The sequence below is a fragment of the Cyanistes caeruleus genome, chromosome 9 (genome assembly GCF_971803275.1).
Source record: "Cyanistes caeruleus chromosome 9, bCyaCae1.hap1.1, whole genome shotgun sequence".
NCBI lineage: Eukaryota > Metazoa > Chordata > Aves > Passeriformes > Paridae > Cyanistes > Cyanistes caeruleus.
The window spans coordinates 14,452,663-14,524,751 of NC_141709.1; the positions used below are offsets into that span (position 1 = coordinate 14,452,663).

Consider the following 72,089-nt stretch of genomic DNA (forward strand, 5'->3'; position numbering starts at 1 on the left):
GGTAGTTAACACACAAAGGATGAACCATTGCATAATTAATTTATAACTGTAATACTGCATATACTCTAACAAAACTGTAAAATTAGAATATTAATGTATGCAGTGTTGATTATGTCAAATTCTTTTTTACCCAAACCATGTAATTATTTAATGCACTATTTAGCTGTGACTAACTCTAACTCTGAGTGATTTAAAGTGTTTATAAATACTTGTCTGTGATTTATTTTCTTTATAATTGTATTAAGTTGAGGTGATTTTAGGGACCCTGTTTAGGTCTTGGTAAATTCCTTATTATTTATTTTATGTCATCCCAGTGGTAGCACGCCATGAGAGTAAAAAAAGGCGGGTTTTTTTTTCTGTTAAAAAAAGGAAAAAGTAATAGGATTCTATATTTTTCAGATTTTCATACTCAATTTTTATTTACTGCACTTTAAATTTCCTTGTGAATTACTGTTAATTGTTTCTACAATGACAAATCAAAATGAAACCAAGAAGACAATCCATAAATTTTGTGTTGATTGCAGCTCTGGATAGAATGCAAGGTGGGGAGCTAGATGGAGCATCAGTTCTTGCTGGTTAAAACAAATCAATTACAACTGTAGGAAGTTGAACAAAATTTATGAAGAGTAAGTTTGCAAAGGTGTCTGTGCAATTTTTTGCAATTTGGCATCCACTGTTTCATGTTCAGAAGGAAGCGGACCAATATCCAAACTTGAAAGCGTGTGGAAAGACGGTCATTTTAAATTTCGTTTTGTTTCGTTTTTTGGAGGGACTGTCAAACCGCATTTTCCCATCACCTGGTTTCCTCTTCAGCATGGTGGTGCCAAAGGGATGGCCAGGGAGCCCAGTTTGCTCCCTTGTGTGCATTGTGACAGGGCTGGCAGGAGGGTGTCCAGTGCTGGGTGACACAGGGACACTGCGCCAGTGCCACCCCGGCCCGGCTGAGCCTCTGCAAACAGCAGCACCCGGGAATGTGAGATGAGACCGAAGGGAGGGTGCACTTCCAGGGACACCTTCAGGATCACATGGCTTTGGCTTTTCCTTCTGCCTCCTTGCAAGAGGAGGGTTTTGTTTTTCTTAACCTTAAAACACATGAGAAAAATCCTCAGGGTCCAAGTAGGGATGGGAATTAATGTGCCAAGCAGAATCTGCAGCCTTCTGTAGAATTTAGCATGATTGAAGCTTCCACAAACAGAGCTAATTTAATAATTTCAACAAATCTGAAGGTTTTTATGTTTAAAATTGTCAGTGCCTTAACAAACAAGCACTATAATGATCACACCTCCTCAATTAATTTAAACTCCTCTAGTTTTACATACGCACCTTAGGTAAGCTGCAGCAGTACTGAGCTGGTATGTTTTAGTGGTGCTTTTAACAGTTGTCTCCTGTGCTGAAAGCACCAACTAGTTAAGATATTGTTAAAGAAATAAACTTGAATCTATACAAATATTAAGCCAAACAAGACTGTTGTGCTTAGGCAGACTACAGCACCTCTGCCAAGTACACTTTAGTGCCTTTTTTTTTCACCAGTCCCATAAATAATGTCTCAACTTTTAAACTTTCAAACACTTGTTTTGCCAAGGAGTTTCTGTTATGTTCTTCAGGATCCAATTAACCCGATCAAGGTACCCTGAAAGAGGACTCCCAAACTGCTAAGCGAAATTTGAATTATTAAGACCTGTCTAATTACATAGCATCATTTCTATTTTGACTTCTCTTTTCAAATATTTGCAATGTAAATGTTCCAGATTGATTTCTATACATCACATCATAAATATTCAGACCATCATTTGACACCTATTGCTAGTTTATTCTCTTCAAAATGACTGCAAAGTGCTGAAATATTTTCCTTATCCTGGCAGAAGACAAAACAAAAAATAGCAGAACCTTTTTCAATAAGGTGTGAAGGAAAAGACTCTGAGGATTTTAAACACTATCTAATTAATTCTAGCACCTGTAATGTTGCAGAATGAATTATATAAGATTTTCTTTAGCAAATCAGGTTCTATTTTGATCTGGAAATACGGTGATGCATACAAATTATATCTAATAGTAATGAATTACTCTGGGATATTCTTAAAATTTCAGTATTAAATTATGAAATACCTCAGGGAATAAGGGAAAATTTGCCATATTTTGCAGTTTTTGGCTGTAGCTCTGGTCTTGTGAACTTCATTAAAACTATTATTCAACATGTACAATGATCATAAATGTGACTGCCAATGCAAATTATATCCTTTTATTGTGGAAAGGACACTGTTATGTTGTCAATAGCTTGAAAGCTGGTTAATCTACACCTTCCTCCCCGTGAGAAAAGGGTGAGACATAATTCTCCAGCTGAGGCTTTTTATGCTGATGAGCTGAAGAAAATCATCAGGGGACCATCAAAGATCAGAAGTTTTGCTGTGAAGAGAGGAATCCAGCAAAATTCAGACTTGGAAACAGGTGTTCTGAACTCAGTGAAATGTAATATTTTTAATCAATTCCCATTTACTGGTGACTTCTCTGCTGTGAGGTATATATCTAGTCTTTTCATACTTAAGCAGCATTTTCATCTGTCCAGGATTTTGAGGAGCATCAAGCTGCTGTTTCAACTGAATATATGGGATAACTTATACAAATAGATATTTGCACATCTTAAAATAAAAACACATGTATACCACACATGTACATTGCTGTCTGGGAGCTGGAGATTGTTGTGATGGGAGTTTCAGAAAACTGACAAATTTGGCCTGTTGTAAATTTGTATGAAATCTTTCCAGTAGTCACTTTTTCACATTAAAAAAGTAAACAGATTAACTTCTTCCTTTTAATGTTAAATGTTGCTATATACAACAGGATACAAGCCAGCAAGATTCAGATGATCAAATGAGGTGATACTAGAGGGAAAAGTTAACCAAAGGAAAAATAGTGCTCTTGGGTATGATCAAAGTGAATGTTTCATCATGGGAATATATAACTGAGGGGGCAGTGGCATCTTCCTAACATATATCAAAAGTGCTACAGTGAACCTAAATCATTATTAAAAGTATTCCCACCCACATTTGTAGGAACTTTTGAAGGTTTAAGTTTGTAAGTGCAGGATGTGTCAGACACATAGATATCCTCTGGTTTGCTCTCTCTGAAGGGGGAATTACTTCCTCAAACACCTTTAGTAAAGTGAGATGAATTGAATTGATAGACCACCTTTTGAAGAAAAGAGGGGTTAAAATACATGGCAGTAGTTCTAATACTCAGGTTAGCATTCTAGCATATTATAAATATATATGCACAGTTCTGGAATTCAATTATATATGCAAGCTCACAAAGTTTTATTATTCTTTAGTGAAGCTGAGGATAAAGGTTTTGATATTCAGGTTTTTTTTAAAAACAAAAGTATGTTGATGATGATGCTCTGTTACATTTATTCTCAAACAGTTGCTTCCACCCTCTGAAAGAGCACAGAATAGCCTTTAACAATTAAAAACTCATCTACTGAACACATTCGTCAGGAAATCTGAATCAATTAATGCATTGTATGGGACCCTATCCTACATGCCTTGTTTCTATAACATTAAGCAGAAGAGACACTTCATTCTACCTTAGATTTTGCAGTACAGTTTTTTTGTTTGTTTTTTTTTTTTTTGAGTACAAGAAAACTTTAGTTTCTTTATTAACTTTATAAATATGATTTTGTCTTTATTCATTGTTTGTATCTCAAGGTTTTTTACTTTGATATTTGAAGTGCTAGTTCAGTTTTCATAAAAGTCAAGTGGAAATATGACCTGAACTTCAAAAGGGCTGAGAGTCAGCTCTTAAACAAGTAAAGCATTAAGCAAATGTGTATTTAAAATGCCATACAAATTCCATCTGTTTTCTCTTACTATTGTAAAGATATTTTTCCCTCTGGGCAAATATTTTTTTATTTAACATTAATTTAAGCCAATTAAAATACAATTTGAGTGTTCTAGAAGATTTAAAGCAAGAATTTACATTTTCTTTTCAAGCTAAAGCCTAAGAGGTCACCTTGACAGTCAGGATTTATTTTTTCTTTTTTTCAAACTGCAGTTTTATTTAATCATGTCTGCACATGTACATAAAATTTTATAATAAGTTGCACGTGTTCTTTCAAGGTTAATTTTTATTTTGCTGCCTCAGCCTATCAGGTCTAAACAAAACATTTTTCCAGCACTTAGAACAGCTTTTTAGATTCAACCCTGAATTTATAATAGATTCTTGAAATATTTGAGAGGTTTCTTGGTATTTAAAAAAAAGCATTATCCATGTATTCTTCTCCATTGTGTATGTGTCTGAGGTAAACCAGAGATCAGGAAACTCTGTTTGCAGCAAGATCGTGGTGCAGGTATCCACTTGTCATTTCTGTAGGGCTTCAACATCCACTTTTGATGGAACAAACACCAGCAGGAGAATGATTTTCAGATGGGTAGTTTAGTTAGGTTTGGGGAAAAAAAACATATGGTAGAGGTTGCTCTGGACCCTTCCCTGATGAATAACTGTGATTCTCACTATTTTTAGAACTGGTTTCACAGGGTGAGTTTGATTGGCACTTTGTCAAGTCCTGCATATTTTACAGCACTGAGAAGGAGGAGAAATACGAGAAAATACTTGCAGACTTCAAGAGGGTTCTTGGCTAATTTTACAGTTCTAAATACTGTGGTCAGCCCGGGTGGAAAGGTAGATTGACTACCTGCTCCATGTTTGCACAACAGTAAATTTGAATGAGAGACTTGGGTATCTCCATCCCAAGGATCCACAGCTCAGTGTCTCCAAACCCAGGAACCCATGCTTATGGGCACATAATGCAGGTCTGCCATGGACCCTGCTTCCATGTGCATGTCATCCTCCAGCTCTGCTAGCAAACCAATCCTGCCATGATCAGAAATTGCTTCTGTTGTTGCTGGAACTCCCATGCTCATGACCGACTTTGAGCAGTTCTAAGAGCTGGATGGCTAAAGCTTCATCCTGAATTTTGCTGTCTTTATAATACTCCTGCTGGGCATTTGACATACTATGGGTGGCTGTAGGAATGATTGTCAGTGATTATATTTCCTTCCCTTATTCCTATTTTCAGTTTAGTGCTTAAGCTCTTTCTCATGGTTTCCTCTCCACTGCTCTTCTCATGCCTATCTCACTGTTAAATGAGCAGCTCTAATTGCCACTGGTCAGTAATTAGCATAGGTTTAGTTATAAACAAATTGGGGATTTCTTTTTTTTCTGAAGTATCTTTACAAGTCATAAAACTAAAATCTTTCTATGTTGCAATCAAGAGAAACCATTTTAAAGACCAGTAAATCTCCTTTCCTTGTTAATAAAATATCTTCCATTATAAAACAGTGAATCAGCAGTCACACCTCAAAGATATGATCACATTATAAAAGGTGAAGATTTGCAGTGGTAGTTGACAGTAAAAATAGAAGTAGTATTTTTTTACAGCATTTGTTGATCTCTCTTTGTTTGCCCTGCTGGGACATGCTCCTTATTCTTTCTTGCAGCCAGCATCTGAAACAGCCCAGACTGTAGAAAATCTCATTGATTGATTCTCTAAGATAGGTGAGATCAGATCACCCCAGTGGTTGGGTTTGTATTTTCTGGGTGAGTCTGGGCTGGCATTTCAGTTTACACCCAGGACTGCTCTCTGCAGTGTATTTCTTGACTGTTCCCCTCTTCCTTCATTTGATTCCCATTGCAGGGCAGCCCTGGGGCATTCTGAAAGGGATTTCTTCCCACTGCCCTTAGCCCAGAAGGTGAGAGCAGGGATGTGGCAGCTCCTGTTAGCAGCAGACCTGTTGGAGGTGTTGTTGTGTGGGCTCTGGTTACTCAGCAGCAACAATCTCAATCTCAGGTCACCATTACACAGCACTGCCTGGCAATGCAGACGTGAATCCATGAACTTCTGTATGGTTCTTTTTTTAACTGTTGTCAGCTGCAAATGAAGATAGACTGTAAGTCAATTCTGCTATCATGCCTGTGAAGATAGCTATGAAATGAAGGCTTCTTGGGGGAAGGAAAAGCCCTGTAACTGTGACACACCTTCCTATTTTCATTTATGTTAAGTATTTTCTTTGTTGGAAATTGCATGCAAGGATATTTATATGAATTGCATGGTGTGTTCTCCAGGTAGCTGTGTGACTTCATTTCTAGTCTCTTCTGCCTCATGAATGGTATGTACACACCATGTGAAATGGGAAATGGCAGAAACTAATGGGCATTTTTATAGAACAGCAGAATAAATAGGCACATAAAACTTTGCAGTGGTTACTGCTGCCTTTCAGCTGTACTGACTCACTGGGGTGCACTTCCAAAGAAAAATGTGGGGGCCAGAAGTAAGCACACAAAATATTTCTGTGTTTTTAAAATTATCAAGGCATTGTTTTGTTATTTTGGTGTGGGGCTTATTTTTCATTTGTTTTTTGTAGTTAGTTAGTTAGTTAGTTTCTTTGGAATGTTTTTTTTCAGTTTGGTTTAGGTTTTTGGGGTTTTTTTCTGCAATGCTCTTTAACTTGCTTCACTGTGAAAGTTGCTTTTTCTTCTCCAGAATAAAAATATTCTTAATTTTCAGACTTTTACTTTCTACCAAATTTTGAGGTCTGAGGTTTTCAATGCCTTTTTTCTAAATCTCATATTTAACTGGTTGCCATAACTCAACAAAACAACAAAAAATAATAACCGAGTTTGCCAGTGTTTGGCAAAATTTTTTAAAGTAGCTAAAGGTGTAGTGGAAAAATCTGTGTTTTCTGTTTTCACAGATTAAATATCAAGATATACATTACCTCAATTTGCAAAGAAAGGGATATTGTTAAGCACATTTTCCTTTCATTCTAGTCCAAGGTTGATAGAGAAGTGAAAGTTATTAACAAGAAATACAATGCACGATGGTTAAAAATATTTGCTTAAGAAATTCAATATCCCACAAAGTGATTGTTCTCACTGCTACTGAGCATGACTCTTCAGATAAAACCTGCTGCTGTGCTGTGGGTATGCCCTACATGCTCTGTCTCCAGAACCATCTGTAGGCAGATAGCTTGATCAGAGAATGGATTGTGGTAGAAAAATAAATATAAAACTCACAATAGAAATTACTTGGTGGGAAAGTGCTAACTACTCTTCTGGGTGCATCATAAAAAAGATATTTTTGATGCTGTTAAGAGTATGGTCCAAACATGTCATTTTAAGGCAGTTCTGCTCTTTGTAGTGGCTGTCACATAATCCAGTTAAATATTTGAGCTTTGTGAAGGTCTTTGAGCTGTTTTGTATTATATATTTATATCAGTCCCTGCTACTATTTTTGATTTTTTTTTTTAAATATTTGATTTGCCATTTCCTTTCTGGATTGTTCTCTGACTGGTTGTGTTACTGCTTTCCTACATAGTTTTGAGATTTTATTTCAGTAGAAACAAATGAGAAATGCTGGCTTGCACTTGAGTTCTTTGAGCTAAAGCTCCATTCAAACAGGAATGGAGTTCCACAGAAAAACAGTAAGTTCAGGCTGTATTTTAAAACACCATGAGACTAAAAACACTACATAGGAACTGATTTACTTCTGATAAATTCTACACTTAAAGCTCAGAAGAAGGAAGTTAGAGTGAAACTGTAGAAGGAACATGTTAAATTTGTGTATATACTGTGATGTCTGATATTTTTCAGGAGAAAAAGAAAGCCACACTTAAGATTGAGAGATAAAACAAAAAAAATATATGAAAATGGGGTGCATAGCTGAAGTGTATTTTCACTTCATTCACTGTCTGTTTTGTTCACTTGTAATGGGCATATTGTACTGATAAGACTTGAGGAATACTGTTGTTGCTACAAATAACTGTTTGCTACACTGTGCTTGGCCTGCACATGCTGATTCTGTGCTGCTTGCTCCAAAGCCAGCCACAAACAGGGAGATAGCTCTGCAAGTAGAAGCTGACATGGCAAAGATGGAGCTGGGTGTTAACTGAACCAAAAAAAGAGAGTGTCTCTTGATAGGGAAGCATTTCAGGTGATCATGGTGGTGCAGCAAATGCAACAAGTGAATAAAACTCCTGCAGTGGTACTTATGCAGGACTGTATATGGTTTCTCACTTTTAAGAAGGAGTTACTATTTGTTTGGTTTAGAAAATGTGAAATTGTTTTCCTAAAATATTTTTTAAGAGTCTGAGATTAACATTTAATAATGATATTCGAGTTTTGTACGAATACAACCAAATATATCTGGCTGTACTTACTGTAGTTTACTTCTTAGGGACCTTCAGTGTTGGTCTTTAGAATTTGTTTGTTTTGAATGATGTGGACTAGAAGAAAATATGTTCCTTACTTGGTACCGGTGTAGCTCATGATGTCTCATCTCTAATCTGTTTACTTTTGCAAGCCTGATGTGAAATTATGGAGTCTGATGTTGATGTTCCTTTGAAAATAATAGTATTAAAAAAATAACCTAGCTATCCATAACCCACAGATCAATTTTGAAGAACAAATCTTGGATTTTTTTGGCCTATATGCTTTTACTTATAATTGCTTGCAGTAATGAGGCATTATACTTACCATCACATTAAGATTGACTCATTTCCCTCAGTGCTAAAAGATCAGCTTCATGGAAGTTGTTATTGCTGGGTGTCTTCTGTGTGCAGTGTTTTAATTAATAACTACTTGAATATCAGGAGTTTTGCTTAGGTGAGTTGATGACAGGAGAAAGTTGCAGAGTTCTAGTGAAGTGCCAATTATAAACATAATTTGACTTCTTAACAATGACAGTATCAAATTGTTTCAGAGTTTCCCTTCTGTTCAGTCATTATTTCTCAACCTTGTTTTAAATTCAGACAAATACATGTACTCAAAGTTTTTCACATAAAAACAACAGTAAATGCTTCATGAGACCAATCTGTTGCCCAGAGAAGACTTTTAATTTAGTCAAGGATGGGGCAGTTTAAAGCAATGTGCCGTTAGTTACAAAGGAATCCAGTTAGGAAAGAGTTGTGCAGTCTGTGATAACTTCATGGTTGTCCCACATACGCTTTGTTGTGGTGTCTGCAGTCTGAAGAAAGCTCTGTTGGCTGGTGATGAAGCTTTCCATCATTTAGCAGGAGCCAGGATGGATTCCCACCACTTTGTCCCGTCAGCAGAGGTGTGTCTGGCCTGCCACAGGAGGCAGGCTGGCCTGTGTCCCAAGGGCAGGTAAGTGGCACAGGAGGTAAGGCTCATGGACGTGCTGCGCTCCCAACAGCCTCACCCATGTCCCTGGCCGCTCTCCCCCACCCAGCACTGTCCCGGCACTGCTGGAGGCACCCATCTCCTGCAGTCTGCTGGAGGAGCCATGGCAGGTCCTGTGTGTCCCTGGAGAGGGCTGGCAGGAACCCTTGGCATTTGCTGTGTCCAGGGGGGAGCAAGCCAGGCACCGGAGGGGCCATGGGGCCGGGCATTCGTCCTCTGCTCGAGGCCCTTCCTTGGGCAGCGTGCGCTCTGCTCCCCATGAAGCAGTGCTAGAACTCTGCCCTCACCTCATGTGCACATCTTCCTGGGCCCGATTGGGCCTTTTTGTTTGTGCTTTTTGTTTCTGTTTTCTTTTTCTAAGCTACCCATTTGCACTCCTGGATAATTATAGGACCTGAGTAGCTACCACCAAAGGGTATAACTCAATTTAAAGAAAAAAATATGTTCAGTCTCCTACGTTGCAGATGGTCATGCTGGGCTTCTGAAGGCCTCTGTGGCATTATGTGGGCTACTCTGGAATGGGAGCCAAACATTGTTACTGATTTGAGACCCAAATGATTATTTAAATTTAGACTGAGGAAGAGATTAATTTCTCTTTAAAGTATGCTGTCAGAATTAATGCAGGTTCATTCTTTCCTCTGGTGTGCCTTCTTGTTGGAGGAGACCATCTGTTTGTCTAGGGAAGCCATAAAATAATATTTGATGTGAGATTTGCACTGAAACCCTGACATCTAGCAACTGCAGTTATGAAAATTATCTAAATGTGACTAATTCATTTATATTTTAATTCTAATCCATCAGTGTCACATAAAATAAGTTATTTTTTCTTCTATTCCTGGGTGGCACCTATAATAGCTTAATGTTGTCTGAATAGTAAAATGGTTAATTTTGAAGTCTTGCTGCAAGCCAGGGGCTTTTGACAAGGGCTGCCCAGATGAAAGCTTATTTTTTTGAAATTGTTAAATTCTTTATATATCTGTAGTTAATGATTATATTTCATTTCTTTTAAATGATTTGCCTATCACAGCTGTTGGAAGCCATATGTGAAGAGAATATAAATTAATGATAAAGGAAAAGCAGGTAAAAAGTTCTGGATATCAGGACAGTGATGAGACTTAAGAAGAAATAGATTCCAATGGCTGATCTGATTGAGACAGTTTCCTTTTTATGTTGCAATATTGGAAAAATACATGGAAAATTAACAAAGCAGTCGTGTGCTGTTCCAGGTCTGCTAATTTGGCTCATCCCATTAAATCGGTGATTGCACCATTCTTTCAGAAAATATTTACATTATTTCTTTCTTTGCAAAGGTTGACTACCAACCTTTAGAAATATGTGACTCTGATACATGGCTTATATGGCAGCCCTAGACTTTATCTTAAGCAATTCTTAAGGATTTATATAATGGAAGCTTTCTGTGATTTTCAGAAAAGATATCTTTGCTAGTGTCAGGGAGGTGCTTTTAAGGTAATCCAAGTTGTCTCATTTTAACAAGACTCAAATATTGGAAAACAATGTCCTTCGCATTTCCTAAGATTAATAACCAGACAAGTCATGACATTGTACTGTTTTCCACAGGGGTTTGTATGATGATTTTTTATAAAGAAAAGAAATTTATTTTTATGTATTTTATTTATTTCCTTTCAGGCTGCTATTCCACTAACGTCAGCGGTTTCATATTTTTAACTCTTCTTTTAGGTGTGGCATTCCTAAACCCATTGGTCATGTGACTCTGTTGGCCCTGCCAAACATCAACAGAGACATGTGCTCATAGACTGTGGCCTGGGATGAAACATTAGGGTTCCAGGCCAGGTCTCTAGAAATAACAACCTGCAGGGATTACCTTCCTCTTGAAGTAGTATCTTCATGTCTTCAAACTAATTTTGCCTTGGATACACCACAGAATATGCCATGTTTCTTCATAGCTTCCCAGCTAAAAACTGACAAAAATACAAAGTCCAGAAAGTCCATTTATTTTTAAAAAATAATCTTTTAAATGTTTTTTCATGTAACAAAGTGAAAATTGACCGTTTTGTTGCCACATAAATGGAGAACTATTTCTGGAACATACCCGTTCTTAAAGCTACTGTTCGAACTCCAGATATTTTTACTAATCAAGGCTTGCCTCCTTAAAAGAGCATTGATGTCATTATCAGCCTAAACATGTATGAAGATGTGGAATGAAGTGATTTTATCATTTGCAAAGCTGCTTGAGTGTATTTGAGACAACCTTGACATTTTGGGCTAAACTGGGTTATGATTTAGGCCTTCAGCAGTTTGCAAGGAATCATGAACAAATAGGTGTGAAATAATAAACAGGGAAAAAAGAATTATGCCTTGTTTCATGTCTGCTTTTGATCTGCTATTGACAGAACAAAGGCATGTATTGTAACTATATCCTCTTCTAGGCAGGAAATGAAAATATGACAGTACTTCACAGATTAATTCAAGAACTTTTAATCACTGAAATATATTTATTTCTGTTGCCTCAGACTCAGGTGTTTTCTTCATAATGCCATAGGCTTTACACAAATTTATTTTTATAAAATATTCAGTGACAAATCCTTTAATCTGAAAGTTTAATTTATTTTTTTTTTAGAGGACAGTTTGTATCACTTCATTAATTTGCACTATGCATACCCAGAGGTTCTGACTTCTGTTTTACAAGACAAAACTGAAGTATATTTTATCTCTTGGTATGCTAAGCTTCTTTTCCTCCCTTGTCTCTTCACTGAAAGTAATACAGCTATTCTTGCTATAAAATATCTTTGTGGTACTGGGGAGCAAGTGTGGCAAGAGGCTTTGTTCTGAGGTTCTGAAAATGAGATTGATTTTCAGTAACTGGCTAATTTGCTAGGAGCATACTAAAGCTCTTCAAATAGATATGATTAACCTAGAAAAAAATAATATGACAAATTCACAGGTTTTTTCTTTTAATTTTCTGGCTTTTGTGAGTTGGAGCAAAGATTTGTTTTCTGTGAATGTAAGCAGAGCTGACAGCAAGACTTGAGAGACAGACTTGTAGGTATTGTGTCATGCCATGGTCTGTTGATCATCCTGGTGAGTGCAGCTGCCTCTTCTTTCTGTGAAAGAGGAGAGATCTGCTGCTCCTTTGGGTCTCCCTCTGAGGTGGACTTGGGACTGGGTCAGCACACATAGCTGGTTTGGGTTTAGAAAGACTAAAAGTTGGCTTTGATTTTGTTTACTGTTCCACCATGGAATTGCAAGGTTTATAGTTTCTTGAATATTCTGACAGCCACCTCTCAAATGTTTTCCTACACTGTTGTCTTCATGACTGAAAGGAGATTTTTATAAAAAAGGCAAGACAACTGTTACTCTCCTTTAAGACTGCAAAGAAATTTGACAGTGCCATGGCAGTCTGACAAACACCACCAGCAGAAACAGAACTTAATCATTGAGAGAGTGAGTCTGTAGTGAGGTGCTGTTTCCAATCAGCCATCAGGACTTTATCCTATGCTCCACAGAGTAAAGCCCACCCGCTACTTAAATTCCATTACTCAGTAACATTCATTCTAGCACAAAATACCAAATTCTCTATTATTTTCCTCTAAAAAAGTCCACCTAATTTTGTCATCAAATTGGAGAGTGCCTATTGTGTGATTGAACGTAGAGCTGTGACAGAAACAAAGGTATTTTGGAAAACAGATAGATATTGACTGTCCACTGTACATGAGGGATGCCAAATACCTATTTTGTCATCTATTTTCCTCCTAATAATTATAATTATAATTTCAATCAGCTGCCCATTTATAGTGGTCATTTTGGCAAACAAAAAGCTAATTTAAAATTTGTTCATTACGAAACTGGTTTTATTCTTTTAGGTCAGAGAGAAAATTCCTTCCAAAAGAAATTGTCCTATCCATTTATTGATCTGATTTTTATGTACTGTTGGCAAAACAAAAGCATGTGAAATAATTATTTCTTCTTTTAAACATCAAAACATCAGCCTCAGCTTTGTCATGCAGATAAATTGGAGAATAGCTAATTTAATTAATCAGTCTCATCTTTTCATTCTCTGAAAAGAAATAATGTTACTCATTCCATTACCTGCTGCTTGTTTCTTCAAGTTTCAAGAGCCAAACCTCAGGTTATGATGGTTCAATTTAACTAGACCTAGGGTTTGTGTCTGGGCTGTTTCTGGGGTTTTTGCATTCGTTTTCTCCCATTTCAGTGAATGTTTCTTCTGCCTGCGCTCCATATTATTATAATAATTTAAGCAATTCAAACTGTAGTGAATTATTATATTTTAAAAAGTCAGTAACCTAAGTGGCTTTATTTATAGCCACTGTAAGCTTCTTTTTGTCTAGGTTTGCAGAGAGAAATACCTATATTGTGTCAAGAAAAGATTTTTCAAATGCTGTGCTATTCACCAGATACTTGGGGACAGTACATTTAGAACTAGAGTGGATAATGTGTATACTTTTCTATCAGTTCAGTCAGTGGTTAAGGCAGAAAGTAGCTTTGATAGTGAAAACCAGGGTTTTGTAAAATGCTTAAAGATGAAGAAAGAAGAATGACACTTCTTTCCTGGCCATTTCAGAATCCATTTGCTTTTGTATGTACAGCAAGGGACTAAGTTTCCTAAACTGTATTACTCTAGAAGTGAGGCAACATGAGTATCTGAATTGCTAGATTCAGCTTGTATTATTTACATTTTTTTCCACACTCAGAGGTAATATTCTAGACCACCCATTAAAAAACAATTCATAGATGTCTCAAGGGAAAGGGTTTCTAATATAAATATACTAACAACTCAGCAAAGTTTGTTTGTAACTCTGTAACTCTCAACTTGTTTGTATCAACCTTTTTGTGAATTTCAGAAAATTTTGATGGCAACCATTATGTGTCATTAATCTTCTTTTTACTCTACTTTTCTCCCAATATGTTCTGCTACATCTTATCTAAAGTGAAGCCTAAATCTAAGCTTTACAACAGTGTGAGATTTATCATACCATCTTTTTCACAGCATCACAAAGGGTACAATGTATGAAAAAGTCTCTGCAGAAGTGGCTATCACTTATGTAGATAAAAGGTGGGCATAATGAATTGTTAAGTACTGTATTCCTCTGAGATAAAATAAATCACCCAAGGTCCTGTTTAAAAATTTGGGCAAAATTACATGAGTCAACCTTGATAGCACAAGCCAGTCTGTTGCTTGTACCACTAAGCCCACATATGTAACTGGAAATCTGAATTTTGTATTTTCTGCTTTTATGCCAAGTCTAGTAGAATATTCTGTAATGGGATGTGAACTTTGTTTTCTACAGATGATGATTAAAAAAAACAGTGCATGTTGGCTCTTTCACCTTTGCCTTGGTATCTCACTCCCACTGAGTGCCAAAATACCGCCACTTGTTTTTTGCTCTCTGAGAATCAATGTGTTGCTAAAGAAGTTTTTTGTACTTTCATAATGTCAGATTATTTTTTTTCAGTACAAGTCAGAGCTCAGACAGTATTCTTCTCTTTACTTTCCAGGCTTGTTTCAGTATCCAGTGATGATAATAGAATCTTTTTATTGGTGGGGTTTATCCAGATTTGGGTCTTTTTAAAATTTTTTTTAACTTCTATTTAAATTAGCCAAAACCATCAGGTACGCAAGCAGAACCTGCTGCTAAGCAACAAAGCTGCATTACCTAGAGAATAATATTACACTATACTGAATACTGACAGAACTTGCAAATGGTCTCAGAGGAAGGAGATCAGCTCCCATTCTGTTACAAACCTGCAAATACAGATGGTAACAGGGATTAGCAGTCTAGAGGTTTTCTGGCTTAATAACTTACAGATTGTGTCTTTTTAAAACATGCATTTCAATTGAAGTTGGGCTCATCATTGCCTATAATCTATTAAGTGTTATGAAATCTACAGATAAGCAATTTTGAGGAACACAGGTACAACCTATCAGGCTGTGAACACCTAGTTTTGTCTTTATGGCATTAGGAAAACTCTTTAGAGAAGCCAAACTTGTAAATGTTGCAATTTCCTAAAAGCTGAATTAAAGTCTTTTAAGTGTAGTATCCAGTAACGCGTAAGTCAAAAGTAAAGACCATTTAAAATGATAAAATTATCCAGCTATGGATAGCAGGTTATTATTCTGCAGTAGATAGGATATCACTGAAGAGGAAACCTGAAAATGTATTTTTCTGAGATTCATTCTGGTAATAGTCCATTTTATGTATTTCAATATATACTACTTTTTAACACGTCACATGCATTTTCCTCTTCATATATGAGATTTCTTTAGCTTTGATGTTGGTCTGGATAAACCTCAAATCCGTGTTTTTGATTTCATGAGTGCCTGTATGCTTTTAGGAACATTTTAAAATTATGGAGATTCCACCTCACCTTTCTGCAACCTGGTGTGTTGTGCTGGTTAATTGTCCATAATGCCCACAAAATAAAAACCATAATCGCTTCTTTAAAAATCCTGCTGTGATCTAAGTCTCTCTTTCTGGCCTTTTCACCAAGGACAGGGACCAGCTGATTTGTTTCCTTCTGGAAGAACCATTTAATGTGTTGGTTCAGTCATGATGTGACAGGAAGATAGAAAAAGTTGAAGTGGAATTGAGCACCACAAAACAACTGTGCTAAATATTAAATAAATTAATAAATCCTTGTAACGAGTTACTTTGCTATGTCATTTCATGCATAGTCAATGCTCAGTGAAGGATGCCTCATTCCTATCGTGGTGTGTAAGATGCAGAAACAACTAGTTCTATACCTACTTGAAATTATATAATCTCCTTTTCTGAAAAAATAAACTTAGTGACTTCCTACTTCGTGCATTTCACTGCTGCAGAAGGATCTATTGAGGCAGCAGGTCCATCAGTCTGTCCTGAGTGTGGGCAGCCCTTCACATCTGCCTGCCACTGCTAACATGTGGGAATGGGCCTCCCAAACCTGCAGGGCCCAGGGCCACAGTGCAATCCATGCTACAAACCACTCTAGGTGCTCTCCAGTGCAATATATCCTGAATCTGCAAAGGGATTCAGAAAATTATAACCTTCTTCACATAAATGAGTGCTGGGAAGCAGAGCAGCTCACCCAGGTGTGTTGTGTTTTCGCACGTCCCTCACTGTTCTCATAAGGCTGAAATGGAGCTTTGTGCAGAAGGTGTCCTGGAAGCATCAGGCATCAGCCTGTGCCTCAGTGGTGGCAGCCAAGCTGTAATGTATCTGACACACCTTTGTGACTTTCCTCTCAATTCCAAAGTAAATGGCTTTCTCACATCATTCAAATGCACAACCAGATTATCAGTAGCTGCCACTTTTCAGCCTAGAAGCACAAAAAGGACATAAAATGCCACTTGCCCTTAACACCGTTTTCCATGTGCTTCTCTCAGCATACTCAGCAGAGTTTCCCTTGGCCCTCTGGTGAATCAAACTCAGAAGTGTTCTGACTAGCTGAAGAGGAACTGAGGAGGAATAATATTCATTATAAGCAGGTCATATGGCATTTAAACCTCCTCTGATCATGCAGCCAAATCTATCAGTGTATTAATTCTCCCATAGGAGTGGATGCAAATTCTCCTGCCTTCAGAGCGTTGGTTTCAGGTATTTACAGGTCAGCTGAACAAAGAATCCCTTTTCTGTATTGTTGGTCTTCTCCAGCTGTATCTGTTTACTGTCACAACACCTTTGTACGGTTTGATTAAGGTAAATTTAGCTCACTCTGCACAGATGTGCTGATGAAGTATGTGTATAAAAGGTAATGTAAAGTAAGTTTGTCTGGTTACAGTCATTGTAGTTTTATTTAACTGATGTCTTTACCAACCCCCCTCTTAAGCTGGGGTTTAGATCACAGTTAAACATTTTTCCTGTCAACTATTAAATAAGAGTAATTTCCCACCAAAAACTCATTGTTACCATCTTCATCATGAAAGCACTCCCAAAATTTGTTTTTTGACCATTCTTGCATGTAGAGCATTCTTGCTGTAGAGCACTATTGGTGTTTGAACCAATTCATTTTCCTTTGTAAGGATTTTCTACATTTCCTTTTGATTTCTGACCTTTTTCAGAGATACTTGTTTATGATGAGATTATGATTCTGATAGATGGTGACATTTTCTAAATTGGTGGGGTCACTAAAGGGACATTTTCTCAAAACAAACATTTATTTTTTTTTTCTGTTATTGGTCCCACAATACACTCTTCAGATGGGCATTGCAGGCATATACATGGGCATCCAAGCATGAAGAAACATTTCAAAACTATCAAAATCATTCTACTTTCAAACAAATTAGCATCACAACTTTCCATTGACAAGTTTCTAAAGATGATCATGTGAACAGTACTGAGTCCAGTAATTTATTCAGGCTATCCAACAAGATCACTTCATCCTTTGTCATTCACAAACAATTCAATATAGACAGCATGGACAGCTCTATGCAATAGGTCATCACCATGTTAGTACCATTGTTCTGAACCACAAGTGCAAAGTTTTCAGTACATTAAAATGAACACAAAACCTATTCAGGACTGCAGCCTTCTGTAACCTTGGAAACTATTATATATGTTCATTTGAGAGACAATCAATTTATTATAGCAATGTCAAATTGTTTTGAAGAGAAAGTGAATTGCCCTGTTTCATTTGTTAAAGTGTATTTGTGTGACTCATCTGCTGTTGTTAACACTCAAACTATTATTAATAGTAGTAGTACATTTAATGAAGACTCCCTTTTTTTGTAGCACTGGAGAACTTCATTGGACAGTGAAGAACAAAATCTTGGATTCTATTTAGTCTCGGGCGAGACTGTGGAAACAGGTAAAGTGGTTACTTGTTAAATAGATACTTTTCTGAGGGCTTTGTAAGAGGGCTTTATTTATTTATTTTCAGTGCTTGAGACAAAAGTTTTGAGAAGGCTCTAACAAGTGACTAATTGTAAAGGTAAATTGGGAGTTTATTTTCCTTTCTTGTTTCAAAATACAAGTATTAATATTGCACAACATTGACTACACTATTCTAGAGAGCATCCTTTGCATTTTAAACATGGACATTAAGTTTAGCATTTGTTTAAAATGGATGTGTGTAAGAAAGCACTGATCTTTTTGAGGACTGCCCTCATCTTTCAGTGTTATTGGTAGTTATGTATATTCAGCAAGACATGATTATTCCATGATAAAAACCCCCAAACATTTGGTACTCTTTCTTCTGATTTAAAACCAGAGCAAAATATGTCTAGAGCTTTCCATAGCTGTGATGCATGGTGTGTATCAGAGACAGAATGTCACCACAGTGCTCGTTAGCACATGTGGAGCTGCACTCTTCTAAACGCTGGGGCCTCACTGTGCTGTATGACTTAACCTCCATTTCACAGCTACATATGGCTGCTGACAAGGGACCCAGCTTCACAGGGAACAGCAAAAGCAGCTATGTGGGAGGGCTGGGGTCTTTTAAAATATACTAAGGGTTATTTTATAGAGGTTTTGCAAAGCAAGTGTGAATCTGATGAATGCTAGAAGAATGCAGTTGTCACTAGAGTTACCTTTGAAATGGCACAGTGGGCTTTGCTCTTGGCTCCCTTAGCATAGCATTTTGAAAGGGGTATTTTGTGTTGTCTCCAGCAAAGACAGAGTACACAGTAAGTGTGTATACGAATGCTTTTGACAAATAACTTGTGTTTAATTCCTCTGGCACTTTTATTACAAAGTGTCCCTGACACTATCAGTAAACTTTTTTCAGCTTTTTTGGGGTATGTCAGTTCTTCCACACAACAGCTTTAGTTTGATCTTTTTTTCACACTGGACTGAAAATAAAGTATTTTGAATATTTTCTTGCAATAGAATTGTGTCAGAACAGATGCTCTCAATTCAGAAGCCTTGATTTTTCTTCAAAAACTTTCAAAAGATTTTTAAAACTTTTGGTCTGAAAACAAAATGTTTCCAGTATAGTTTTGGTTTCAATGAAAGGCTATAGAACATCTATGAGTTCTGCAAACCATTGGAAAGCTTTGCCTGGGGAAAAAAACTTACTTCTCAGAAAGAATTAAATCTTTATGGCACAAAGAGAAGTTCCTCCACTAAAGATAATGTCAAAATTCATATGGATCTCAACAAGCAACAGTAAAATGAAAATAAGTTATCACAAAGTGAGAAGTGGGGCTTAGTGATGGGATGTTTTATTATATAGTTCAGTGTTACTCACATCAAATATAGTTATCAATATGGTGGGCATCTTGTCCCTCCAGGTTTGTGGATATGAAACAGTTTTTAGCACTGGGAGTAATATGTGACTCATAGGGTTGGGAGGGCTGCTTCTGTAGCCGAGTGAAGCCATTCTTCCTGGACTCACATCTTTCAATAATTGAGCTATTCATTCCTACTTTGTGTCATGGTAAATAAATGCTTTAAAGTCCATGTGCTGTGTAGAAGAGACAACAGGAGATATATTTGAAATCTGCCTGTCCATTTTAGTGTCATATACAATCACTGAAAAAGGCAACACACATGAACAACTTAAGTACTTAATGGTTTCCCCTTAAAATTGTAGCTTGATGTTAATATGTCCTGAAATATCTTTAATTTTTCATTATACCTCTAATTATGCAAACATTAAGAATACAATTGTGTATAAATATTGACCTTTGAGTATGAAGGTATTAAGGTATGTAGAGGTCAGATTCTGTACTGCAGTGAATCACAGCTGAGAAAAACAACAGTGTAGCTCGATGTGTTTTTAACTGGAAATGGGCAGCGAGAGCTGCCGGGCACCGAAAGAACAGCTGGCGTGGCAGCATTTGACATCCTGTGTGTAATTGATTTTGAATGCTTGACAGGTTTTTATAATGGTGCAGGGGCACTTAGACCAGCAGGTAACTGTTGGGAATAGATTGAGTGGTGGTGAGCACATTTTCATATTACTCTTACTTGAGAATCCTTTAGACACACTTGACATCAAAGATATGTTCTCTTTTAAGTTCAAGTGCTTGTCAACCTGTTACACCCCTTTTCATCAAATTCCAGAAAAGCAGAACAACTTAAAACACCTGTATGTTATTTAATTAAGTGATCATTGTTCAAGATGAAATTTCAAGTACAGTTTATATATATCAAGTAGGAGTAGGAAATACAGTACTGGCTGGGCAAACCAGCCTTTAATTTTCATGCCCAAGTTATTTTTGTTGGTAAACCTTGAGCAGAGGATCACTTGTGAAATTGATGTCAGAATTAGATCGACCAGACCGATAATTACAACCAGAGAAAAGACAAGCTGTTTCTGTCTGTTTGAAGTGATGACATTTTTATTTTTTAATATGTGTTAAGTGGGCTGATCAAAATAATTCAACAATTCTTAGAGAGCTGCTGGGTTTGTTTTCCTTTTGCATTGCATGGCTGCAATTTGTCAATTTAAAGAAAAAAATAACATCTCTAAATAGATTTGATTTTATCTGGTGTTCACCATCCAACCAGTATATTAGAAAGGAATTAGTGCAACTGAGTGCCCTCATTCTGGGATCTTGAATTTGCTACCTGGTCGAAGAGTTTGCATTGCAAATAGTGAAACATAATGTAGTATGTGAAAATCAGGCTGCTTGGAGTCAAGTGTGCAGTTACTGAAGAGTCAAAAATGACCAGTAGCTGTAAAAATCTAGGTCATACACTTCTAGACTTTTGGTCTTCAAACTTGAGGCAAAGTATTTTGTTCCTCAAGGACATTTTTTAACTCTGTCATCATTTGCTGCCAAGGGTTTGGTGTTTTGTATCCAGTCCATTAATGCTGGAATCTGGATGGATATTTGCATTTGGGACAATAAAATATCTCACATAAGACATGGTAAATATCCAAAACAACTGCTATATTAAAATTAATAGATTGTGCATATGCAATGCTCATAATATTTTATTAATGGCTGTGAATTGGATCTAGAAAATTTTACAGTGGTTGGACTGACCATTCATCCAAAAGATATAGGCACTTAATTGTGTCTAAGCAGCTGTCAATTTTGTATGCCCTTAAGATGTCCCTTTCTCACTTGGCTGATCACATCAGGTTCAGAACCTCTGAAATGTTCAGATTTAGAACAGAAGGGAAAATTTTGCTTGTGACAAAACTGCAATGGCTTAACCATTATGGTGCATGTCTAAATATTACAATATCTCTGAAAAAATATTAAGATCTACAGGAAAGGACAAAGACAGTTGAAGCAAATTTTCATAGAAGTCTAAAACATCATTTTGCAGTGGTTTGTATAACTGTAAAGTAATTCGTTCAGTAATTAAATAGGTATTTTGGTAATAGACTCAAAGTATTTCCAAATTGACAGGATTCACATTGCTGTGCTCATTAAATTAATTTCAGCAGACATTATATTTTTGAGCAAAACCATGAAAGGATAGCCCCCTGGAGATGAAAATTCTCAAAGTAATAGAGGGTAATGGCCTCTAAACAGTGTTTTAGTTTACAAAGTTGATCAGATAATTTCAAGTCTGGCTACACAGATCCCATTAGTTGCACAAACTGTCTGTCATTTGCTGTTGTAAAGATGTGCTGTGTTTTGTGACCAAGTAAAGCTACAGTGCTGTCTCTCAGTGTAATCTGCAATTATGGGAGCAGAGAAGGTAAGAAAAATGAAATCAAGAGACAGGCTTACACTGGAGTCTTGGAGATCCTGCAACAATCATTTTTCATGGCAAGGTTGGAAAGTGCTGTGACTTAGCTAATAATTGTAGCAAATATTACAGATAGCTTGAGCAATTATACATTTTAACCTGTTCATTAGTTTAGAGCTAATAGACAGCCATTTAAGTACTGCAGTTAATCTCACCAGCTCTACTAGTATCATCTTCTTAAGATTATTTGCATACTAGAGGCTTCTTGACTCATTGGAGGGAGATATTTCATTGTCATTAGGTTTTTATTAAAAATGTCTGACAGAAAATTGATTTAATATTTCCTTGTTAAGAGAATAATAATTACAGGGTTTTTTAAAAAAAAACAGGCTTTTTTTCCTATTTAGAAATTAATTTCTTGGTTATTAGTGTTTCCTAAAAGGGACTCTCAGGTAAAACATTGCTATAAAATCGTGAAATGTGAATGACTTGAAGGATATTTTTAAAAGAAAATACATATTTGAGATACCTACTAATCTCCTTTTACTATAATAATTCCATTTGCACACACAAGAAAGCAGCTGTAGACAGCCTTGTGATTCTAGATGAGAAAGGTGTTGCTCAGGTTAGGTCTTAGAGACAGTCCATAGAAAATTAGGAATAATCCACAGAAAATTAGCTTAGATTAGCCTACAATAGCATAAAATAGTGTTTGTCACTTAAAAAGAATCACTAATAAGACTAAAGAATGCATTTCCAATATACACACATTACAAAAAATGCACATAAAGTGCAGAAGCACTTGAATTGCAAGATGTTGGTCTCAGTGTTAGTTATGTTATATTCTATTAAAATATAAAGGTTACAGGAGCTATTTATTTTTTGTTATTTTGTTTGTTTGTTTTAAACAGGAGTGTATATGTATTTTCTTCTGTGGGTTTTTTTCTTTTACTATTTAATTTTTTTTCTTAAGGTAAGGGAAATCTTAATCAAAAAAGCAAAAACTAGGACCTACTGGTCCCCTGCAGTTAAAAACTGGGGAAATCCTGTGAGTGAAGGCCCTATTTCTTGCATTAAAATGTGACAGAGTGGTAAATTAAATTATGAAGGAGGGTCTTTCCCACTGAACACTATCTAAGCAGAATTTAACATACCTGCCATAGCCCATTTAATTTTCAGGAGTGTTATACATCAGCTACCTCCCAAAACATAATCTTGGAAAACCAATTTGTATCAATATTTGACTCATGTATTCAAAACTTCTATCCCATCCAAACCACTCCACAAACGGATTTAAATATGCTGGGTTCTACCAATGTTGCACCAGTGTGTTTTGCATAGTAAAAGTAAAGATTGTCTAAATTCATGGCTGCAAAACTTCTCCGAAGCAACATGTAGTGTGCTATATCCTTCCTGTAATATTTGCAATCACAAAACAAAAGAGATGAGTTTTGAAGAGCAAGTCTGTGCTGCAAGACTCTGCCTGTTCCTGGATACAACAGAAATAATGGATAAGATCTTCCATTCTTTTCCCAGAATCTTTTCAGAAATTAGAAGTTAGACTTTTTCTTCCATTTTTGCCTCTTCTCCATTAGTGCCAGGGGATGAAAAACCTGGTGTTTAATTTTCTATTCCAGATTTTCTCCTCTCATTTATGTCAAGCTAAAAAATATTCCAAACATAGGCTAGTAGCATCTGTTAATTTTGTTCTTTATTACCTTGCACTGGTTATTTTTATTTTTTTTTAATATATAAAAGACAGGCAGTTCTCAGCCCTACACACGCTTTAGCATTCATACAGTTTGCGTATAAATAGTATTTTTAGCTGTATCCATGAATACAGTTACTATTAATTTATGTAAATAGTCTTCTGTCTAACCCTTGATCTTAGTTGGATTCTTTTGTAGTTGTTAAACAGAATTTATAGCAATTGCATCATTTATTATATCATGGCAATGGTTTCTTTCCCTCTGAAATCCCTTAAATGTTCTTTATCAGAGCAGTCTTACACCACTCAGGTTTCAAAATTATTTACTTCACATGATCACAACACAGTTTGAGGAAATATGAATTTCTGCCATGCCAGATGGTAATGGGTATTGACGACTTTTTCAGTGAAAGAGATAGGAAGCTTCTGAATTTCTTTTCTTCAAAAAGTCATGCCTTCCCACTCAACTTTATTCCCACCTGCCAGCAAAAACAGATTTTTCAAAAGTGACTCCCTATCTTGCATCCAAAGAAATGGTTGTATTTTAGCAAAAGTTTAGTACAATGGAAATTTCATCTCTATTCTGTGTCTAAAGATTTTTAAAATCTCTCTGAATATTTTTGGGCAAAAGCTGTTGCCTGGGAAGTTTGCTGTTTTTATCTTTACCTGAGGAATTCCCATCTGGCCGCTTTGGGATTTCAGCTGTCAGTGGACAGCTCACAGGAGGGACTGTGTTGGTGCAACTTGTGTGGCAGCAGCTCGAGCAGTGTGGTTGGCTAAGATATTGTGTTTATCCCAAGTGAATCATAGGCCTATATTTCAGGGTAGTGATATTGTTGGTGCTGATTGTCAGACTAAAGGATATCCGACTATCCCTGGTTACAGATCAATAAAGGTAACTTACTACTACAATGGAATTTAACCTGGAACATTTGACTTATTGACATGAATAATAGTTTAACATAAACATCTGTAGGGACTAATTTATATTTTTTTAACAATGAGCTGTACCATTGTTGTAAACAAACTTCACGGGTAGAGCAGCTGTAGAAATCCAGATATATTTGGAAAAGTAGCTTGAATGATAAAATAAGACTTTTAGGCACTGAAATCTTCAAAAGATGCATGAGTTTGATGATTTTCTCTAGTTCTCAAATTTTGTCATGCTTCAGATTTTACCAAATGTTCCAACATCTCACAGTAAAACAAAATCACATTAAAACAAAAAAGCAAAACCCAGTCTGAAGAGGTAACAAAGGGGATCACAGTTCTGAGTAACCCTACTCAACACAGTCATCTCACAGCCAGTCTTGTCAGCATTTGTTCTTGTGAATCTTTGTCTACAAGCAAAACACAGGGGTTAATATATAACCTCTAGATTGTGAGTGTGTAATAATGCTTTATAAAGTGTTTGATCAGTGAGCAATAATGCTTGAGGTTTTATCCTGTGATTATTCAATTTATTCTAGTCTTATTAATTTTACTTATTAATTGTTCAAAAGTATTTTATTCAAATAAAGTTGTTAGTGTAAGAAAGCTGGAATGTTAATGTGAATTTTCTTATTACACATTCTGTCACAGGAATAAAGCAGACAGTTCAAGGCTGTATGTGATTCATTGGGATGAGGAATTCACTCGGAATGGGTGGGAGGCTGAGTAGGTGTCTGTGGTTGATTCTGCACATCTACCACCAGGTAATCCCAGTGCCTGGAAATGTGTGGAGGAGTTGTCTCTGCAGTGAGCTATTGAATGGGCTCTTTGCACTCATATGTGACCACGCTATGTATATAAAAAGGAATGCCTGTATGATCTTTCTGTGGTTAAGACCTGACTGACCTGACTTTGGATTTTGAAGCAGTTTTTTTAAGTCTAACTTTCTGTAATGTTGAGAGTGGATAATTTTATTTTAATGCTGAATACAAAAAGAGAGATGCAGATGGATTTTCCAAGTTCTGTCTGGTTTTGTGTGTTATTCCACTCATCTGCGAAGGTGCTACATATTCTGTCTAGAACAGTCTGATAATATACAGTTCTATTTCTCATAGGAATTGAATTTTAAACAGGAAAATAAAAAGTGCACTTGGGAATAAAAACTGCCAACATTCATTAGGCCTTGAATGAGGAAGTTACATAAGCTGTGAGTTTTACAACTCGGTGGGTGTATGGTAGCGTGGGTGGATCTCTGAACTTACAAAGGAGCGACACTGAAGTCAGGTGTAGGATCAGAACAACTTTATGAATGCAATCATTCCCACTCTTAATGGCAGCCCCTTAAAATTATGTAGGATTTCCTTCCCACATCTTTCAAGTGGTGTTCAAGAAATAATGAATTCTCTCTCAAAAAAAAAAAAAAAAAAGGAGCAAAAGTGTTTTGGAATCAATTATTTTTGTGTAGAGAGGTTTAAGTGAAATGATGCTGTATAGTTATAAATTGTAGACCTGTCAGAAATGGCTTCTGTAAATATTCCTCACCCATTGCTAACAGATGGCAAAAAATTTAGAATTTCCTTTTAATGAATCCATAGCCAGATCTCCCATACTGATGAATTTTCTATCAAAGGTAGGTACTGTTTTGTGCCTGAATGTTTTCTGAGTACACTAAACTTTTATCTATTGCTGACCCTAAAAACTGAATCGAATGATCCATTCAATTCAGCCAGCTGTTTGCCAGCCTCCTTTGATACCTAAATGACATGAACTAATTTTTCTCTCTTAACTGTTGAAATTTGTGAAACCACAAATCTCTTAACTGAACGTGACTCCCAGTGCCAATAATTTAAATTGTGACCAGCATGAATAACAGCTCTGTTTCTTTTTCTTCATGAAGAGCTAGCACTGGTGCAGTAGGCATGATGACAGAGGATCCAGAGTGTTGATTCTTCAGGAACACTTGCAGCTTTACATACATGATTAAATTCTTCAATTTCTCCCAAAAGGAAGTCCCTAATTAATTCATTACCATATATCTGGGCAGACTCCCAATGCAGTCTCTACAAGAATTCCATCCCACAGTAATCCATTAAATACTTGCTTTAAAAAGTTCTTAAAGGGTTTGCAAATATAGAAAGAGATGCTTGACCCCCATTTAAACTGGATGGAAGATCTTGGGATTTTTATGTGTTTTCTGTGTTTGGAATAAGAGCTTCATAGGAGTTTGAATGTGAAGATTTCTCCACTTATTGGGGGGGACCACTCATGGGACATGAGCAAGGAGCTTTTCAACCACGTCTTTGAGATCATTTTTTTCCTGATTACAGTAGGATAATTTTGCTTTCTCTGCCATTCTGACTAAATATTTCTCTACATGTCTGTAAACTCCTGATATGTACTATACTATGTGGTCTCCCTTCCTCATTTGCTCATTTTACCTGTACAACCCTATTTTATTTCTAGTTTTGTTAAACCTAACGTAGCTAAATACTTCTTTATTTTCCTATTATTTATCTCTGTGATATCTGAGCAACTTAAAGTTTTCCAGATTGGTTGCAAAAAAAATATGTTTCATCTAACTTAGGTTTCTCCCCACTGCTTCTATTTCTGGTCTGGTGCCATTTCCATTATGGTGGAAAAGGTAAGTTTAAAAAAATATAAATAAAAGGAAATCAAATTTAGTGACAAAAATTAGGATCACTGTGCTTGCTGTCAAAGTCTGAAGATCTATTTCTGTAAGGCTTTGGTCAAAGGTTCACACAGCACTGTTTGTACTGAATTCTTCTCTGTAGAATAAGGTCCCAGTTTTTCTCACAGCAAACTTTACAGTAGCATTAATTCTTGGAATAATCTTTGATTTCTGTGTATCCATTTCTGTCCCACCTTCAAGTCTACTAAAATTAATTTCTTCCATTTATTACGTCTTTCTTGGTTATTAAAATGGACAAGTCTTGCAGTTAAGGACTCTCTGTTGAGTCAGCCATCAAATCAGTGCTGCTGTATGACTAGTGACTGTTCTTTCTTCCCTCCAGAACCTGATATCATAACCCTAGTAAAGGTTGTCATGGGATAATAAAGTTTCTTAAGGTTTATTTTTCTAATCACTAAGATTCAGGTGAAGGTTTCTCAATACCTGATGTGCCTTAGACACCTGGAGGACTTTGAAGACTCCCAGCATCAAACAAGACCTAGAATTAAATATTAGTAATATGTATTAAAAAAACACTAATTGAAAGTTTTCTGTGATCTTCTACATTAAAACCAGTGTCAAGGTAAATTCTGAAAAATAGAGCATGCTTTTTCAAAAAATGAAATTATTTTGTCCTAAGAATTTCTACTTTTAGGCATGTAATAAAAGCAAGATAGTGTTGTGTGAAAAATGTAAAAGTATGTAGATTTTTCATGTCTAGATCATAGTATTATTTCATAAGAAATTATTATAAGCCTTCAAAATTAATATCCTATCCAGCCATTGAAGGCAAATTAAATGCAAATGAAACTCAAATGAACGCATAATGCTTACTACACTGAGGTTTCAAAACACATTTGTGATGCTGAGTAGAAAAAAAATCAAGCTTACATTGAATGTACTCTGCAAATGCAAATGTCATCATCCATTTCTTTTTATGCTTTTCTGGTTTGTGCTCTTTGTTTTGCAAATATGGTAATTGTAATGCAGTTGTATTAAAATTGGAAGAAGTCATTGAAATTCACCCAGCAAACACACTCTTCTTCCAAAGTTATTTGGTTCAGAAGTGTAAAATGGATTTTGAATTTTATGTCAGCAGTTTTAAAGCTTATCATGTTACATTCATATATTCTACTATGTCATGAATGAGATCAGAAATATTGAGGTGTTAGTATGAAACTACAAAAAAACCCCAAAAGGCATGTTTTAATTTCTGATTTATTTGTTTTTTAAATGAAAGGCCATCTGATGACATTTCTTTTGGCAAGACAAATGTTTTAATTCATATACTGAGTCCTTTACTTAAACTTTGATTGGTGTACTTTCCTTCCAGTATTTTCAAGAGTTACCTTAACATATCAATTTCTCTGTACAAGTCCTGTAGGAAATGTCTTTTTAAGCCTAAAAGGATTACCCTTTTGTGCCTTCATGCATTTTACACTTCCATTTACTCATATCCAGTGACAATGCTGGGAAGAGCTCTCTCATGTTCGCTACATCACCACTGACCACAGCGCTCTGTGATACAAACTGAGGGAGCTGAAGAACCTTTCTCCAATACATTGTTAAGTTTTCTACACTAACTTTTTTCTTAGATGTCATTATAGATGACTTCCAGCACTGCTAAATCTCTCAGGTACTGGATACCTTCATCTGCAGTGGTCTGCTTTCCTGGGAAGTTCACAAGATCTTCCTTAAATGAACAACTGTCCCAGCAAAGCAAGGCCATCAGTGCCAGGTTAAAGCAGAGTCACTGGTTGTGTTAGCCTGTTCCCAAACTTAAGGGAAATAAGGAGACAAGATGCTCAGCTGCCAGCTCCCTTCCTGCACAGGAACTGGCTACCCAATAACTGCTATAACTACAGCATGATTAATGTGAAACTGCCGTGGTCTCACCCACACCGGGCATGAGAAAGGGCTGCGGTGGGCTCACCTTGGCTGGCTGCTGGGCCCTGACCAAGCTGCTCTATCACTCCTGCTCAGCTGGACAGAGGAGAGAAAATTTGATGGGAGACAACTCATAGGCTGAGATAAGGCAGTTTACTAAAGCAAAAGGTTATGTGCACACAAGCAAAGAAAACAAAACCCCAAAGATTTAATTTTCTGCTTCCCGTTAGCGTGTGTTGTCTGGACAGTTCCCAGGAAGCAGGGCTACAGCTCTCAGGGCATGGTTCCAGAAGGGAAATGTTGTAAAAAAAGAATGAACACTGGCTTCCAGCTCCTTTTAGCTTTTGTGTCTGAGCTGATGATATATGGTCTGGAAAATCCTGCTGGTCAGTGTGGGTCCAGTGTCCTACCAGTGTCCCCTCCCATGATCTTGCCAACTCCCATCCTACTGCCTCAGGCTGGAGTGTTGAGAGACAGCGCTGATGCTGTGCCAGCCCTGCTCAGCAGCAGACAAAACTCTGGGGTGTTTTCAACACCTTTCCAGCTCCTGATGCAAAGCACAGCACTGTGAGGGCTGCTTGGGGAAAATGAACTCCAGCTCAGCCAGACCCAATATAACTGTTCATCTGGGATTCACAGCATAGGAAGGAGATTAAGACCATTAAGAGGGGGAAAGTCGAATTGTTCTAAATGACTGACACAGGCTTTATTCTGCTGTGGATTGTGTGGAAGATGCTGGATCAAAATAGAGGTGTGTCAGGTATGTGGCCTGTATTACTCTGCAGACATTCTTACCTTTGTCAAATGCAGAAATTAAAAAAAAAAAAATTTTGAGGAAAAAACTCAAGCCCCACAGCTCTCGCAGGTCATATTAGTAATGAGACATGTGGTGTGCAAACTTGGATAGAAGGCATCAGAAAACTGACCAGCAAGAAAGGTGATTATCACATACCTAAACAAGAAGCACTGTCTTTGTTACACGAACATCTGGTGAACAAGAAAGGTGGAGCGACTTTATGGAACTGATTGTCAGGGAAAAAAGTAAATGCTAAAGCATTTTATGGGAGATTAAAGTTACACCCTGTGGTGAGAGAGACATGCAGTCAAAGATGAATACCCATGTGTTTTCATTTTGCAGCATAGCAGCAAAATCTGTTTTGATCTCATTTGTCTTGTTAAATGTTTGAACTGACTCTGTATGCATTGTCTTTATATCCTGTAGGACACAGGTTAAGAATCTGCATGCTGTTTGTCAAATTTTAAGATATAAAGCAATGCTCTTGGAGGCTTAACATCTTTGTTTAACTACAGCTGGGTTACAGTACTTGTTTGAGAGTCTGACTGAATATTACAAGGCTACATGCAAAGCAGATCTCCACTGATGTGGTTTTTGATTAGTGGGGTAATAGAAAATAAAAATTTTGGAGCTGCAATGGTTTCATATTTATCATCAGAGACTATTCATAAAGGGAGATTGTCTCCTTGCTGTATACAGGTACTAGCAGCAAGTTTTGGGAGCCATGTAAGCCATATCTGAGAACATGGAATCTAACTCATTTCTTGGAAAGAAAACCAAAATTTTTGAGTTTATGGGGAATCTCTTTTATAATTTGTAGAGGATCTTAGAATTGCTGCCATTTTTGGCTGGAAGGAGGCATTTCTGTGTATATGTATGTCAGCCAGTGTTCAAGCCTCAGTATAAACAGAAATATAGTTTTGACACCTTCTTGTAATGCTTTAGTTATGTGCTCCACTTTATTAGAAATTTTTTTTAGCTACTGGCAGTTCAAGGTGCTAAATCTTAATTCCTCAGGTGGTTGCTTCAAATAAATCTGTAACTCTGATGAAATAGGAACATTAAATGCCATTTAATATCAATGATACTAATGATACATGGATGCTTTATAATAAGTAGATATAGAAGTATTGAATGCCACAGTTGTTATGAGGAATTTAATCATATCTGACCATGAAGCAGAATGTGAGCAGATGTGTCTGGTCTCTCAGCTGATACAGAATAGTGTACTTGTCTGAATCAGTAGAGTTATGCTGGCTTGACCCAGGAGGATTTGAGAAGAAATCTGTAAAAGTTGATGTGATTTCTGATCTGTATTAGTCAGTCTATTTAAAGTACATATTTTTTTTTAATTTGTTAATGGAGGAGTAGTTGCCCTGTGACACAGATTACAGCAACCACCAAAAGTGCTCATAAATGAGATGGTTCCAGGTGTTGCATACCTGTAACTTTTAAGTACTGCTTAAAAGCTGGCAATTGTTTTCATAACAAATTCTGTGATCAAGTGTGAAGCTGGACCAACATCCATGAGTAAATCACTGGCAGGCAGAGCCAGGTGATGGCTGCAAACTTGCAAGAGGTGTGCAAGCTCCGTGCCTGAGGCGATGAGCACTTGGCGTTGGCAAGAGCGGCATTTGCACGGCCACAGGCTGATGGTTTTCAGAAATTCAAGTAAGGCCCTTGGCAGTTTGCTTTTCATAATCCCTTTGCCCCTTGACTCTTAAGTTCCTTAGACTCCTGTTTATGTATATGTCTCTTTCTTATTGAAGCTGGGCATGTGAGGCCTATAAACATAGACTCCAGTAATACGAATTCTGAAAACTAAATACAGCCAGCCTTTCGGTGTGTATGGGATGGAATCACTGAGATTTATAACTGCTGCAGGTAGCAGGTGAAGTTTCTCTTTGAGCCACTTTGGTAAATCAGTTTTCCAGTGGGGTGGGTCATAATCTGTCAATGATTTTTCTGTCTCTAGAGGTGTTTTCATTCCATTGAGATATAAACATGAGGGCACTTCAGTGAAAGGTTTATGACATAGCTTTCCTCTCAATCGTTTTTAGTGAATATAGGAAGGGCTACAGCTGTTTGCAAATAAATTTGTATATAGAGAGGAATAATGAAGTTGTTTTTTTTTTAATTCAGTATCAACAGGAAGAGTGAAAACCTATCAGTTTTGTCTATCCTTTGCATTATTGTATTGCTCCAAAATCTGGTTTAAGAACTAAATGATATAAAATGTTTTGGGTTAAATAGATGGAATTCATTTCAACAATATTCTTTTTAAGGTCCACCTGGTCTACCTAAACCCATAATTTCTCTCTGTTTTTTTTGGTTTTTTTCCAGTTAATCAATACTTTATTAATTTTTAACACTCTAAGCCTGGTCAAGCAGCATTTAAGATCCCTAAATAGAAAAAGATGGGGACCTGGCTTTATTTAGAAGTTTCAAGCTCTGTTTTGCAGTTATGTTGACATTTATGAAACTGTCAAGCTTTGATCATATTGGTTACTCCAATTTAAAGATGCTTAGAGTTTTTGTTTAACCTTCAGCTTGAGATAGCTGGTGGTGGTGGTGGTTTCAGAGAGAGGCAGTGATAGCATATTCAGGAGAAATACCACAAGCCAGCATTTGCAACTATTACCATTTAAATAGCCTGTGTCAACCTAAACAATACACAAGGGTTTGGATGACATTTTTTGTGGGAATTTGATTCCGAGGATCTTTACGGTATGATAAGTACATGATCCAAAATGACATATTATGGAGTTATTCTGGGCTGGGGTGAACACAGATCTCAAGCAAAGGATGATAGGCAAAAATACATCCCAAACTTCACGGAAGGAGCAAGAAATTACAAATAGATGGAAAGCACTTTAAACAATTTCCTCCACCATGTACAGAACTGTATTGTGACATTCATCAGAGGAATCTCATCTTCCCAAGCTGCTTCCAATTTTCTGCAGCCTATTTGAATAGGTCCACTTCTATTAGGACCAAATTTAAGGGACAGGTAGGGTTTTCATTCTAGCTAAACCAGGACACTGTGTCAGTACTGCCGAGAGAATATCTCTAAAAATCTTGACTTCTGAGTTCCTTGATCTGTAAATATCATGCATTTGTTTACAGGTACACACCTAAATAACTCATTAAGGATACTGTTTAGGAGGAATTTTCAGGATTGAGGATTAGGGAAAGTTGTAATTTTTTGTTTTATTTCTTTTATTACATAAAAATCCTCAGTAGATTTTTACGAGAACCTGCAGAAAAAATTCATGTTATAAATGAAGTCTGAAAAAAAAAATTAAAGTCCAGGGGCTCTTGAGAGTTATTATCTCTCACTTGAAATGTTAGGCAGGGATGAAGAAGGCTTGCAAGCTGCTCCTGCAGCACTGGGCTGCAGAGAGCTGCAAGCACAGGGCTGGAGGAGTGCCAATGCCCACCAGAGCCAAGCAGGGGCGAGTTGAGAGGGGGAATGCAACTCTGGGTATCAGAATCTGCTGTCTAGGTTGGTTTTTAGAGCACCAAGTGTGTGATAATTTATAGCTTAACTCTCAATTGTGTAAGTGTGACACTTTCATAATAAACACAGGTTGCTGGGTTCATCTGAAAACAATCTTACGCGTTTGGTTCATTTTATTCATGGGGACAGTTTCTATGTCATCTGCTGAGTGGGTTTGGTGCTTTTCCCCCCTTTTTTTTTCCAAAACTAGATCTGAGTGCTTGCAAGTAAAGAAGAAAACAGACATCAAGAGGAACTGAAGTTGTTCATTGTGGGAAGTGTGCCTGCGAAATTTGTCTTAAAGCTTTGAATATTTTATTTTTGTTACAAAATTGGTTTTAAAGACTGAGGAACATGTCTTTCCGTCTGTATTCTTTATCTGCAAAGTTTTTTTTTAATTTTTTCTTTTAAATATTTGCTCTCTTGTAATAAATGGACAAGAATGGATTGGGCAATACTAATCTTCAAGATACAGTTTTTGTTTGAAAACAGAAATTTTAGCTTAATGCTCCAGTGATGTGAAAGATGATGTGTGGCGCAAAGCAGGATGGACAATGTAACACTGACCCTGCCTTTGGGATACCACAGGAGAAATACTGTGCATGGCAGTATTGGCAATGATGTTGTGTTGTTTTTAATACCTGTTGATGTACTCTGATTTGACCTATCCTAGGGAACCTCTCTGGTTTAGATTTGTGCCAGAGCTTTGTTTAGCAGGGCTATATATATACCATTGTTTCACTTTGTTATCTGTGTAAATGTTCTTTATATAGATGCCAGTCCATTATCTTCCTGCAAAGTACTCTCTAAAAAAAATTCCTTACTTTTGCCTTTTTTTTGTTTTTGTTCAGTATTATCTATGATAGATATGAACATCTGTATACATATGTGCATACACTCTGAATTTATGTGGCCCATGAGAACTGTGGAGATTCTTGTTCCCACTTCAGCTACTTCCTATAAACTGATTATAATTTTAAAAGCTCATTGTAATATCAGGCCTGCTTGTGATCATCTTACAATTGAAAGCTAATTGAAGTCTGATATATACTGATAACTTGCTAATAGATGTTGTATGACACATGTTCAAAAAAAGAGGTAACATTTGAAAATGACACTCAACATTACTTATGACGTAAATGATGCAACCCCATCAGTTTTGAATCAATTTGGATTTAATCATCATTTATAATTCATTTGATTTCCTCTTAAACTCTGCCTCAAGCATCTCCTAGGTGTTTAGACAGCAGAAAGATAAAATGCATAGATGTATATTGCTGCCTAATAAATCTCTTTCATGTTTTCCACTTGCAGAGACAGGGTAGTCTGACCTTGGAAAAGGGCTATAATCCAGTGTCTTTATAGAGATGAGGAAGCAGCTTTGACAAGCAGAAGTTAAACCCTAGATGGTCCAGGACTATCTAGCCATTGCTTAATCTTCTTAATATGGTAAGACAAATCCCATTCTTCATTTTTATATTAACATATTTCAATTTTATTACAGTTTTTAACTCTTAAGCAGAGCTGTAGAAGCTTGGCTAGAAATGCCAGACAAGCATACACATTCAAAAGAAAAATAACTCCTCAGCTCAGCAAGCTCACAAGTTTCAAAAAGCTTATTTTAAATGGTTATGAGTGAGGAAAAATTAGGGCATTGGGCAAGACAACGTAACTGCTGAAGAGATAATAAAATAAGGACTGTGAGAATTAATCACTATTAACAATAAAATACATTTATTCTGGGTAGGGCTTGCTGTCAAGACAGGATTTCTAAGTGGCCACAGGGTTAGAAATGGCCCCTTCTGATTGCTACCTTCATCATCAGCTTGTTTCCCATTTTTTGGGAGCAGGATATGATTATCCCCAGTTGTTTCTGAGAAGGAACATCTAATGTCAGCCTTAATCTCTGTGAGGTGACTGCTTGTTACTGCAGTCTGCACAGTCACTGACCAGAAGAATTCCACTTTGAAAACTGTGTCTGGAAATGAAGCTCTTTCTTCCACGTCGCTTTTTCATTCTTCTGTACCAAACTAGTATAATAGATATTATTCTGTATTTGCAGAAATTGTCTGCCACTGAGCAGGTTACACAGGCCATTGAAGCAGCCAAAGAGCTGAGTGGTGGTTGAAGTTGGCTAGATTAATTTAAGATAATATTTTCCATAATGCATATTTTTGTTTAAGAATAATTAAATTAAGTATTAAATATTTTATGGTGAACTTAAAAAAACTTAGCTCCCTTTGCAGACATAGGGACAGAGAATCTGTGATGTCTACTTAGTGTGTGCTTTAGATATTAAAATCTATGGTTTGAGCTATAAAGCTGTTCAAACCAGTGGTTTGGTTGCTATAATTAGATCATATGACATTTTCTAGGAAACTTCTTCACTTATGGGTTAATTTCTTATAAAATATATTTTTCTTTGATAAAACAAAGAACAAAATTAATAACAAGAAAAAGTAGTATTTGCAAATATGTTTAAAAAAAAAAAATTAGTAATAAATCATGAACAGTTCAAATCCAAATTGGTTCTGCTGAAGTGAATCATTCTGAAAACATTTCCTGCTTTTCACTAGCCCTCACATTTAAAATCCCATGCAGAATAAAATCTCTAGAAACTGAGAAAGATTTTCAACTCTAGTCAAGACACCCCAAACAAAGTTTTGTACCTTTGCTGTAAGGGTGTTATTGATATCTGGAAATCTGAATTTTGAAGGGAGGATTTTAAATCTGGCTTCTCAGATGCTGGTTGTATTCAGCAGGATTGTAAATAACCTTGAAAAGGGCTGATTAGGTGTGAGATACAGGCTGTTGATTAATTAAATGTGTTTGAATGCTCAAAAGCAAAGCTGATTCTAAACAGGTAAAACATGTTTTTATGAAACTGAATGGCAGATGAAATTCAATTTTGGTAAATGGAAAGGAACTAATGTATTTAAATATGCATTTTGATTCAGTAGTTACTATTCAGGAGGGAGATATTGGCATTATTGTGATTAGTTCAATAAAACTGTCACCTCAGCACCATCTAAAGAGGAAAATACAGTTTTATAAAACATCCTGGGAAAAAATAAGATAAAATAATGAATGCAATCCTTTTGAAATCTAGGTTGCATTGTTATCTTGAATATTAAGACAAGAGTGGTAAAAGTTCCCAGAGGAACTAGAAGGGCTACAAAGAACAATAGTAGACAGAGAAGGGTTTCTTGTTGAGGAGCAATTAAAGTGCTCTATAATTTCTCCTTGGAAAAGAGAAGACTGGGGTTGTGGTAAAGGTCTAGTAACTGACAAATAGTATAGGAAAGGTAACATTTTTGTTTGTGCTTGTGATATAAAGATGACAGTGTATTGTCATGCAAGAGATTTAAAACCAAAAAATGGAAATATTTTCTTCCCAAATGGGTAATTAAATTGTGGAATTCCCTGTTAGAGGGTATGGTGGAGACATGAAATGGGAATAGGCTCAAATAGGACTTGATTACTTTGTGCTGTAATGGATAGGTGTGATTTTGTAGATTTAAAAGAAAATGCAGTCTTCAGACATAATTCCTCTCTCTGCTTTTAGACAAAATGTCCTGCTGGAGGGACACGCCATTCTGTATTTTCCTGGTTTCTTATAGTATTTTCCAACTGTTGACCTTTTTAGAAACAAAATAAGGCTGTTATGATCTTCAGAAAACAGGATTAAATTTATCAGTATTAAGTTTCTCTATGAAGTGATATTAAACATAGCTTGCATATGATTACACTTTCATCTTGTGAAGCACACCTGCAGGCTGTGCAGGCTGAAATGTGCTGTGCTTGCGGAGAGCTCTCCCACAGTCATGTGCTTGCCCAGGCTGCTCATGCACAGGACCTTTGCTGCACACGCAGGATTTTTGGCAGTCATGGGTAATGATAAGGACAAAAGTGCAGGTGCAAATTCAGGGAGGTGGATTTTTTTTCTCTGTGGTTGCTGTTGTCATTGGTCAGAAAGTTTCTGTCTGATAATCGAGCTGCATCAGCTGGTGCCTTGAACTTAGGGCCAAGAGTTTTATCTGTAAGGGAATGAAACCCAAAGGGACAGTGGCATGTATTGAGAGCTCTGCCAGCTATTCACCACTCTTCACAAAAGTAATTGTGAACTCTGTTTATTTCTATCTTTAGCACACCTTTTATAGGGTTCTACAGGGTCCACAGGCAGAGCAAGCTACTATTGGCTAACACACACAGGTTTACATTTTTTCCCTTGTACACAATAATATTGTTTTGCTTTACTCTGTCTTCTGCAGGAAGGTTTCAAGGACTTTAGCCTTTAATATCATGACTTATTTCAAAGGCTGGTTTGTGCATACAGGCCTTTACTAATATATAAAATATATCAACAGGCATGGGGCATCTCTCTTCCTGCTTGGGGTCTTGTACCCTTTTCTGCATTCTGCTACTAAGCTGCAGATCAGTCCTCAAACAGGCACTGAAATGGACCCTGTTATGTTCAGCCATGTTTTTCCTTACCCATGAAGAATCAATGTAAATGAGTTTGTAATACATTTGCTGCTAGCCATTTTGGTGTGGTGTGTAACCTGTTTCATATTTTTACTTATCAATTTCACGACCAAGTAATTATTATAAGGTTTTTATTTTTCATTCTTTGCTTTTTGTGATCCATAATAGAAGTTCTATTTATTTATGGTAAATGATACAAGTTTGTGGATGCGTGTCAGGTTTCTCTGTTTGCAGGATTCCTTTTTGTATCAAAAAGTGCCTCAGGGGATGGAAGAAAATGGGATAAGTAAGAAATAAGGTAAAAAACGAAACAGAAGGAGGGGGAAAAAAAATCAATGGAATTTTGAAATAGCCCATGTGAGAAAAAGTATTGTCAGCAAATTCTAGAAAGTTCTTTTGGGTACAGAATGAGCAAGAAATATATTTCAGAAATACAGGATGCACTCTTTATTCCCTTAAGCCTCTCCTTTCTACTTTGGCCTAAATTTGACATTGCTGGCATGTCTTCCTCTCAGCAAAGTTCATGGAAAGCCAGTATGGTGCACCTGGCTCTTGGCTAGTTTGTTGCTAAGGGGAAATCTTAATTAAAGCCTTCTTCATTATGTGCTACCATGTCCTTGGAAGGGGTGTGATGTTGCAGAGAATATTCCATGTCAGGAACAGCTTCAGAGAACACTGGTAAGGGAATACAAGTTCTTTGGAGAATGAAGTGTTTTCAAAATAGATAATGATATGCAGAGTTAAAGTTTGGAAAATTTGGCCTTTGCTTTGGGTTTGCAATGCTTTGGGCATTCTGCCTGTAACTGTACACTCACATATCCTGGAATTTCTGCCAGTCACCTGCCACTTGGTGTGGTAGCATTCAGACATGCTTCTTGCCAAGTCCCACAGGACTCCTCATTGCTCTCTGCTCAAAGATTTAAACCAGATTAAAAAGCAACCATGAGAACCAGAGCACAGAAAGAGCCCTTAAATATCTGTGAAGCATCACTGGCCTCTCACAAGCGTCAGCACTCCTTGGCACCGTACAAATGGTCCAGGTGCCAGTGGATATCAGCAGAGAGCCAGAACAGGATGGTGAGCTGCACTTCTGAGAGCTCCTGGAGGACACTCCAGCTCTACTGATGTCTTAAACAAAATATCACATTCACTCAAAAACAGTGTTTTGCAATATTGCAATTGCAGTATTTCAAGCTGAGCTAATTCTGCTTGAAATTTATATATCATTTTAATTTTTCCTACGGGGAAAAAAAAAGTTGATTGAACCATTCCTTCACATAGAATCATGAAACTGCATTTTTTACTAATTTGTTTTACAGAAAAATGCTTAGCTTAGTATCTGGGAATTTGGGATTAATATCCTTGGCTAAAATTGTCTCTTTATCCAAGCAAAAAATCTTTGACTCTTTAAACATTGATTTAGATGTGTTGACATAAATGAAGAAACACTGCCTTCAGGCTTCTGAATTCACAAGTGATATAAGAGTAAGAGAACACCCTTTTCATAACAAAATTATGGAGGTGAAGAGCTTTCATTAAAATCTTTCACGTTTTGTTAGAGAAGCTTTAAAAATTATTCACTCCTGAATAGATTTAACTTATGGGATTTATATGAGCACAAATGTTTGGCTCATCTATTTCCTTTAGTGGATACATAGCAAACCTAGAAAGTCCAGTTATTTCCTTTAAAGGACAACTAGGTGAAGAGATAATTTCATTGTGTACATCTAATTTTCCAGACACTGTTGCCTCATACTGAGAAACAAGTGAGTAGAGCCAAATACATAAATCAGTGATACTTTTTGTGTGGTGTTTGTTAATGGAATCTGCTGGAATACTTTACTTCTGTTTTACAAATAAGAAAGATCTAGTAATTCTCAGAAATATTTCAGTAGCTGTTCTGCAGCTCAGTAAAATGAGACCTGCAGTGGTTTAATCTGTTTTTAATTAATATGTCTATATCTCCATAAAAACAAATCCAGTGGGAACTTGCTGACACTATTAACTCTTGTGAGATTATGCTACATATCAGTAAGCTCAAACAGAATTGAAAGGAGATAGTAGTCAAATTTTTAATTTATTCTGATAAATTTGAATTCTCAAAATTATTTTTTCAGTTTAGCTGTGCATTAAAATAGCTTTCACTTTTCTTCTTGAAAATATTTAAAAATGTGTATTTATTCAGATAAAAGTACTCTTGGCTCTATTTAGCTTATTCTCAGTATTTCCAAGGTCAGACCAACAGCAACATTCAAGGGCTCAATCATCAGATTCTGAGTTGGGCCTCAGCAGTGTAAACCTATGCTAAGATATGACATTTCAGTGGTTTCACTTTGATGGTATTTTTGAGAGCAGAATGTGACTTTAATCATTACATAGAGCACAGCTTTGTATGTCAAAAAACCCAGAGAAAAATTGACAAGCTCAACCTACTTTAGAACCATCATTTAAGCCAAAATTCATTAAAATGGAATTCCACAGAAGACATCCTATTGGCATTTCAGGTACAGACAGTAACTGAAAAATGCTTTTATATACAGATTCATAGCAACAGCTTTCTGTCCAGCAGGTGACTTTCTGCATTAAAAGGTTTGTAGAAGTGGAGATTGTAATAGGATGAACAACCTTGATAAAATGCTTTGATTCTTATCTTTGAAATTTTTTCCTCATTACATTTGCCTTACCTGGTGCAGCTGCAGTTAAGGGCATGTCAATGCTCCTATTGTAAACTTCTTTCATGGGGTTTTATGACTTCATGGTAAAAAATAGCTTTTGTCTGAAATACAGCAGATTTTTTTAATAATTCTTTGTTCAGTTAAACAGCGAAAGTTAACTTGAAAAAACACATTTGTTGTAAATGAAAGGGCAATCTTCAGCTCAGTAATATCACCTCAGATTAATAAAAATGACAGTATTTTAAAAATCCAATTTTGTTTTCACAGTTAAGGTGGTTTGTTTGATTACCTTTTTTGCATTGCACTTTGTTTAGACAGGGAAATGGATGAAGTTAGTTGCAGTGGGCTGGTAATCATTCTCACTCTCAGGCTGTTAGTACCACCAAATTTAAGATGCAATAGCTGCAAGGTAAGTTTAATGAAAACAACTGAATATATTGGAATTTTCTGAACGTTCTAATGTTACATCTATTCATTTTTGGTTGTGTCACATCCCAGCAGCGTTCACCCGCTCAGCTCTGATTTCTGCCCTCTTGCCTGAGAGTCAGGCTGCAAAGAGCCTGGCTGTCGAAAATGCTATCTGCAGCTCTTTCTTTCCTGCTTCTAAGGGCACCTTTTCACAAACAGGAGCTGGAAGATGAATGAGCCAGGAACTCAGAGGGCTGAGCTCCCTTTCCTGCCCCCCTTGTCTTGTTTCCTTGCATGGGCCCAGGCTTTGCCCTTCCTTGTTTTTTGACTTGTGACAATGCACCTGACTTGTTTGTTGAGTTCTCCTGGCTTTTGGGTTTATGTTCTAAGCAGTGTCTTTGCTGTCGTGTAGCTTAGCAAAAATATGTTGTAGTGGAAATGTCAGTCAGTCCTGCCACCATGCCCTGGGTGCTGTAACAAATAACCTCTGGGACAGAGGGAGTTTTGTGTTAAAGGGTTTTATTAGGGGAGCTACCAGAGAATGGCAGTACTCCCTTTTAAATCTTGGTGTTTGGAAAGTGCTTTTGTTATTGCATGGAGGGCTACAGGGCTCTCAAGGCTTTTTCTTTTGCATGTACTGTAAGAACTCAGGGTTCAGGAAAAGACAAAGTGAGGACAGGCAGCTGGGAGCTCAGCAGGCAGTCTGCAGTTCTCTTGTGGGACAGGTGAGCATTTGGGGGAGTTTGTTCTTCCAGTGAACACTGGGACACTGGGGCATTTTTCCCTCCTTCATGAGAATATGGCTGAATCAAGGTCTGTGTTTACTCTTGTTTTAGTACCCTACAGCTCAGATCTTCAACGCCCCGTGAGCTCATCATTTGTCATTATCTCCTGGTTTACACAAGGGCCATGCTTTAAGATACAGGAATGAACAGCTAAATACTTAGCAATTTGTACACTTAGTGAAATACAAAGGATATCGTTCTTGGTTATGCTGTTTTCTCCAAGTTTACAATATGGAATTAACTCCTATGTAAGCATTACACTCATTCATCTAGAATGGTTACAGTAGATTTAGCAAATACCTTTCTCTCTTGGAGAAGGCCCTATCAAAGGGTAGCAGTGACAGGATATGGAGCAGCCTTCAGGAATTTGCAGAGACAACATGGTATGAGTCACTGCTATCTTTGGTAAACAGGAGCCATTAGATTTGACTGTGAAGTGCTTTTAAATGTGAAAATAATTTAAAGGATTTTCAAAATGCCTATCTCAGTTCATTGACAACTACCTTCATTTGAGATTTGTAGACTGAATGCATTGTTTTTGTAATTCAGAACACTAGGCAAATTTGTTTTGCTTTTTCTTAGGAAATATTAGAACAAAGCAGAAGTTATATGAAAGCTTTAACTAGAAAAGATTTATATTTGTGATGCAAATGAGTTCATGAAAATGATCCACTTGCAATAGAGGAATAAGGGAGGCAAATTATTGGAAAGTAAAGATAATAGCATATCTGGGGTCTCATTGTTCAAAAACTGCCTATAAATATAGTGCATTATTACTCAGGCATTACCAGGTTATCTGCACATTGCTCAATTTATGCAAAACACTTTTCAGTATCTTTGGAAAAATGTTATGAGAGTATCTAGCTATTTTAAATTTTGGTTGGTCACTGTTTCCACGTACAATCAGATGGAAAAAATCAGATTTGCATTGCTAAAGTCAAGTAACATTATTATTTAAAAATAAACTTGATACGGGATTTCTTTGTTTCTCATTTCCTTCAAATATTCTGTAATTAATCAGAAAATTTAATTCAACTGTGAGATGAAATAAATGAAGAGAGAAATCTCCTTCATAGGTAACCTCATCAATCCCCAACACTGCACTGACCTCTTGCTATTGCAAAAGTGAAAGCTGTTCTGTGTTTACAGCAGCACTTGGAAGGAAAGGTTGAAGTGTGTAGGGCCCTTCATGCCAATTACACTCAGGAGGGGTTGTGACAGTAGCCAGGAGCAAGAATCTCAAAGCAAAGGGGTTGTGCCTATTCCTCCAACTAAAGAGAAACAGCAGGGGCACAACCTGTCTTCCAATGGCAATGGTTTGAGGAAAATTAATTTATAGTAGAGGCTGAGGTGCTCAAACATGCAGATGAAATCCATGACTACCTTCCCTTCCTGTAGTCTATGTCTTGAATGTCTCTGTTGTGCCAGTGGGATGATGGTGGTACAATTGTCTCCAATCAATGACAGCCTCCTTCAGCAGAGAAAGTCTATTTTAATTAAATGAGATGCATGACTCATTGCATGGTCATTTTCTCTATACAGGTGTCAACCACAGGTACGCTCAATAAACTTTTGTCTCATCTGGATGGTTTTTCTGTTTGTTTTTGGGTTTTTGTTTGTTTGTATTTTTAAATAATAGTGTAAATTTTGCTTATCTCTTTGGAGAGAGTCTGTTTGCAGACAGGGTGCTGCAAATGAAGCCTCTCCCCATCCATCAGAGAAGAGTGGCAGAGAAATGACGTGGTTTCTGACTTTTCCCTTTGCCAGGTTTTCCACGTCTGCTGCAGGCAGCCCTGCTCACTGTGCTGCACTGTGCTTTTGTGCTTGGTGTGGGCCATTGTCACAGGCTAGGTTTGGATTTAATGATGGGAGATGGCACTTACCAGTTAATAGTCACAAAATTTATTTTTATGGTTTTTTGTTCTTTTTCAGTATAGCATTGTATGGCAAGGACACTTGTTCTTTGCAGATATGATTAGGTGACTTCTTCATCTTTTGTGAGGCTGAAACTGCAGATATTTTGGGCTGTGTATGTAAGCCTGTATTCTTTAGGGAATAAAATATAGGAATCTGTAAAAACTCCAGATAATGAGCAGCACATTCATCGGCAAGTTATTGTCCTTTCCCCTTGGTTTATTCTTAGTCTACAAAACTTAGTTTAGAGTACAAATAGAAAAGAACAGATTCTATTGACTCTCTTGCCACCTTTCCATACTTTTCTGTGATACAGAAGGTTTAGCTATGAATACAGTTTTCCCCCTTTCAAAATAAATTATCATCTACTTTGTCAGTAGGGAAAGCATCATAGATTATATGTGAGTTTCTTTTGATAATTTTGCTGTAGCCTATGTGAGAAGAGGTGTTTTTAGATGAATTGGGGTTCCCCAGTTCCTGAAGGCTTAGTGATGTCAACCATCAGTAATGTCAACACTTACTGCATCTCCAGTGATGCTTCACTTTCTAGTCTTGTTTCTGGTTTTCAGGGTCTTAATGATCCTGAAACAATTTGAAGAAGTTGGAGTTTTCTTTTTCAGCCATGAAATAATCTATTAGAGTGAGAGACTGCCTTGGTCCATCAGGTGAAAGTGTTATAGCAGTGTGGACTTCATGCAATAGAAGGTGAATGTAGCATCATCTTCCTGCTTGATTACTTCTGCCTGACCTCCAGATGACTCTGTTTTAATTATTGTCTCTTCACCTCAATATGAGTCTTCCATTTCAGCAAATACAAATATATTGGTCTTTCTGCAGTGTATCAATTGGACTATGCTGGAAATTATGTTCTCTATAGAAGCAGTATAGCAGAAAGTTGAGCAACTCATGGGTATGAAAAGCATTGGTTTCTCAATCCATTTTAGTTTTAGCTTTCCTCCTCAGGCTGTATACTGGCATGCAGTTGTAATGCTGGTGAGTTTGTTTGTTTTTCTGTTGTTGCATTGCTGTTAGTTTTGAGTTGAGGATTTTGAACCTATTGCTGTGCTGCCCTACATGCACATTGTGACTCACAGGCCATCTGATAATGAGGGCTGACTTAAATCTGCTTTTTATATGCTGTTTATAGTTACTCTTTTTCTCATGAAACATAACAATTTTACACTAAGTAGTTTTGTAGACTGTATTTTTAATAGGAGAGGGAAAAGTTGTTTGGATTTTGGTAGTTTTTTGTGTGGTTTAGGGGCTTTTTTGTTGTTTGTTTGTTTGTTTGTTTTCTGTGTGGGAATCTCTTTCTGGCAATGCTGTTTCAGTCAGCACCTCTACTCAGTTTATTTTCTTCTCTCTAAAACATGATCATGGCTGAGTTGTATGGCTCAGGTAACCCAGGAGAGAACTGTAGAGGTAAATTCAGGAAGAAGCCACAATGCCACTGCCCCAGAACGCATTCCATGTGCTGAACAGTTTCACATAGCTGTTCATCTCTCCCTCTCTTCATCTAACACTTACTGTAAAATGCTTTCATGACTTGGGCGTTTTCAGAGGAGTTAAGACACGTCAAACATGATATGCTGTGTGCTGAAATGGCTTTCTTACAGTTTTGGAGACTAGAAGTGCTGTGAATATGTATTCCTTACTCCTGTGTCTCAATCCCATTCTTGTCTCAACATTATAGAACATAAAATGCCCAGAATGCCAGCGGGCCATATTATGAACCTGATTGTTTAGCAAGTGCTTCATAAGAGTTTTACATTTGATCTCACATTTTTAATATATAAAAAATTAATTTCAGTGCTAGAAATATCTATACTCTTAACTGCTATTAAAGTTTAAAAAATATAAACATATGAGAAAATCAGTGGTGTCAATATGCCAGATATTTAGAATAATTTGTTTAATTTATTTCCATGCTTACCTTTTACTAAGTTGTTGTTGGTTTTTTTTGTATCTGATTCAGTTGGAGGTTGTGTACTATAGCCCAGCTTTGTATTTTAGTGATACTTTTAATATATAACACATACTTGGCTAAATCTTAGTCCCCTCTTTCTGTCTGTGTTTTAAGACAGAATGGCTTGTTGGGTTACTGTGTGATTAAATGCTAATTTGTCTGTTCCAGAGATCTGTTTAAGACTGTAGGTTTATTAAAATATTTAATGTAGATTAAAACATCATCATATATTAGACTGCAGTTACCATTTTCTTAGAGTATTAAGTACATGCAGATAAATTATACATTATCTGGATGTATGGGTAGATAAAAAAATATTTCAGCCATTTTCATCACAAGCTGTAAAAGGAGGAAAATGCCTCATGGTACTTTAGATAATGCAGTTCTGAAACAGACCTTGTTGCCTCACTTCAGGCATAATCCATGTAATGGCTGTATTGCAGTGAGGATAAGATCATCTTATAAGTACCATAAATGCACAATCTGCCATGTTTACCCAGTTTTTCCTTTTCCAGTTCCTTTTTTAAATCATACTTAAATAGATTCCCAGCAGTAGCCTATCTGTGATGCATCAGAAGAGAGATATTTTGGGTTGGGAGAACAAAAAGCCCTATAGGTAGTAATTGCTGCTCTCTCATGGATTGTTAGCAAAGACATCCCATTCCACTAAAGAAAAAAAAAAAAAGGAGATGTTATTTTCAGGCACCCCTGCAAACAGAAATCATCCTAAACTCTGTGTTTTAATAGGGAAAATCCTGGCATATGTAATTAGAAAGGCATTTACCTCAGTGATGAAAGAGCTTTGTTATAATATTAAAAACCACTAGTAGTGACTGGGACAGCTAGAAAGCAAGTAATGTTCCATTTTAATATCAATTGTGACATTTATTAATATTTTAGAAAGCAGGGAGCATGTCTGTAACAATCAACTGCTCTGGGAAAGCAGCAGTTTACCAAGTGCTTCTTAAAACAGATATATTGTCAAGCTATGTATGGTCTGGCTGTGCCATTTACTTGAAACATGTACACAATGAATTTGTTATCAGCATGTCTGGATGCACTTAAATGAACACTAATGTTGGAAAAGTGCTTTTCAAGGCACTGAGGAAGCTATCTGAAGCTCCATTTTGTATCTGCTTCTTAAGAGAATGATTTTGCTGAGGGTTTATAGAACTTTCCATGGGTGTGAGTCACCCTCATGAATAAGGGTATCAACCCATCCAACATTTCCCAGGTGCCATTTCCCCTTCTCCCTGAACTTCTGCAGATACTTGGGGATTAGTGATATGTGCTGCATTGTGTTTTTCTTGTAACATCAGCATGTTTTCTTTAATTCAGGTAATCAGGGTAGCCGGTTTTGGAAAGTTATTTACTGTTGTTGTTGCCTTTGACAAGCAGCAGGGAGAAGGTAAGTAGGGAGGGAGGCTTTGAGCCAGGTGTGGGAACATTATTTACTTGCACTTCTCTCTGCTAACCCAGGGTTCTTCTGCAGCCTTTCATTCAAACTAAGTACTTGTAGCAATGCTTATCCCATCTTTAAAGAATTAAGATTTCACAAATGTAATTTTAAAAATGCTTTGGTTGCAGACAGTAAAACCGTAACAAAGTGATTACTGTAACTCTTTTCACCTATAGAATTGTCTACAGACCTGAGATATTAAAGAAAGCTTATTTCAAACTGTGGACAGAAAACACAGAACCAGAAAAGAGCAGGAAGTCTTTCCAAAAGGAATATGTTGCACTGTAAGCTTTGATATCTAATTAATTTCCTTTGAATTAAAGAAGGTCATCAAATTGTCTTCTGTTATTACAAGGTAGTGTAACTGTATTCTGAATATCTGACAGCAAAAGAAGTCTCAGACACTGAGGAGCACACATGCTCCTGACACTCCAAGTAGGAATGCCTTCTCATTATTCATGATATTTTCTTAGGTGATTGTTAGTTTATGTTAGAGAAATGTGATTGCTTCACACTATGTGGACCTGTGATGGTTTGAAGGCTGTTTTAGAGAGATGAATGCATATGAAATTTTTGCAAAATTCAAATGCAATGAGACAGGTTAGGTATTTCATTTCTGTAGTCCCAGAGAATCACTGGTATTCCTGTCTGGCAATATGTGGAAAAGCTGTCTTTCCAAGTAATTCTGAGAAGGTACCTGCTGTGGCAAAAAAAAACCCAAACCCAAAGTAAAGTCAGCTTCTCAAATGTCTTCAGTTAACAATGGCTGAAGCTCAGAAGACTGTGCTGAGTGTTGCACATTTCTGCCATTACTTGTGACTAAATTCTAGTTTATTTCACTGATTACTTATCTGTGCCTTAGGGCCAAAGAGTGTTTAAACATTCCCCAGCCATTGCCTTAATTTTCACAGATTTTTTCACTTCTGCTAGATGTTGTCCTTCTCCCTTATTCCATTCAGGATTTTATAAGGTCATGTTATTTCCACTCTGCATCTTTTTCCAGCTATCAGTAAGATAGGGGATGTGAGATAGGCATGTTTGGCTCACATCTGAATTCTGTCCAGAACCTCAACATAACAAAATAATTGACTCCAAATCAGCTTGGACCAATGACTCTGAAAAATACAATCCCCCATCTGTGACTCTGCTTCTATTTTTGTTATCTTCCAGATAAAATGTATTCTGAGAAGAAGAATTTTAGGGAAGCTATTACCTCTTTTGATCATCTACCCTGTTGGGTACTTAATACCAAATCCATTGTCATAAAAATTGTCATAAAAAAGGGTAAATAAACATGGAAACTGTATTTATTTTCTTGGTTTGTAAGACCAAACAATTGGACTTTGCATAAGGGCTGTTTAACATGTTCATGAATACAGTGAGGTGCCTTCTTGCTTTTAATTATTTTAAATTTCTACTCTTTCTTATAGAATCCTTCTCCTTAGAGGATCCCTTTTTTGAAAGGAGAGTCAAACAGTGAGTGAATTCTTGGCCCACTGGAGTAAAAAAAAAAAAAAGCTCTGTTTGCTTCAAAACATCTCTCACCATTCTGCCCTATTTCTTGAGCTGACAGCCAGTCCTCACAAGTAAGTGACATTCCATATTGTACATTTTGTATTTTCTTGTCACTGTACCTGGTTTGGCTTGAAAAGTGAAGAACCAACCCTACTGAAATAGGGATGGGGGGAAGATGGGGAAATAACCAGGCACTGGACCAGAAATTCTTTATCTTGGGGTTAATTGTTGATATTGGGAATGAAAGAATTATGCTGGTGAAAGGCAACTTATAGGCATCTGAAATTCTTTCCTTGTTTTCTTTTTCTAGTAACATTGATTTCTGAGGGACATACCTCTGCTGACATGAATCACCCCATATCCTTTTAGCAGCCTGTAGTATTATGAACATTTTGGAATCAAACAAAATCTCTCAAACTGCTCTGTCTGAAAGGATCTTTTAGCATCTCTTGAACTGTAACCTCTTTAGTTATGTAGGGAAAAAAAAAAAAGAGAGATCTGCTAAAATTGTGACCTCTCACTGCTGGAGTGATTTGAAAGCCTTGGGCTCAGTCAGTTTCCACATGTTCTGTCTTCACTGCTCCTGATGAACCACATTGGTCTGCCAAGCCTGTGTCAGACTGCTGTCCGAGGAGCTGTACAGGCACACACAGCACAGCTTCTGCTTCAAGGGACTTGCAATAAACTATTTTGTTTATTGATAAGTGCACAGATGATGTTACTTGCTCCAGGGTATTCATCTGGTCAATGAAGAAGCTGTGTAACTGTTCTGCTCGACTGTTAACTGTTTTGTTCCCTCACAAAATGGAATATGATAAAAATAAAACCTTTATTTGATTTTTCCAGGGAAAAGATCCCCTTAATTACAAGCCTCCAGATTGGTGATGAAGACATAGCTTGGTCTCTCCCAAACCCTTCGTCCACCATATATCTTTAACTCATTCTCTTCTCACCATGACACTTACAGGCTGGAAGTTGTGGGTAATAATAAGCTTTATTTGTTGGTGTTACTTGTTTTTGTCATATTACCATGTCTGAGACCTCTTTCTTCTAGTTCCAAAGAAACTGTTTGCCATCATGCTTGCATAATTTTAATTTTCCCCTTTGTTAGTATTCTCTTCTTTCATAGAGCTCTGTATCACCTAAAGGATTTCTGTCTGCAAAAGTGAATCAAGTCTGCAGATTAATACAGATTTTCACTCAGCCACCCCCTCCCTCATAGCCTGGATTTTTACCCCAATTTAAACAGTGTGAACCACCAATTTTGCTCCTTACAATTTCAAAAGAAGAAGAAAAAAATAGTTTTCATCTCTTTTTTTTTTTGCATTAGACAAAGTTACTTTGCAAGAGCAGGTTGATTTTTGTTTCTTGAAGGGCGTCATGGGCTTTATAGGATATTGAGAAATCTCAGCTCCAGCCATGTGAAGGATAAACCTATTGGTGCCTCAGGCAATGCGAGTAAAGAACTCGCCAAATTCAAATGTTGATTCTTTTGGGAATATATCCTAAGCACCGTAATTTCACAAGATGATTCAGTTGCCCCATGGCTTATTTATAAAACGTTAAAATGTTAAATACAATTAGTAAAACCATCCTAATCTCTCTAGAGACTCTTTGCTTATGGTGTTGCTTGGAGCTTGTGTAAAATAGTCTGGAGTATTTTATCTTTTTTGTTTTGTTTTGTTTTTATTTTCTGAGCCTGAATGGAAAAGGAAATTTCAAAGATATTTTCTTTCTTCTTGCAGGCTACTACACTCTGCTGGTGAAGCTGAGGTAAACTGGTTCTGTCCTGGAGCAATGATGCAGTTTGGGTAGTTGTGGTTGTATGCAATGATTTTTAATTATTTTTTTTTAAAATCACTGTATGATGAGAACATTGTAATGTGGCTTGTGTGGGACTATTTCCTATTATCAGATGAAAAAGGAAATTGTCTTTTTTATGTGGTTGATGATTCTAGTAGAATGTAAAGCTAGAGTTCTTTGCTGCAGTAGTGTCTGTGTCTGCTTAGGAAGAATCAGAAAATAAGGTGAAGTGTTTGGTTTTTTAAGACAAATATTTTGGCACCTTTTTCTGACTGAAAGGAGGAGTGGTTACAATGGGCTTTGCCATGTCAGCAAATGTAACATAAAGTAATGATGAATTTGGATTTTAGGTTTACTTTTGTGGGCTTTGACTAATGTTAAAATATCTGGGCTGTGTTTGGTGCTAGCAATTCTTTCAAATAATTTCATTTTTCCATGATGCTTTCATCACTAATGGCTAGCAGAAGAGGGCTGTCTTTCTAATTAAGACTTTTCAGGCTGCTGGTAGTAATTCGCACATTGACTCTTACATGCCTAATTGTGAGAAAAGGATGATTTTAATTGATAGACACTAAAAAGAAACTCTGCCTCTCATCCTTGGGAAGGACTCTCAACTTATTTATTTAGTGTAAATTAGTTTGTTTATTTTTGTCTGTTAGGATAGTTAGAATATGTGGACAGGACATTGGAATTTGTTGTCAAAATTTCAAAGTAAACAATACACATAAAATTTGTCACCTCCATGAGATCTCACAAGTGAGAGCTTGTGAGCCTATCAAAAACATGGCACAGATTCAAGTCACTTCAGACATTGTGTGGGAGGAAGGCCCGATTAAACAGAGATTGATGAAAAGGTGATTTGGCAACATTAGAAATTTCTCAGTTGTTGGTGAGTTTTGGACCCACCTTTTTCTGTTCAATAGCAAATGCAAGGCTGTTCATCCCTTGAACAGTCTTAAAAGTTTAAGGAAATATTTCTTGCTGGTTTTATTGAATGAAAAGTGAGTTTGACTGCCAAGATCACATTTGAACAGAAAAGAACACAAATACAACAGAATGACACCCTGATGACAGACATAAAGGAAGCCTTTATCTGAGTAATTATCACAAATAACAGTTTATGGATGATAGCAATGTGTCTGAAAAGGAGGTTTCACGGAGGAAATCTATGGGTAAGGATTTGTATGAAAAGTGGGACAAGAGACAGTGAATTGTGGTGGATGTAAGATACCAAGAAGAAGAAATTGGGAAAATGGGAACAGGGGAAATGAAATAAGAGCAGAGACAAGTTTGTTCTTCAGCTGCTTCTCTGTATAGTTTTTGGTACTGATCCTTTCAGCCTCAGAACATTTATTAAAGGGAAGAAGTGCATTAAGACCTCAACTGCTCACACTGATGGGGAGATAACATCTGTTTAATGACCATGCAGGACACAAGTGCAGCACATTGCTGAAGTATAGTTTGATCTTTTGTGTTACCACATTCCCAGAAAATGGTGATTTCACTGATTTCAATAGCCATGATTATCCATATAATTTGTGACTGATATTATGAACACAGTTAATTACATCTAAAGTTCCTTCCATTTGTTTAGTTTAGGATTCTGCTGCTGTGATTTATCTTTTGGCTTTTATTCTCTCATCCATAACAAAAATATGTGTTTGAAACAAAGATTTATATAAAAGGGCTTTGCCTATGACAACAACCAGATTGTAAATGAGATGTGACAAGGCAGAGGGTGGATATTCTGCTTTAATAACTACAGTTAATCAATTGATCAATCACTCTCTGTCCCTAGGGAAAATGATGCATTACATGGATGCAGATGATCTGTTGCATTGCCCTTGGGGAAGTTTAGTTTCTTCTGTGTGATAATCATCTGCTCAGAAGTGACAGTGAATTCAAAATACCACCTTTACAATCTCCCTAGACTGGTGGATCATCAGATTGGATGATATAATCAGGAGTCAGTGCAGGTGATCTATAACTCTGTTCTACTCACAGAGAGTGAGAAAAAAATTGTTTTTACAAGCATTTCCAAGCTGTAATAGAGCAAGATTTTTTTTAAGATTTCCTTTATGATTGCATACACTTACATGAACTGGTGAATACATATAAAGAAATAAACCAGATAATTAAATGGTGTACATACATCTATCCAGGTGTATCTTTTTGCAGAAATCCTTGGCTTGAATTATAGGTATGGTTGCATTTTGTTCTCAGTGTTTAACATGGCCTTAAATCTAATTAATTTTTCTTTGAACTTGAGGAGTGATTTCTTGCCTTGAAATCTTGAGACCCTTCAGGATGAACTGAAATGTGAGACCTTTTTCCATGACAGTGAGAGTTTGACCCTTTATCACTACCTCTAACCCCCCCAGATGTTTTAACATAACACAGATACCCTTTGTTTGCATGAGCCTCGTAGAAGACAGTATGATTAAACAATTCTGTCTGTATGTATTACCTGCAGTCTATTTTCTTCTCTTTTTTTTTTTTTTTTTTCTACAGCTTTTGCACAAATAACAGGATTTTTACCCCTTATTACAGCTTATCTGTCCCTGCAGTTTCTTCCCCTCACCTAGAGTAATAATCCTCTATTTGCAGCACAGTCAGCATCCTCACAGTAACCAGCTGTGATCTCACAGGCAGCAGTGAATCGTGATTTCTATTAAAGAATATATAAACTTTTAAACTCAGCATATCTTCATGACCCAATGTACATTTTAATGAGAAACTAATTGTTTTTGTTCATCTAGCTAACAAAAGCAAAATCAAAAAAGTGGATTTGAATGTCATGGTACACAAATAGAGCAAAGAATTCATCCCATTGTGTGAGCAATGTATTGTTGACAAGACTGTACTTGTCAACTGCACTTATTCCAATGAGGAGAACTATTCTTTTGCTATTATTAGGCTCTGATTTTAATAGATATATAGGGTGGATAACAAAGATGCAGAATTAGAACCTTTACTGCTTCAAAGAAGAGAAGATAATGTAGAGTATGGAAAAACTCATTGTGAACTATTCCAGTTTTACAGTAGTTTGTGTTCAGTAACTCCTGTGAGTCTTGTCAACACAATGTGCAGTTGTCTGCCCTAGAGTAAAGAGCACTGTTCTGGTTTTTTTAAGAACTTGTTTTCTGTTAGCTTTTCAGAAAGAATACAGTGTGATTTGAAAGATGAACCCATTCTGAATTAGTGAATTGGAAAACAAAGAACAGTAATAATTTGGGAGTAAATAAAAGTAAAATACCAGGTCACAGTAGTGTTTACTTTCCTGAAGCCTTCTTAACTTGTAAATTTACTGCCCAGAAAGTGTTCTGCATCCTGAGTCATACTCCATGGGAGATGGCCTGGCAGATTTGGTGCCAAATACTGTTTCTCTAGAATAAGTAGAATTGCTTTGATTGATGAGCAGTTAAGCCATATTTGGCTATTTTTTTCTTTATGGTAATTTTTGGATTACTTTAGAGTAATTATTGGATTTTGTGGAGGACTACTAAAGCGCAATATGTATGATATGCCAGTTAAAAGAATTATGGATCTGGTCGGGTAATCACAATAATGCTTTTTCTATAATTTGAAGTATAAACAAGATTTTGACACATACAAGGTACGACAGTTTGTGTTGGTCATTGAATGCAGGTTATTTTGGTCTGCATAAAGGATGTGGTTTGGTCCAGATTAGGAAATAAACTAAAAATTGGCAAACTGATTTTGTTAAGTTAAGGAGACATTCCAGAGAAATATTGATAAGCATGATGCTTATTGTGTAGAAAATCCACCAGTGAAGGTGTGAGGGGTGGATTCATCATTTCCATGCGTGGAACACTCCAACTTGTGGCATATTAGAAAGACTTGGCTACAATCTCAAGAACAAAAACTCACTATTTGGGAGCAGCAATCAATTTCTCTAACTCACAAAACACCTTACCTGTGTTACCATGGGATTTGCAGATACTAGAAAAACAACTGGACAGAAGGGATAATTTGCAGAAAGCTAATTGCTTATTTTAGCTCTTGATTTTATTTGCTTTATGAGTTGAATATGTCAGTTCAAAGCTATGAAATTCTCACTCTGTAATTTAATTTGTAGATATTCAGGGATAATTCATAGTTGTGGTCTGTATCCTGTTAGATACAGTTGCTTGGATGTACTGTGGGATCGTGTTTTGACTCCTCTTTGAGTATGCAAATGCTACAGGCTATGCAAGTATTTTTGGTCATGAGCTTTTGTAAACAGAATACTGAAATTCTCCTGCTGTATACATTCCTGAAGAAAAACTTTATTGTATGAGTATTGTCAGAAAGTATCAACAAAGCTGTTTAAAGACAACGAGTGAATTGCAATGGGTATTGACACTTTTGTGAGTGAAATGATTGATTGTATTTCAGAGTGAACAGCTGCCAGATTTTTTGACTGGCAGATTTTTCAGGTCACAGTAGTTCCCTTCTTTAAAAGTACAAGTTTTCTCTTCTTTCTGAAATAAAGCTAAAAAATGTGCAATTCCTTCTAACTTGAAGGATTTAAGTAAAAGTACATTAGAAAATCTTAATTTTTTCTATCTCTACCCCAAAAACTTGCCTTCCACTAAGGAATATCCTCAAGTCCATAATGAGAATTTAGGAGACTTGACTGCTTAAAGCCTAGTACTAAAATCTATTCTTTTTTTTGTAGGTAGGAAATTACTTTTTCACAAACAGTTTGTTCAGAAGAATCAAAATATGAAGTAGCTTCAGTAAGATATTTGCACATTTGGAGACAAGAAGGTCTCTGAATCTGAAAGACTTTTTTGTGGTCCTAAGTATATTTCAGTACCATATTAATTTCTCTGTCATAAGTCTCTCTTATGCTGCCTGAATGCTAAAAACTTGCTTTAGTTGCAAAGGCAGTAAAAGCTTCATGTTTGCACAGGATTTTTTTCCTAGATGAGTCAATGCAGTTTCATTATTTTTATTTTTATAACCCCAAATAATTATTTTTGATGCATATACTGAAATGAAAACCTCCTTCAACATAAAATCTCAGTAGAGAATTTCCAGTGCCTCAATCCTTTGCCTGGCTTATGGCATGTGCTTTTTTTGTAGCAGCATTCTTTCATACTCCATATAAATGTGTGCTGTATTTGATGCAGTATCACTGTAGCCAGTCCATTTCTTTGGTACAAAAGTAACCATTACCTGTGGCCAACCAGAATGCTCTGTACACGAAAGAAAATCCTGGATTTCCTTATTATGAGAATGGGGTCACCTACTGGTCATAACAAAATTTTCATTATTTTAAGCTGTCATTTACATTAACTAGGATATGCCTAAGAACCTTTCCTAATGACTTTTTGTTGTTTCAATTAAGTTGTTCTTAGATCAAATCAAATAATGGTAGGATTTGTTGATCTGCAAAACTGCCTTCCCCATATGGATTGGTAAGAGATTATCCCACCAGGGGTTTAGAATCCAGGAAATTAAAAAAAAAAATAAATATATATATCTGAATGACTAAATGTTTTCAAAAAGAGGAAACATCTATGATAATGAAACTGAGTCTATTTTGAAATGCAAGGGATCCTCTTGAAAGCCAGTACTAAGCACACTCAAAGAAAACATTGTGCACTAAACACTGTGCATTATGATTATGAAACTAGGTCTCATTTAATCCACCAGTATTTTGCTATGTTTAATATTTAAAGAGTAGTTTTAAACTATTATTCAGAAAACCCTAGGACAAAAATGATTTTACAAATAACAAAGCATACAAGAATGGAAGTTAATTTGACCTTTATCACTGTATTGTCATTAGGAAAAGAAATTCAATTGCAGCAGTAGTCTGCATATATATGTAATCTGTATCTTTTCAAAACAGGAGGATACATAAGAGCATTTTCCATAATTTTGAGACTTTTACAAATCAATTGCATAATAAAATATGAAACTCTAATAAATGTAGTTATGCATCCCAAATATATGCCAAATGTTTTATCTTATTCAATAGAAAGAAAAGCAGATGGTTGAAGGAAATTTGTTTTCCCTTTAATCAGTAGAACCAATTTAAAAAAATACTTGCAGAAGCTGATAGTGAGTCATCACCTTTGTTTCATCATAATATAGGAAATATTCCCTTATCATCCTGAGGGACCCAAATATATGTTTTTTGTATTTAAAAATTAGTTCACAAATGAAAAATAGTTACAGGAAAAATGCTTGTTTTAAAAAGTATTATATTATTTGAAACAGCACCTTTCTGTCAGAGCTTGCCTGGGATTTAATTTCCCATGGATTGTCTTTTAGGATTACGATTGTTGCACTGGGTTCCACGCATCTAAAAAGGAATTCAGGGGCTACTGATTTGTGTAAAGAAGCACAGATTGAACTTGAATTTCTTTTACCCCTTCTGTGTTCTGCCCAGCATTATTTCAGCACTGTGTATCTCACAGTGCTAACAGCTTTCAAACAGCTCTTATGTGCTTTATACAGATGCTAAACCCTACAAATGGTATTTATGACGTGTAAGAATTTTAGTAGCTGGCTGATGATGGCTTCCTTTGGGAAGAGGTCTTGACTATGCAGACTTGTGACTTGGGTAGCTCACAGTCAAATTAATATGAAGAGTTTGGCAAATCCTTTATTTTTGCATTGAAGTGATGGTATGATCATAAATGAAGAGATTAATGTAATTTCCAACCCCTCAAATGTGTGGTTTTTTATTCATTATGAGTATATATGGTGAAAATATCAGGGTGTATTGCATGTAGGGTGTTTTCTCTATCTCTTGGAGAATCTTACAGTGAAAAGGCAAGCCTCTGCAGTTAAAAGTCACCTTGGAAATCCTCTGCTATGTCACGTGAAGCCACATGATAAATTTAACCTACTATTAGAAATCTGCTTAAAGTAATTAATATAATTATTTAGCCAAGTTCCTGTGACTTTGACTTGTCATCTCTCAGTAACTTTTTTTTCTTTCTTCAAGAGATGGGTCAGACTTTTAATTTCTCTTCATTGAATCCAAAGGTTGTTTTTGCAGAATTGTCACATAGTGTATTATGTGATATCAGTAACATCTTTCCAAGTGCCATAGAGTGCCACATACTCAGAAAAAAGGAACTGCTTTAAATCAGATTCCTCAAGTGTGTATAAACCCTTTACATTTGTGGGGACACAGAGTTATGAGGACAACCAAAACACCAGCAAATGGAGCATATCTATCTTTGGGCAGCAGGATTAATAGACCAAAGTGAATTCACGTGTGTCATAGACAAACTGCTACTGGCTTGTTCAGATGCTGTGAATGCCTCTATGACACATTGGTGTCACCCTGTGATAACTGGGTACTGGTACTCTCTGCACCTTAATTCTCCACTAGAGATAAGGGAATGCAACTTTACATCCTGATGGTAAATTAAGTGGTGGCTGTTGATCATTCACATGGTACATCAGAAAACTTCACAGAAAAAAACTTATGAAGAATTTAAAATGGGGTAAAATTGCAGGTTTTTGAGGTGGCATTAATGATCAGAGGCATCACATTGAATAATGGAGATAGAATGAAATAAAATACTCTTCTGTTCACTGAACTTCATCCATCTTATTTACCAAACAGGTTGGAGTCCAAGGGAAATCCTAATACATGAATCTATGATTGCAGAAGGAGTGCTGTGAGATCTGCTCTTGAAATTGAGTAGAAAGTGATCTGAATTTCTGCTTTTCAGTTTTTCCTTCAGCTGAAACCCAGTAATCCATCACAGCATTTCTGGTCCAAGACAGATCATGAAGTTGCTTATAATCCCTTTGGATTATAACTAGAATTAAAACTAAGGACTTCTTCCACTTGTGAACTGTCTCCATGTTTCAGGGGATGTGTAACCCCCCAGGTAGCTCAGACCCAGGTGCAGAAACAAGTCTCTCTGTGCCCTACACAGCAGTGCTGTCAGCCTTGTATGCTCTGAGCTCTGGTCCTCTCAGGAGTAAGAAAAGCTTGGTAGAGCTGTTAATACCAGGCAAAACAATGTCTGATTTTATGATACTCTTCCTTCAGCTCACCACTAAAAATTATTGGAATGAATTTAATTTATATATTTGCAAATGCTGTAACATGAAACATACTGCTACTGACAATCTGAATTGCTCATGCTGTCAACTGTTTGGAAGAGCTCTCAGCCTAGAGTTTGATGTGTGCTTCCTCAGTGGAGAGCAAGGAGAGTTTGTTTTGCCCAAGCAAAACCTGATTGTACAGCAAATAGTTTCTAGAAGTATTTCTTTAATTGTCATTCTTGCTGCCTTGAACAGGCTTAACTTTAATGATCTCCCTCTTTATAGATGTAATTTGCAGTTTCTTTTCTAGACCCTAAAAACTCTTTTGTCCACTTTGTAGACTTAAGGCTGTGGTGTCTTCCAGGCCCCTTAATGTTCATGATGGTGCATATTTGCTTTTCATTAACAGCAGCACAAGGGGAAATAATAAAAATAAAGGCTGCATACAAGTTGTTTAGTATAAGGCTTTTGCTGTCTGCCCAGCCTTACACCCTCCATTGAAGGCAGTCCCTCCTGCCTTGCACTGGGCTACTGGTAGAAAAGACAAATATTTCAGTGTGCAAGGATAGGGAAAAAGTCAGAATTTTTACAGTGAGATCTGTGACAAGGAGTCTTTGTAGTGCCCAAAGAAGGCCTGAAGGTAAGAGAGTGTTCCTTGGCTGTCTGTGTCTCTTTGGGCCCTATTACACAGCTCAGGCCCTGGGCTTTTCCCTTCAGCAGTGGCACATTGCTGTGAAGAACTGCACCTGCAGCTGTAGAGGGGCATTGGAGTCCTGAACTAGAGCTAGATAAATGCACAGGAGTTAGTTACACAGTGTGAGGTACAAAAGGCTTAATGAGCATGGATGTCTAGCAGACACTTAAGAGAAACTAAGCCAATTGTCTGTACACTGTTAAAGGAAACAGAGTAAGTGGATTTAAACATGTTCAGGCCTTAAGTTCAGACACATACTTTTACAATAATAACATGGATACTGTGGATTCACTTAGTATCTCCTTTGCAAAAAAGAGGGAAAAAAGTGATATTAAAACCCCTTGTATATTGCAAAAGATCTTTTTTTCTGCTTGACTGTTCAATGTTTGGAGCTGAGTATCCACGGAGTTAAAACCTTGCATTTTAGAATCACAATTTTCAATGTTAATAAATAAAAGAATGCAGGAAGCAAGAATGGAAGAATAGTTTGAAGAAGGTAGATATTGTTTAAACATTTGTTAAAATGAAAATGAGCTGAGTATGAAAAGAAGTCCTGTTTGTCCCTTTTCTGTAACGTATAGATGAGGAATAATATAACTCTTAGTTATCCAAAATAATCAGGTCTGGAAAGTAAGAAAGTTTACAATGTGTGATGTGATGACTCAGTAATCTGCCATAGTTTGGTAATCATGCATTTGTTGTAAAAATACTAGAGCTTGCTTAAGAGGCTAATACTGATCTCTGACATTTGGAGCCTGACTCCCTGTGTTTATATAACACTTAATGACTTAGGTTTTCCTGACAAGTGCTGCTTTGATTGCACCCTCTGTAAGAGCCCTTTGTAAAATCAGTAAAAGCTGCAAACTATGAATGAAATGTTTATACTGGAATGTTGGAGAGCCACATGTTGACTGGTAAATTTTTAAAGTCTGCTTCCATCCATGGGACTGTGGCAGTGTCTTGGCAGCTCTCATGCCTTTGTAAGCTGCAGTATATTGCTAACAAAGCCCAATCAGGGTTTTTCTGTCAAGACTGCTAATTGCTTGGATCCTGCTTCTGTCAGTGCTCATAATGCCTGCTTGGAGGCAAGTGGATACACTGACCTGGAGCATGTAAAAATTCTTTTCATATTTCATTGATATTCTGTCTGAACAACCAAGAAAGAGGAGAAAATGCATTTCATTTTCTCACTAGGTCACTGGAGATGATGACCATTTGAAGCAGCACAATGCTGCCAGATGATTGCCAGGGCAGACTATTTCATTGACAGCAGGTGCTCCAATGTAGTACTCAACACAAGCAGTGGTTAACACACTGAGAGGGAGAGTGAGTGGTGTGGGAGTGAGTGGTTATTTTCTGGCATTGTGGAACCAAGTGGGTTGTGTCTGGGTGATCCTGTGCTTTGTTTATCATCTAACGGTGAAAACCCGTGTTTCTGAGTCTTGCTGCCACGTGGTACTCTGCAATTTTGTCCCTTTGTGAAGGGAGGTGACACAGACAAAAGGCTGGCTTTCCTGGTGTGTGAGGATGTGTGTGTGGGATCTCTCTGGAGTCACCAAGGGGAGGGAGAGCAGTGTCAGTGCTGGGCTGACCCATGCCAAGGCAAGGGGACAGCTCTGCAGTTTCAGGACTGAGAAAACTGGGGTCTCTGCCATGTGCAAAAGTCACTTCTTAGGCCATGTATAGTTTATAGGCAGATCTTTCTGCATTGCAGACAAGAGAGGGTAACTTTGCACCATCAGACAATGGGGTTACTTGGATTTTTATAAGTATCTGGCCACAAGCTAGGCCAAAATTGGCAGGTAGTACATATTTCATCAGAAAATGCAGGTATGACTAAGATATAGTGATCACTGACTGAATCCACATTTCTCTCAAGGTTTGTTAATATGACACAAAAATCATGCTTTTGGCTGTAAGTGGGTTTGATGCCCATTGAATATCCTGTGTAAATCAGCTGCTGGTCTTTTTCTTCCGCAATATGGATATCCACAAACTAGGTCATACCAACCCCTTCTAGCTGTTTCACTAGCTGACAGTCTTGCAGGAGAGAACAAGGTAAGGATGAAGACAGAAAATGAATTTCTGTTTCATCCCTGCAGGAAGGTTGCCCCTGCCAGGTCTGGGTTTATCTACGTGGCTGGTCAGTGGCAGGAGTTTGTACTTTCTAATGCTGATAGTACTGAGCTTGTTCTGGGAACAAAAGGGTTTGGTTTCTGCTGATGTCAATCTGACTCCTTTTCAGAAGCACTAAATTCAATCAATCAAAAAGAAAAAGTTTCATAGTATGTTTTACCTTAATCTTTACCTTTATGATGTGGTGATTTTCTTTTCCCCCTTCTCTTTTTTTTTAATAATTTGATTATTCATTTTTTTCTTTGATTGAATTTGACTTGATCACCTTTATGTCACATCAAAAAGTGTGTCAGACCTGAGGACAGCTTGACTTCTCCAAGTTCTTCCTTTTAACTTCCAGCTCTAGATTTTAATGAGCATCCATCTGATTCTACTCAAGCGACAGCAGGTTATTATGTCTGCTGTGATACGGATTTAATTGTGTGCCACTGTTACTACGCTGAGATTCCTGGAATCTCTGTAACCACTTTGATGTAGTGTATGTTTAAAAATTGTGTGAGTTATACTTTTCCCTCAGAGGTAAGGAAAATGTTTTGTAATTCAGGCTGAAATTATAGAAGGGAAAAGGAACATGGGGGTCAGTGAACATTTGTGGCCTCTCTGATCCACTAGTGGTAAGAATTTCAGCTGCAGCATTACAGAGACCTGCTCGTGGTAACATGTCAAAGGATTTGTCATAACTGCCATGTTTGAGGAGGAATTTTATTAGGGGTTTTTAACCCTTCCCCTTTGATTTATTTTAACTGCTATAATCTCTTCTGACAACCAACATTATTGCAGTATTTTTCCTGCTGGAAGTGCCATGATTTACATAGCTGAAAATCACATATCTTTGCTAAAGAGGGATTGCTCGTAAAGCTCTTTTATTGACAAGAAATCAACAAACATCATAAAAATTCTCTGAAACAAATCTCAGTAGTTGATTTTAGTTGTGTGGAGAAAGAGTTCCTGTTACTGCTGAAATCACTCTTGCTGTTCTATTACAGTAAATCCTTACTTTGATTTCCATTTATATTAATTTCCTTTTACATATCTGTGGTGTGTGTTTCGTTGATAATAATTTCCCACAAAATTATTAAAGGCTTAAAATTGAATCAATGATTGCATTATGAAGAAATAATTTATGAGATAAAAGTGGTCATAGGTATAGTACAAAAAAAGCAACAGTATATTAGGGAGTTTTCTGATAGCACCGTTAAAATTATTTTCTACTTTTCTTTGGAAATAATAGAAGGAAGCTGCTGTGTAGCAAAAATTAAAATACTGTTCTATATAGAAAAAAGCCTCAAATTTCTATTTTTGTTCTAGTAAAACTTTGACACAGCTTAAGAAGAGGGGATAGTAATTTGAAAAAATCAATATATTATGAAAAATGTTTAAATTTCTCACCAAAAAAAATCTGGAAAATGCAGGGGCATCCATTTTAAACAGGAATGCCATTGAATAAGGAATGGTGGAAAAAGATTTTATTATTTTGTGCAGAGATTTAATTCCTTCAATGAAGTAATTAAATCACTTTTCTATTTGAAGTATCTTTGTCACTTTCTATGTAGCTGGCATATTAAGTTAACTATTTTTTTTATATACTTTTTCAGCTAAGTGGTTTTAATCTCTTTGAATGTTACACTACTAATTTTGTTTTATATAGTGATTTGAACACACCACTCTCTCAGAAATACCTGGTTCCCTTCATTTAACATTTATATCTGAGATTCATAATTTGTTTTTCCTTTTCCTGAAGATGATGTACAATTTCATTTGACATTTATCTTGATTCAAGGACGGTGTTAATTTATTTCTGCATGGCCTTGTAACGTCTCTTATTCAGTGGAAGGGATTGTCTGCACCTCTGTACAAAACTCACTTGTTGACTTGCAATATAATGCTCTTTTAAATGGAAGGATATTCAATTTTCCTTTGCATGACACTGTGTTATGGAAGATTTTACTTCAGCTTCTGGATTATGCACTGCTGGTTTTTTAGCAGGCAAGTTCAAATGTCTCTGTTTACAAAACATTTGTGTGATATGTTTTCTCCTTTCACTTTCTGATGATCTAAAATTCAAGTTTTCTATTTCAGCTAAATTTAGATTTTAATATATAGAAGTGTGGGCATACTTTTTGTCAGGGAAAAGTATTTATATATTTTTTTTTCTGTCTCTACTTACGATGATTCTTAAACCTTTCAAGTCCTTTGCTGGAAGGCCGTGGCAATGATGATTTCTCTTTAAAATTTAGGTACAAAAGTGAAGTTAGTTTGCCATGATCACTAGCACAATCTATTTGCTTGCTCTTTCTCCATTGTTCTGCAGTTCCTTATTATATCTGTTGGTCCCAGAATATTTTAGGTTTACACATGTGCAAAGGGAAAAATTAATTGGGTGATGTGTGACATAACAGCATAATCTGAACTTTTTTTAATAAGATTAATAAAGTTGCTGTGTGGCCAGGAAATTATTCCAGCTTGGTAACAAAGATGAATTGCATCATTTAAAGTTCAAGATAATGCTTAAGTCCACCTGTTATCAGATCATAAACCTGGTCCTAGTGTGACCCCTCTGTATGCATCATGCACAAAAGGCATGCAGGAAACAGAGGCTTCAGTGGGTTTGTGGGCTTGCCTGAGATATTTCCTTGTTTGTGCTCAAGTGCAGTCTCTCCTTAACCTTTTTCACAAGTGAAACAATTATGTGTTAATCTCCAACTTTGCACAGTCCTCAACAATGGAGTGCAGGCTTGTGTTAAATGCCTCTTTATTCCTGAAGTCAAAGCTGCAGGTTCATTCTACATTACCTTTTAAAGGCAGCGATTAGTTTGGGACTACCTCTAAAAATCTTCCAGTTGCTAACACAAATCAGTTCACATCTTGGACTCAAATGCAAAGAGAAAGTGCTCTGCTTTTAGCTCAAAATATTTCATGTTGCCTTTCTAAAGCTTTTTCTTGGATTTCAGGTTTGCATTACTATTGATTTAATGGTTTCTCCACTCAATTTTGTTTTCAATTTATGCATCTTAATTTTAGATTATTTCAGTTGGGGAGATTTAAAAAACCCTGGAATTGTACTTCTCACAATTTCTGCATTTAGACTTGTTGTATTGCAGAGAAAAGTAAGGATTTTATTTTAGTCACTTTTTAAATATGGTCAGAAAATATGGCAACTTCTTGTGATTTTCTTTCATTTGTTTCTAATAAACTGTGCAGATTTGCTGAATGATATGCTTGTTTCTGATGCTTATAATTGCATATCGATCTATTTATTTTTCAATGTGACTTTATAATAGGAGGTGCTGGGGAATACTGTGATGGCACTCAATAACCTCATGTTGACAGCTCCAAGGAAATTGTAATTAAATTGGTAGACATGACTAGTAAGTAACATAAGATACAATATTCTCAATTTGTGTTTAAATGTGGAAGATAAGAGAATTTTTGGTACTAGAACTACCTGAACTGGTTGCAATTATAATTCTTTACTCTGAATCCTCTTCCAATGTTATACCTTTGTTGCCATGTAAGTAATTGCAAATTATGGTTATTAAGCCTGGGAACAAAGGATTGGTTTAGACAACTCACTGTAGAAACCATGTAAGTGAAGAATTCGACTCCTATTTATTGTGGATCAACAATAAATAGGACATATTGAGACATAAATACAATTGTGGGAAGAGAGGTGTTATATTTTATATATCATCTGATATGTTGTTGGCTATATGACACATACAATATGAATATCTGTATTTGTTTATTATTGTTGGAATACTTTTAATTGCAGGTATTTTTACAAAGTTTCAAAATCTTGCATACCTCAAGGGTATGGATATTACATTTTTACATATTCCTTCCAAAGATAAAAACAGGCAAACAGACAAAAACCACCAAAAAGCTCAAACCACAAAAACCCTCTGTTTGTCCCAGCCTGGTGTACTGTACCAATAAAATATGATCTCCATTATAATAACCTACTTTATGAAGATTAAATGGTTTTGCAATTCAAACAAGGTAAAATTGGTTTAAAGCAAAATCAAACACTAGTTTGCTAGTTTAGGATTTGAATAGTGGAATGAGAAATCTTTTTTTATATTGCTATTGTGCACTGGTCAGCTAAGAAGTAATTGCTTTTTATAAGGCAAATTTGCTTTTACTTTTCCAAGGTAATGAAATGAACCTGAAACATTTCCTTTGAAATCAAAGTCACTATCACTCAAATGTCACCAGCAGAATTCCATCATATGGTTTCAGCAAATACATAATGAGAAAGTAGTGCTTGGAAATGATTGACAGGATTCTATTAAAAAGCTTTACTACCCATTCATCTCTAATTATCTGTGTTGTAAATCAATAGCGATTTGACTTTTTTTGATATTTACATGTTACTAACATGTACAGACAGAGACATCTGGATCCTATTTAGAGAATACCTTGAAGATGTAAGTTGTTGGAAACTGCAAATGCATTGAGGGAAAAGGCTCTGAATTTTTTTTTTTAATACCTAATGAAATTCTGTGCAAACAAAGTATGCTCATTGACACAAGAAAGTCTTAAAATATAATATGCAAAATTTTTCAAAGAAGGAAATCATCTCAGATTGAATCAAATCTTTAAACACATATGTGTAAAGGTCTAAGAAATTATTCCCGAGAGTAAAGATATTCCATTGCATAAAATCAAAGCTCCTTAAGGAAAGAATTATGTCAAATATATTTTAGCTCCTCTCCAGCCTAATCATCAGTTCAGAAGAGGAGACTTTATTTGTGGTTGGGGAAATGCTTTTTTAGGGGCAGAAGGACAAGGGATATAAATTCAGTCTCAGTGAGAGGGCAGCACACTTTTAGCAAAATAGATATCAGAAGGAATGCTGCAGTAGAGCCACAGAGTGGAACAATTTTCAAGCCCATCCCAATGATTCTGACATATTCCTTCTTGTAAACAAGACTAGAGTGAGGGCTGTAAAGTTAAAAAGCAAATTAAACAAACATGGTTCATGCAAATTAACAGATTCTATGGCATTATCATGGGAGACTGTATTTAGAGGGTGTTCTAAAAGTTGCTCAGCAGCCATGGAGAAAAATTAATAAATACAATAAATACCAGTAGGGCAACACTGAAACCATTGGCATGACTCTCATGATTGAATATTTAGCATATTGGGGAAGACTTACATGGCAGAAGGGGAGGAAAATGATACTTCATGCCAAATACAGTTTTAGCCATTCAAATTACCAATAGCTTGGGCAGCTTCCAGTGACAATGGAACAGTCTTGCAAGAACTGAAGTGCAAAATGGTAACAGTGGGTGTCTGCTGTATAATGATTAGACTAAAAAACAGAATGACTGCTCTGTAAGAGCTTATTTACGTGTAACATGATAAAATGTACCTTATTGTGGAGATCATGGAAATTTGTACATGAAGTTTTCATGCTAGATCCTGCATTCAGCTAAATTGAAAGTAATTTCAATATGTCTGAGTATCCTAGAAGACAATTCCTGACTCAACTGTAGCCTGAGTACTACTAATCAAAACCATTTATTTGTACCTCATCCAGACTGAAAATGGAGACTGTCACACTTCAGTGCAAAGACTTTGACATTACCCTGCTCACTTTAAAGAAATATGGTTAATTGAATTAAAATACAAAATTAAATTAAGACAGTAGAATAAAAATTGAGAGGTTTACAGAATATTTGGTGAATTATATATCAAACCCTAATGTCATGCATAATAAAGACACCCTTTACTTTTGAAGACAACAAATAATCCCAGCTATACTTCAGAGAGAATTTCAATACTCCATAATGTTATAGAACAAGTTTTAACCAAAGGAAAAGAACAAAACTAGAGAAATTACAAAGTAAGAGTAAGTAATTACAGAAAGTAAGATGATGGAAAAGAAAAAGACAAAAATATCTAAGACTTGAAGGTTTGGGTTAAATGGGTATAGTTTGATAATGGTATTGAGTTGAATTGATGTACTTGAAATAAATAACATGATCTGTTACATAGAAGTGGAATTACCACAACCCAGGTGAGAACACACCATCTGTATCACACTTGTGATTGATGATGTAGTTAATAATGCATGGAATGTAAATACACTAAGAAAATTATACATACAACATTGTATGGCAAAAAAATGAATAAGCACAACAAATGTTACAAAAATAGTAAAAAAAATCAGAAAACCAATCTCATTTTCAAAAATTACTTTCTAAAGATTATTTTAAGAAGAACTTGGTAATTGACATTTTGGAAACCGAAAAAGGTTTCCTTCAAAAGATCAAGAGAAAATTAACACTTGTTCTGTTTGTTATGACTGAGGATCTTCATCTTTACTTCAGTCCATGCAAAATACTTGAGTGATTGAAAAAAGGCTTGAATAATAGAATTGCAATTGGGAAGTATAATTAACAACTCCTGATCAGGCTTGATGGAACATAAATCTCACTAATTTGGCTTGGTATAATTTTTAATGCAATTTATATTGGCTGATACAGGTAATGGTGTTTTATATGACATATTCCTGTAAGCACTTGTTTAATATTTCAGGTGAGAAAATGTAAGGGTGCTAAGTCAAGCGGTGGATCTTGAATAAAGGGAATTCCTAAATTAGTAGTTTTAGCAGTATTTGGGGTATTAATAGTATATTTCAGACTAATATTTAGAACATCTTTTTCATTGAACAGGGAGAAAATATAAAATTATTAGAAGTGATAGTGCAGTGAAGAGGTATTTGGAGGAATGATGAATAATGATTGCTGATATATGGATGTAACTGATCCATAGTCAGTGGAATGTACACTGCTAAGGTGATAATTTGTTGAAGGATAATGTATTTTTTGGTGTTGGAAAAAAAAACCCACACTAGATAAGAGTCATTATTTTCATTGCATATGTCACCTTTATAATCAAAATAGAATAGTGTACTTAGTTCTGGAGTCAGAAGCTCAAAAAGATGCAAGTAAATTGAGACAGGTTCATAAAGTCATGACAGTGATGTAAAACGTGCCAATATTTCCTGGTGAAAGATAAAACGTTCCATGCTGAGTGTCAGCAAGCTGTGGTGCCTCTTAAAGTCCTGTACTGAAACAACTTGTCAAGAATATTCTACTAATAATATCTGAGGATATTGAAGAAATACAGTGATGCTGTTCCACTGCTCAGTTTATAAAGTACAATAAACTTTTACCTGTGTCTCAGTACCTGGCAAAGAAGAAATGTGAGGTCTGTGTCTGCCATGCTATGCTCCTTTTGTTAGAAAATAGTTCTTTGTGTTTCTGGCTTTTAGTTTGCCCAAGCAGTCCTCTGCCCAGGCAGGATAGGGGACTGGTGAAGGTGTTATCCTGCCTTTCTCCAGACAGACCATGGCAGGGTGGAGCCGGGAGCAGCCACTGAAGCTCGTCTGAGATAATGAAGATCCGTTTGTACAGTACTTGATAGCAAGGTGTGCACTTCCAGAAATAAAACAAAGGTTTTAGTGGGTGTTACCACAGATGTAGCTGGATCAGGTTTGCTGAGGTGGGAGCTCTGGAGCAGATGAACTTCAGCTGATACTGAAGTCTGTGGCAGTACACATGGTCTTTCTGAAGATAAAGGAATTTTCTGGTCTTTCTGAAGATAAAGTGTGATGCTTCCCCCACACTGCTGAGTGTGTCCGTATCTTGTGGGACAGGTTTCCTTCTGGAGCTTACCTGAGGCCTGTGAATGGTAAAATGAGATACTGATCTTATAGGAATCTGCATTGCTTTCTCACTGCAATATTCTAGTTAGCAATTATATATCGCTCAAATTATTTATCGAGCAGGTTTCAATTCCTCTTACTTATGTTTTGCAGGAAAAGGAAGACACAAATCTGGATTCTTTGAATAAATTTATGGTTTTTTCAATATCTTAGTGAAATAATGCAGTTTTAAACCATCTGTCCTCACTGGCTGTAAGGATGGAAGCTGTCAGAAACTCGCCTCCAAGGCTGTTTAAAAAATGCCTTGTACAACATCAAACCTCCCAGGTTTGTCATTGGAGAACGTTTTTCTGTAGTATAGCTAAAGTAGTTTTTACTTATTTCTAACCTGTAGTTGTAGTTGAAGAATTAAAATTTGCCATAATAACATATGCAGTCTTCTAGGAAGGTGGCTCTTATTTCACTTGGGAATCATAAAAGAGAAGCAAGGAAACCTTTCTTTGTGCTGTAAGCTAATTTTTAATGTAGGCTCTTAGGAGAATATGGCAACAGAAGTGGTAAAAATCTGTCCTACATGAAAAAGATCTTGATTTCCACAATAGCAATTTCAACTGCATTCGTGGTAACTTGCATGTCCTCAGCCCTTGATAAAATTCCAAGTGTATTTATAGACAAGAAACCTGAAGAAAACTTAAAGGAGTATGTGCATCCATCTTCAGCAACTCTTCAGCATGTTTTCATTTAGGTCCAGCTGCCTTGGGTTGACATAATAAAATGCTGGGGTGCTGAGTTGCATTTTCAGGATTCATGGTGATGTTTCTGAAACCATCAACTATTAGAAATTGTGCATATCTTAAAAATCAAACTTCAAGTTATCATTTGAAAAAGTTGCATTTACAAAACCATTCATAAAGATTTCACTGAAGGAGACATGCATTTAAAGTATGTTAATGCTATTTTCAGTGAGTAAATCAAAGAAAATATCTCCAAAACAGAGGACACTAACATCTCTGTTAGGAGATGTCGCAGCTGATTTTTGAAATTAAAGGGGAACAAACTGACACAATGTATAAATTTGATTGAATCATAAGTACCTAATATTTTTGTTTGTTATTAAAGAAATGCTTCTGTTGGAAGGGGAAAAAAAAAAAAAATCAGGTCATAATTAAAGTGAAGATAAAACTCCCATCACGTAGAAGTGTTTATAATGCATGATGCCAAAAGCTCAAGTATTCCTTTGTTGATGGAAGTCTAATGTGGGTTTCACAAAGTACTGGCTTCTTTCAGTAATACGTATTTTCTGTAACTGTTCTTAGTCTGGCAGGAAGTTTCATGCTCTCTAAAGGTGAAAAGGTTTTCCTTTTCATCCCTTTAAATCTGTGAATCAGCAAATCTTTAATAGATGGAAATACTCCCAAGCAATTGACCAACTAGACAAACGCACTTGTAGGAATCCTCTTGTGGTTGGGAACTGTCAGGGATATTTTTGGGAGGCACAGGGGGTTTTCCTGCAAGATTTTCCTTGCTACTTAACTGACAGGCAGAGCAGCTGTGCCATGGGGTGTGAACCACAGTGCTGTGACACTGCAGTGGTGCTTGTCCAGGTCTGTGTGTAATCCTTCGGGTCAGTAATTGGCTGTCGCTGCACTTGCTCTTTGTGTAACTATGGTGGAACACGTGAGGCACTGAGGAGGTGGGGAATATAGACACAGAAAATGAAGCACGTTGCTCACTTCCTAGGTTTGTTTACTAAAGCCAGTAGCTGAAAGTGCTCAGAAAATGGCATTTGTGAAACAGCTTTCTGAAGGGAAAGAAGTGTGCAGGATGGATTCCTTATGTTGGTACACTTCATCAAGTGATCCACTTATGGTTTAATCAGTCAGATTGGATAGTTTAGAAGCTATTCATGCCATGCTCAGGGTGAGGCTTTATCTGTATATAAATATGGATTTAAATGATGCTTTATTTTGTTTTGATCTTACAGAAAACTGCAATGCAGGTAATAATATAAAGACATGTCTAAAGATACAGGTGAAGGTAACTGGAACCATTTTTCCTGCAAAAACTGAATTTTACTACAATAAAACCCCTCCTCAGAAGAAACAGAGGAATGAATTTTGCAGCTCAATATGTTCTCTCTGCATAAGGAGTAATGCAGCACAAGGTAGCACAGATTGGCACCTACACCTTTCTTTTCATTCTGCAGCCTTTCAGTTACGAATGAAAGAAACAAGCAGCAGGGTAGTGAAGTTGTAGGCACTAGGAAGTTTGAATCTACTCTGTGAAGTGTGATTCCTCCATAACATTTTGTGAGTTGTACATAACATATTGTTGTGTGTGATGTTAATTCACCCTTACAGTTTTCTTGCTTGTGGGATGCTATGATATTGGCATGCTATTGGAAGAATAACCAGAATGTTATTTTGCAGGTATGTAAAATACGTACCATACAGTATTTTACTTGTATGATCCTTTTACTAATGAAAGATATTATTTATTGTTATTATTTTAATAATATTGTTGACTTTTAGAACCATAGAAGTTTATTGTGGATCTCATAACTATTCCTTTTAATTTTGGTATCTGTTTTAAGCTGAATACTATATTTTTGTCCTTGTAAGAAAAAATGGCTAGTGGCACTTCTTATCTATGGTATACTGTCTTATCCTGAAGTTGGGATAGCCCTTGATTTCCAATTATGCTGGTAGTATGAGTCTTAGCTTTCCATGTCTAGTCTCAAAAAGAGCAGAACAAGAAACCAAGGTTTTCTGCAAGCATTGCAAAGAAAAAAGAGTAGTTACTGTGAAAGATACTGTCTGCTGTAGGTAGAACGCTGTGAAGAAATGGTACAAGATACCAGCAGAAATTAGGGTGCTGATTCTGCCCCTCTACTCCACTCTCCTGAGACCCCTGTGGAGTTTTTGGCTCAGACAGGACATTGACCTGTTGGAGCAAATCCAGAGGAGAGCACTGTCTTCTCTGGAGCACTTCTCCTATAGGGAAAGGCTGAGAGCTGGGCTTGTTCAATCTGGAGAAGAGATGGCTCTGGGGTCATCTTATGGCATCCTTCACCATCTGAAGGGAGCCTGCAATAAAGATGAAGACACTCTTTTTACAAGGGAATGCTGTAATAGGATAAGTGGGAGTGGCTTCAAATGGAAAGAGAGCAAGTTTAAATTAGATATTAAGAGGAAATTCTTTACTATGAGGATGGTGAAGCCCTGGACCAGATTGCCCAGAGAACTGGTGAATGCTCCATTCCTGGAAGTGTTTGA

At 36.6% G+C, this 72,089-nt stretch overlaps 1 long non-coding RNA gene across 1 annotated transcript; it reads left to right on the forward strand.

Annotated features, from left to right (window-relative positions):
* Positions 1 to 17,900: 17,900 nt before the first annotated feature.
* On the forward strand, positions 17,901 to 55,501 carry LOC147651620 (uncharacterized). The gene is made up of 7 exons (XR_015273753.1): positions 17,901 to 17,976; positions 34,585 to 34,719; positions 46,842 to 46,911; positions 47,139 to 47,246; positions 48,393 to 48,548; positions 49,324 to 49,458; positions 50,223 to 55,501. It is a non-coding gene; the product is annotated as an uncharacterized LOC147651620 (long non-coding RNA).
* Positions 55,502 to 72,089: the final 16,588 nt, after the last annotated feature.